Source organism: Helianthus annuus, chromosome 16 (genome assembly GCF_002127325.2).
Source record: "Helianthus annuus cultivar XRQ/B chromosome 16, HanXRQr2.0-SUNRISE, whole genome shotgun sequence".
In the NCBI taxonomy this organism is placed as follows: Eukaryota; Viridiplantae; Streptophyta; class Magnoliopsida; order Asterales; family Asteraceae; genus Helianthus; species Helianthus annuus.
In genome coordinates this window covers 113739109-113811197 of record NC_035448.2, presented here as the reverse complement: position 1 = coordinate 113811197, position 72089 = coordinate 113739109, and the positions used below count along the sequence as shown (strand labels likewise).

The 72089-nt window shown below is 37.2% G+C and overlaps 1 protein-coding gene across 1 annotated transcript; it reads left to right on the top strand.

Moving 5' to 3' along the window:
* Positions 1–28359: 28359 nt before the first annotated feature.
* On the top strand, positions 28360–37223 carry LOC110915003 (probable leucine-rich repeat receptor-like protein kinase At1g35710). Its single transcript, XM_022159626.2, has 3 exons — positions 28360–28718; positions 33046–36675; positions 36743–37223. The coding sequence occupies exons 2-3, from the start codon at positions 33888–33890 to the stop codon at positions 37060–37062; spliced, it is 3108 nt and encodes a 1035-aa protein (XP_022015318.1). The 5' UTR covers positions 28360–28718; positions 33046–33887; the 3' UTR covers positions 37063–37223.
* Positions 37224–72089: the final 34866 nt, after the last annotated feature.

Sequence of the window (72089 nt, the reverse complement as noted above, 5' to 3'; positions counted from 1 at the left end):
AACCGTTGCATCCATTGTTTTCTTATTAGACAAAACATCTATTGAAGGTATAATATTTACTCTTGTTACAACTGAAAGGCTTTCTCCCAGCAGAGATTGTATAGTAGTTTACTATAAAAGAATGAGCTTATTTAGAATTGTATGATATGTTGATAGTCATAGACATCTGCTATTAGATATTAAAAGTAAAAATAGAGTGAATGTAGGGGCTGGGTGAGTGTTGGTGGTGGAATAAGCCACCAATAATGGAACTGTGGTGGTGTTTGGTGGTTCAGGTCTTACCGTGCGACAATGGTCAACTCAGTCACGTTGAGATGATTTGTAAGCTGAACCAAATAGATTTTTGGTATTGGATGGGAAGTTGTTGTTTTGGCTGGACATCCTTTCCAACTGTTCAAATTGTTTTGCTGCTATAATAATGGAGTAGAAATGTGTTTCATAATAATGGAAAGTTAAAAGTTTTAGAGTCAAGAGTTATAATAGACTATGTTTTCATGATTGTTAAGACTCTGTTGTGATCATTGATTTAGGTATGCTATATGGTTTTGTTGTGATCAAAAGTTATATGTTTCCACCATCGGAGAATGAAACAATGGAAATGGGGTTCTATATTTTTTAAATTTATTGTAAGGTAATCGATATATGTATTTTATTTGAATTTTGATAGTTTGCTATAATGTTTACAACTATGGATGAGCATGTTACCGGGTCAGTACCGAAAATATTGGTATTGAAAAATAGGTAAAGCGGGTACCGGTACCAAAATACTGGTACCATACCGAACCCATACCGATTACAAAAAGCAGGAAAATGGGTGTGGTACCGAAAATTAGTTTATGGCATAAAAGGAATGCATCAGAAAGAGTCATTAAGAACTAAGGTAGTGTTCATTTCACATAAAATAACGTATATTGATAAAATTACATAAAATGGGTATTGCGTTGTAAATTGTTGGTCCCTCTTCGTAGGGCTGACTTAACCAATTTTTAGGGTGTAAATAAAAACAAATGTTTAGCTAAAAACCCTCTTGATGACAACAATAAACTAAAATATTTATAGTTTACGAAGTTAAAAAAATATATATTTTGGTTTATATACGCATTATATGTAAATGGCCTTTATAGTTTTCTCCTGAAGCCGGTAACCGGCTGTCACACAAAAACCACCAAACGACATCATGAAACCGCTGATTCTCCGCCACTGAAGAAGGCCGCAACCGACCCTCACGTTCTGCTACACTGTCACCATGGTCATCGCATGCCACATCGGAAACTACATCCCCGTACATAGCCCTAAACTCATGGTATACGTCACACACGGATGCTACGAATAAGAAACTTAACAAACGTACAATACAATGTATCACGAGAAAATTGATAAACTCACAGTAAACGAATACCGCATTGTAAATTGTCATCCCGCCGCATCGCGCGGGTATACGTCTAGTATATATATATATATATATATATAGTATGAGGTTCATTGGGGAACACTAAAAAAGTGGGAAACCGGGGAACACTCTTAAAAATTTAACTTAACATGTTAAAAATTAATTTTTAAAAATCTTTTTCGGCGCTTCTCCTTATATATACTTGTAGAAGCATTTTTAATAAAAAAAATCAAAAACTAAAAATATTAATAAAAAAACAAAAAAAAAGGCTAATTTTTTTTTTAGAAAAATTATTTTTTTATTCGACTAGTTTCTCTTCCTTTTTATAAAGAAAAGTGCTGAATTTTTTTTAAAAAAAAATTGATTTTAACATGTTCAGTTAATTCTATAAGATATAACTGTTTTTTAAACATTGTTTTTATTTTTAGTTTTTGATTTTTTTATTAAAAATGTTTTTACTTGTATTTATAAGAAAATGCGCCAAAAAAATTTAGAAAAAAATAATTATTAACATGTTAAGTATAATTTTTAGAAGGCAAATTGGAAAATAATAATCCCATCTTTCTGAAATTGGCCGATAATAATCCCAAGTCAGTTATTAGCCAATAATAATCCGACCTCATCCATTTTTTTTGTAAAATAGTCTGCCGTTAAAATAAGCTTAACGGAGTTAAGTGTTTTTCCAAATTCCAAACCGATGTTTTAGGGCTTTTGATTGGAACGAGGATACGAGTCGATTGATGTAAAACTTACCTCAAAATACTGCTCCCAACCCACGAAAACGGTGCTTCAATTTGGGTGTTTAAATTCCAATTAACAAAATTCAAGCCATTTCGAACACAATTTCGAGGTAAGTTTTACATCAATCGACTCGTATTCTCATTCGATCAAAAGCCCTAAAACATCGGTTTGTAATTCGGAAAAACACTTAACTACGTTAAGCTTATTTTAACGGCATACTATTTTACAAAAAAATTCGACGAGGTCGGATTTTTATTGGCTAATAACTGACTTGGGATTATTATCGGCCAATTTCAGAAAGATGAGATTATTATTTTCCAATTTGCCTTTTTAGAAGTGTTCCCCCGTTCCCCACTTTTTTAGTGTTCCCCAATAAACCCTCCCCTATATATATATATAGGTGAAGGTTCATTTGAGAAGAAATTTAATGTGAGAAGAAAAAGAAGAAAGGGCATATTAGTAAAATACTATTTCATTTATAACTCATATCATTAATTTTTCTCTCTTTAATTTATTAGTCAACTAATAATTAATTATCATACATATAATCTATAAAACCTACACATATCAAAATTTTCCTACATATACCCTACACATTATAGAATTTTATCCTACACAGTCGAAATTTATCCTATACACCTTGAAATATATCCTACACAACTCGTAATTTATCCTACACAAGTAGTAATTTATTCTACACTTTAAATTAAGTTGCTTTTTTTTTTTTAATTTGTAAAAAGTATATATATTTTGAAAAGGAGTTACAAATTTAATTTAGTTAGTTATTAAAGGGGAAGAACACAAATTAATGATTTATGTAAGTTTACCAATATACCCTTATATTAAAATTAAATGCAAATATTAAATAAAGTAAAATGAAGCATTCTTATTGGTTGAAACTTCTTCTTTTTTCTTCTTACAAAAAAATTCTTCTCATTTGAACCTTCCACTATATATATATATATATATATATATATATATATATATATATATATATATATATATCGTACGTTACGGCTTAACGTACTTCACGTAAAACAACGTGCGTGATTTGTTCTATAACATGCGTGATTATTGTGTTTCAACATGCGTGATTTTGGATTTTTGAGTTATAACGTGCGTGATTTTAAAATGAACGTGCGTAATTACCTGTCGTACGTGATGTACGTTAAGCCGTAATGTACCTTAACCTTCCTCTCTCCCTCTCTATAATTGATTGACCACTTAGCTACAGTAATTTTGACTTTTTCGAATCTCACTTGCTTAAATTTAAACATTGACACTTATCCCCTTCAACTTTTTTAACACTTTGTTAAATGAAATGTCATTTGACCCCTCGAGTTTTACATGTTTATTTTTATGTACCTGTCGATATAAATTTAAATTTAAATTGGTTTACGTTTCGACGTAATATTTTTTAGGGAAATTGGCCTGTAATAATCTCACCTAAACCTTATTGGCCGCTAATAATCCCACCTCAGAATATTCCCCCCACCAGTCCCACCTTTCAACTATTTTTCCTACAATGGTCCCCCGTTAAAAAAACTTAACGGGGTTAAGCTTTTTTCCAAATTACAAACAGATTTTTTGGGGCTTTTGATTAGAACGACTATACGAGTCCATTGATGTAAAACTTGCCTCGAAACGATGCCCCAAACAATGAAAACGACGCTACAATTCGGGTGTTTAAATTTCTAATTAACCAAAATCAAATCACTTGGAGCACCATTTCAAAGTAAGTTTTACATCAATGGACTCGTATCATCGTTCTGATCAAAAGCCCTAAAATATCTATTTGTAATTTGGAAAAAAGTTTAACTCCGTTAAGTTTTTTTAACGGGGGACCATTGTTGGAAAAAAATAGGTGAAAGGTGGGACTGGTGGGGGGATATTCTGAGGTGGGATTAGTAATGGCCAATAAGGTCTAGGTGAGATTATCATAGGCCAATTCCCCTATTTTCTAAAGACATTTTGAGTTAGTCTACGTTTTGACATTTATGTACGTGTCGATATAAATTCAAATTTTTTTATGTTTCAACGTAATAACATTTTGACAACCTCGAGTTTTACGTGCTTAATTTTATGTACATATTGGTATAAATTTAAGTTGTTTACATTTTTTTTTCAAAAACAAGTCATGTCAAATATAATACGTTTTTTGTACTTATTTCAAAAACAAGTCAGTTCAAATCACGTTAAGTAAAACGACCCCGTAACGCGGGGCATCAATTCTAGTTGTTGTTATTTCAACCTGAAGTTTTCTATTATTGTTATAATTCTCTGGCAACCGTTTATGGCCCACCCCATCTAATATAGATTCAAAAAGCTTGGTGATTATAGCAGATTAGTAGTGGTGTTACATGTCACAACAAGTATAAGGAGAAGGAGGTGTAATAGTGTTTTTAGTAATCATTCTAACGTATGTAATTGTATTTGACCCGACTAGTATCTTGCTTGCTTTTATAAAATCGTCAGCCGTTCTAAAAAACCGCATGTAAATGGTGTATTTTGTTACTGTTAGGAACAGAGTACACACACAAACACAGAACTCACACACACACACAATTTTCTGTTGAAGAACACAAAGATTTATAGTGGTTCGGTCTATTCTGACCTACATCCACTGTGGTAACTAGGAGTATTTGTTATTAAGCTTGGTACAAGAATTTACAGATATAAACAATCTCTTATATAAGATTGGATGAAAGAGAAGATTGTCACAAAACATGATCCGTGAATAATGGGTTGCTGAGAAGATTGGATCATCTCAGCCCCTTATCTTCTTTTGCTGTTTTGATAAGAATGATTACCTGATGTCCACTTGATCTAGTGGATTCACACTCAACAATTGATCAAGTTGTCAAGTGGTTGGCTTCACACAACAATCTCCCACTTGAAGCCACGGAATAATCTTCACCTGTGCTTCAACTATGCATCAGTATCTCTGTAAAAAACTTTGATCTTCATCATTCCTAGTTACCCGGCCTTCTCTTCAATTAACCTGAAGGCCAGTTGAAGCTATGCAAAGCTTCGACTTCTCTAAGGTGACAACCTTAGTCAACATATCAGATGGATTTTCACTTCCTTTGATCTTCTTCAACTTCAGAGTGCCTTCACTAATTTGCTCTCTGATGAAGTGATATCTCAGCTGTATATGCTTTGTCTTCGAATGGAAGACATGATTCTTTGCAAGATGAATTGCACTTTGATTGTCACAGAATAGTGCACAATCAACTTGTTCCTTGCCGAGCTCTTTGAGAAAATTCTTCAACCATATAAGCTCTTTGCTTGCTTCAGCAACTGCCATATACTCAGCTTCTGTGGTTGAAAGGGCAACACTTTTCTGCAGTCTGGACATCCAGCTTACTGCAGTGCCTCCCACTGTAAAGACATATTCGGAGATGCTTTTGTAAGATTCTTTACAACCATCAAGGTCAGCATCCGCAAAACCCTTCAGAATAACCTCTTTCCCCTTAAACTGTAATGCCACTTTTGAAGTCCCCTTCAAATATCTTAGCAGCCATTTAACTGCTTCCCAATGTTCTTTCCCTGGATTAGACATAAACCGACTAACAACTCCCACTGCATGAGCTATATCTGGTCTCGTGCATACCATTGCATACATGAGGCTACCAACTGCCGACGCATACGGAACTTTAGCCATTTCTGCTTTGTCTTCATCTGATCTGGGTGACTGAACTTTAGAAAGCTTAAAGTGACTTCCCAAAGGTGTGCTTCGAATCTTGGCATCTTTAAGGCTGAATCTTTCTAACACTTTCTCAATGTACTTCTCTTGAGAGAGTGTCAAAGAACCATCTTCTTTGTTTCTGAAAATACTCATCCCGAGTATTTGGTTTGCAGCTCCCAAGTCTTTCATCTCAAACTCTTCAGACATTTGCTTCTTCAGCTTCTTGATCTCTGTCATGTCTGAACCTGCAATCAACATATCATCCACATATAGTAATAGAATGATATAAGAACCCTTAAACCTCTTGATGTAGCAACAATGGTCATTGTCACATCTCTTGTATCCGAATCTTCCCATGAAGTTATCAAACTTTAAATACCATTGTCGGGGCGCTTGTTTTAGACCATACAAACTCTTCTTCAACCTACACACCAAGTTTTCTCTGCCTTTAGCCTGAAAACCTTCTGGCTGTGTCATGTAGATTTCTTCTTCTAGGTCACCATGTAGAAAAGCTGTCTTGACATCTAGCTGCGCTAGATGCAAGCCTTCTGCTGCTACAATACTGAGAACAAGTCTGATGGTAGTCATTTTCACCACTGGAGAAAATATTTCATTGAAATCAATTCCCTCTTTCTGCTGAAATCCCTTGACTACTAATCTTGCTTTGTACCGTTTGGTACCATCATGTTCATCTTTGACCCTGAAAACCTACTTGTTATGAAGAGCCTTCTTCCCAGCTGGAAGCTTTGTTAAGTGCCAGGTCTTGTTCTTCTCAAGCGACTTCATTTCTTCTTTCATTGCTAACTCCCACTGCAATGAATCTTTCAACCCCATGGCTTCTGAGTAACACTGGGGTTCACCATTTTCTGTCAAAAGTATGTAATTGACGGATGGTGAATATCTGTCTGGTGGTCTAACGACTCTGAAGGATCTTCTTGGTTGACACTGAGGGGATTCTGGAATTTGAGGAGCGACCTCTTCTTCTTCTTCTTCTTCTGCAGAATCATTACTAGAATCATCCCCTGAGCTCCCACTGTCGATTGACTCATTCCCATTTTCTGGAATGTCGAATGAAGCTTCTTTCCTTGTTTCACCACTTTCAAATTCAACATAGTCTTTCTGAACTTCTGGTCCTTTGGTGTTTCTGTCTTTGTACAATTCGTTTTCATTGAAGACGACATTCTTGCTTCTTATTACTTTTCTGCCTTCATTATCCCAAAGCCTGTAACCCATTTGTTCTGACCCATAACCAATGAATGTGCACTTCTTGGATTTTGAGTCTAACTTATCCCTGTCACCAGCTTCTAACAAATCGTAAGCACTACAACCAAAGACTCGTAAGTTTTCGAGACTTACCTCCTTTCCTTGCCACATTTCTTCAGGCAACTTGAAATCTAAGGGACCGGTTGGTGAACGGTTGATCAAGTAGGCTGCAATGCTAACTTCATCGGCCCAGAATGTCTTGGGCATCCCGACATTTAGCCACATGCTTCTAGCCCTCTCATTTAGAGTTCTATTCATTCTCTCAGCTACACCATTCTGCTGAGGAGTTCCGGGAACTGTCTTGATCATCTTTATCCCTTTCTTGGCACAATAGCCAGTGAACTGCTGACTAATGTATTCTCCACCATTATCAGACTTTAAGCACTTTACCTTCAAGTTAGTTTCATTTTCAACAGCAGATTTCCATATCTTAAAAGCATCAAATACGGCAGATTTGTGCTTAAGAAAATATACCCATACCTTTCGTGTTGAATCATCGATGAAAGTAACATAATACCTTGAGCCTCCTAGAGATAAAACTGAGGTTGGTCCATATACATCCGAGTGAACAAGCTTTAACTTCTGAGCTTTCAGTGTCCTCCCTGTCTTCACAAAAGTAACCCTCTTTTGTTTTCCAAGAACACAAGGTTCACAGAATTCAATTTCCACTTTCTTCAAATCTGGAAACTTACCTTTCTGAGCCAACATCTTCAATCCCTTTTCGCTCATGTGTCCGAGTTGGTTGTGCCATAAATTTGATGGACTCGGACCGGTGGTCATTGCATGAATACCTTCAGCAGAAACTTCTGCCATGTATAGAGTACCTTGCTTCTTTCCTTTGGCAATCACTAAATTGCCTTTGATCACTTTCCATTGTCCACCCCCAAAGTGAACATTAAACCCTTCATCATCCAGTTTACCAACTGAAATCAACTTTCTCCTCAAATTAGGAATAACCTTGACATTTTTCAATGTCCATATAGTTCCTAATGAGGTCTTTAAGTCTAAATCTCCAATACCTGTGATATCAAGTGTAACACCCCGTGTTGCTGAAAGCCGAAGTCAAAGTCAAGACTGACTCCTTTGACCGTAGTTAATCTATTTTGTGTTTATGTTACGTTAGTTGTATTATGTGGAGTAATTAATTACAATCGAATTAATCGAAGTTTATTTATCGACGCGAACCGCTTTACGACTGTGAATAATAGGAAGTAACAATGAGATAAAGTCAATTAGCCAATAGTCGAGCTAATCCAATCATCATCGAACTCGAGACTCGAATTACACGAATTTTGGGGTTAATATATGTGTGTGTGTGTGCCTTGTGTGCTACCTGTGCATGTTTACTTTATGTTATGTGTGATAATCAATCAAAACTCGAATCAAATCTCGAAACTCAATCGAACTCAATCGAAATCGAAATTATGATAATTGGTGGTGAAAAGACAGCGCGAGACATAGATGATTGTATGTTAGATATAGTGGTTGGGATTAAAAGTAATTTGAATAGGAAACTCTATCGTATTCTCATCAATTGCAATCGAAATCAAAATATCAAAAAATCGTCGCACCAAACGCTCGAATCAGGCAGCTGAACGATCAGGCTCTCAGCCGATCGAACAGCCCAGCCGATCGGACTGTTGTCCGATCGGACAGGCTGTCCGATCGGCCAGCCCTTTCCACTTTTGGCATCCTATAAATACCCCTGTCATTGTCATCTTTACCATTTTTGGAAAACTCTAACCGACCAGCTCGTGCTCCCCATCTTTTCTCAGATTCTTTCCGATTCCGGTAAGATTTCATCCTAAATCTTGTACTTTCTTGATCTATACACACTCCTACACCTTTCTATCTTTCAAATCTTGATTTCTAACCGTGAAATCATCAAGATTCAAGTGTTCTAGGATGATGTCATCATGGTGTTCTTGAAGAAATTCAAGTTTTGGCTTCAATCCACCAAGAATCACTTGGATCTAGCCGATTTCCACATAAACAAGCAAAGATCTTTCATAGATCTGAACATTCCTCGGTGAAAAGGATTGAAAGATGGTTTTCCAACTTTCTTTCAACTCTTTTACACTCAATGCCTTCAAACCGATAGGAACGGAGCTTGTGCCGACTTGCTAATCATTTCGGTGGTTGCACGACTCAAGATCCGGATTCTATCCACGAGGTTCACCGACTTCGGGTTAAATGTTAAACTCCGTTCCGAACAGTTCACCGGCCAGATTTGGGTGATTCCTGTCCGATCAGGAGGAATAAGTAAGAACGAGGGTTCTATGGTTCGACTTGTTGTCAAAACACCTCGATATAACGTCAAACAATCAGAACAGCCAAGGGTTAGTCGAACAGGCTGATCAGGTCAGGATACTGACCGATCGGACTGACTGTCCGAACGGACAGCCCAGCTGTCACGACCCCCGACCCACCCTGGACGGAATCGGGTGCCGTGAGCAGTCCCCTGGTACCGGTGATTATTTTTATTTTGAAAAATATTGCAGCGGAAATTTCATCAGGACCGTGAGTTAGGAAAAATATCAGAGTTTAGAAACACCGGATTTTATTTATTAAATAGATGGGATAAACCCACGTTTTACAAAGGTAGCTTTTAATATAAAAACGATATTTCTTAATTTGATTTAATTAATGAAATAAGCCACTTCTTGAAGTCCTTCAATGCTGGATCTAATCCTTACTCCAATCTACTGTAATTACCTGAAACGCGTTTTAAAAAGGTTTTGTCAGCGGGAAATACTGAGTGAGTTCATTCAGGTTTTATAAAAACAGATTTGTTATAATTCACAGTATTAAGAGCGATTACAATGTTTCTATCAACCAATTATCAAGAATGGGTATTTGTCACTCGACCGGATCTGTGACTGTGGTCATACCACTATTGGGTCCCGTCGCCCCAATAGTGACGGTTTACTCACACAGAGTAATAATCACTCACATAGAGTGATACTCACTCACCTAGAGTGATAAAAATAGTAATGTGCACAATACCCCACATACCAGCTGTAATTTGGTGATTACAAAGACTTAATCCCTGTAATTATAACCTTTGAAAATAATTTGAGGTATTGTAATACTTACTCACAAACTGTGAGAAAACAATTTAAAAAGAAGAATGACTCACATTATAAACATGCAGATTCATACGGCCAAAGTTTAGTCTACAGATAAGCCTTGATATATTGCAGATTTATACTGGCAAAGCTTAGCCTATTGATTTAGCCTTGTAACCGAGTGCACACGAACTAGGTAGGTAACTTAATACAACAATTACGATAACTCACGAGATCAAATTCTCACAACAAACGACAAAGTGCGATACTTAAACATCCATCGTGACGAACGACAAAGTATAACCCTAATGTGGGTGGCACTTAAACATCCATTGGATATATTGATCGGTCGGAAAATGAATCGTAATAGCGATCGAGTTAATACCCTGTATCGTAGCAGCACCCTGCTATACTAATTAGTGATTCGCATGTGTGTGTGGTGGGGAGTATTTTCGGTAGTTAAACATATAGCTTAACAGAATAGAATACGTATTTGTGTAAAACCCAAATCAAACCTCAACGATAGTTACGAGATTCGAACCTTAACGAACTTCACAAAGTGTAGTCTTATTCAGACAGTACTTTGGCATCCGTTTAACGAACTCACAAAGTATAGTACTTTGGATTCCGTTTAACGAACTCACAAAGTATAGTACTTTGGATTCCGTTTAACGAAATTCACAAAGTATAATACTTTGGCATCCGTTAGTTGGTTCCTGAATCGACCGAACAGAATATCGTATCGGTGATTATTGGTTAGAACACCAACGTATAGAGAGAAGAAGAGAAATGAGCAAAGAAAAATGAATCCTAAGCTTCCTATTTATAGCAAGCAAGCAAGCACCTCAACCTATTTCTGTCGATGTGGGATAGTGACGTGCCTGCCTACCTGCTTGACGTGCTAGCTAGCTTGCTTATATATATTAATTCAGCTGCTTCACTCGTTTTTCTCGTATAACTTTTAAAATATAACGTTTTATAAAACGACGAATATGTCTTTAGAACGAGCATATTTTTATCTACGTTTTAACCTAAGTTTCATTAAAAACGGAGTAAGGGAAAAAATAATATATTTTATTATTAATATTAAACGTTCTTATACGACCCCATATATATCTATTTTTAATAAACCTTACTTAGCTTAATTAATCTTGTTAGCTTAATTAATATTGATTAACTGAAGTATTAATTTTAGCGAGAGTTGTTACATCCTCCCCACCTTAATAAAATCTCGTCCTCGAGATTTGGACTATGATATTTTCTTGGGTTATGTTTCTTCTTCTAATTAAGAGAAACAATGTATCGCGGAATGGAATCAAAAGATATTTTGAGGGGTATGAATTTTAAAAATAGAAATGATTTATAGAAACAATTGGATTCAATATCCGAAATGAACTTACTTTGATCAATTAGGGGAGATTCTGAATTGATAAATATCTATTTGTGAATGGAAGTATGGAAAATGATTTGTCAATGATTATCCGAAAGTCAATATCGTTTACTTAAATGGTACTGGACAATAGAATTTAGTGTATCGTAATCTGAGTACATAATTGTACCAAGAATATGACAAATCAAACGAATGGCGTATGAATAGGGTTTAGCACAGGCTACAAATCTATTCGGATGCTGCAAAGGGTTTGTAAAGAATTCAATGATGACCGAATAAATTTATTGTTTTCGAATTTGAGAGTTTCAAGGAGGCTTTCTGGATATTTCAAAAGATGAAATGTTCAAACGAATAAGATGAAATGGTATATATATATATATATATATATATATATATTTTCAAGGTGATTGGGTTCAAGCCAAAAGATATATGATCTATAGATTCTTAAAATGAATGTGAAGAACTTTTTGGAATTAGTAAAATTCTTTGTCAGAAGAAAACTTACCTTGATTGGTACCTAAGGAAGACTTAAGATTGACCGGGTCAAAATAAAATGAAAACATGAAAATGTTTTGTCAAATATTAACTTATGATATAAGAAAATTAATATGTTGAGATGGGTGATTTGTAAGAATACATGAAAAGACAATAAAGTTAGTGTATTTTTGTCTTATAATTGTATTCAGATGATTTTAATCAAAATGTTTGATTAAAGATAGGTGATATTTTGATTTATTAAAATCCTTTTTCCTTTTATGTTATCATAAGTTAGAATAATAAATAAATATAGATAGGTTTAAATATCAAAACCCGTGGTAACTTTGACAAAATAATGATATAGGTTTACCCAATATTCTAGAACTTATGATTATTATTTTTAAAATCAAGTGTGTTTAACTATAAGATTATGGTATTTTAAATCATAAAAGTAGAATAATAAATGTTTATTTTAATATCAAGCATACTTAAGTATTGGCTTGCGTAAATAACATTTGATATTTTAATATAAAAGAATATTTCTATAAGTATTTAATGGTTGTGAAATATTAATCAAGATGAACATTTATTTATAATATGTTTTGTTTATGATTATTTAGATAATTCTATTCGTCCCTTTTAATTGTTTTATGAAAATATGTCTTCTTTTTACAGTACAAGTATATATATTTCTATATATATAATATAAAAATATTTTTATATATAATTGAAATTTACTAAATAAATATGATGACTTAATTAACTAGTCATTATCACGGCGGATATTGGTTAGTGCTGCCTTGTTTAAGCATAGGTGGCCAGTCCATGCCTAATTAAGGCTAGGCTATTCAATACATGCCCCTGATAATAACTCTAGTATCTGAAAGTAATACTAACACTATTACTATTAATATATTATTACTAATAATAAAACTAATATTAATTGCCAATAACAAATGCATAAACTTAAATGAGAATATACTGCAAACAAAATTTTATACGTAAAAATATAAATTCTTTACCTTAATGGTTTAAAAATTTTAAATATATTGTAAGTTTCTATATATAATTAATTAAGTTTATATAATGTTTTTCGATCAATAATGATAAGGTAAGAAATATCACGAAAGGCTCGATTGAGGTTGTAAGGACTAAGGAATTAGGACATGAAATGGTGGATCATTATCTTAGCACACAATTGTGTTAAGATTGCTTTCATAAAATAAATCAACAAAGCGGATTCAATATAAATAAATAAATAATTAAATCCTAGATTAGCGCAATCTTCAAATTTGTGAAAATGTCATCACAAAGTGATCGTGATCAAAGAAATGATTTAATGAATTCGAAGACTAAACAAGCATGTTATGGTTCAAGAGAATTGAAGTGCTTGTTGGGACTATTTTGAATATTATGGTTTCAATTCATCATATGGGACTTCGAATTGATTACGTATTGAGAGCAAGTTAACTGGGTTTGGATAAAACGAGTTTTAATAAGGAAGTTTGGACATGATCACAACAGAAACCATGTATAACCTTCAAAAAGAAAATCGAGTTTTTCAAAAAAAATTGATCGATCAAATATCAAAGAGTAATCATTTTGCAAAACGCGGTTTACAATGCAAAGATCAAGTATAGCGAAATGATATTTGAGGTTGGATAAAACAATAATTTGGAATGAAGCCTTCCTAGGGTCTTATAACTCAAATGAACCACATGCGCAACAAATAGTGCATGTGTATCGTATGGATTTACCAAGAAACGAAATGGATCAATATTTGCTATTATGAAAGAATTCTTTATGGTATGATGACCATTAAAAGAACACGAAAGTCAACTTATTATAGGCAGAAGTCAGAATTGCTACGAAGTGAATATAAGAACTTTTATCTGGAATTTTGTGTGATACCCGTTGTTAAGTGCCATTATCAAGGAATGTCAAATGAACTGAAATGGAATAGGGGATTTGCAAAGGTATGTGACTCCTTTTTCAGTGATAATAATTATGACTTAGTTTAGACTGTGCACCGATGATTGTGAAATCTTGTTCCAACGTACCTCAGCGAAATGTAGATCGTTTGTAGGATCACGTGGCAAAGTGCTTCTTTTTTTATTAGTAGTTTTCTACTGACAGAATTAGTATTGGTGTCATCGTGCCCAATTTATACTTTTCAAAGTTCTTGTCTTGGAAAGTCGTGTGTGATATATTTCAACGTCTGTGGACGTATATTTTAAGTTTCATGTGTTTTCTTGTGCATTAGCACAACTTTATATGTTTCTTACTTGTGCATTGTAAATTTTTATACTTTCGATGATATCCCATCTTTAAAGGGTTCTCATTGTATGAGTTACGAGGTAAATGATCAAACAAAATAATGTTTGATATTGGAAAAGAGATTCCTGATAAAGAATTCTAGACACGGATGCTTGTGCTTTATTTCAATTTATCAATCCTTGTGGTTTTTTTTTTGGAATTTCCGTATAGATATACCTATCTATATAATCACATATTTCACATGCGGAAATAAACATACCATTTATCAGGTCAATGTATTTAACAGATTCATATTTCCAAGAACCAGTCAGGTATTTGGTCATGATACTATTTAGGGAAATCTTGTCACTGATTTGACATATCATTTACCCCGTCTTATCCGGTTCGCGCCGGAGCGGCAATCTCAATATGTCCGGACAAGCTGGAGAGTCTGCTACTCTATACCCAGTTTTGCCGGAGAAAATTTTCTATTTCCCATAAATAGTATCTTTTCAAAAAGTGCCTCTTTTATTAGGGCTTTTATCCAGAATCAAGGAAATTTGTATTCCCATAACATCTCTTATTCTAGACCAAATAATATCAATTAGCAAGAATAAATAGCAATTAAGTGCTATTGCCTGCTAACCGTCATACCAGTATCCATTACATTATACTTATATAAGTAATTTACCTTAAAGTTTATTTTAAGGCAAAATTCTTAAGTTCAAGTCTAAATACCATCCGGAGTGCTATCAGATAATATTAAGTTTCTAATTCTCCGTTTCACTTAGGTATTATTATAACACCTAATTGTGTAAACCAGTGGCTTAGCTTATACTAAGGCATCGTTTCTTATGTTCAAGTCTAACTGTTATCAGCTGTGCTACCATTTAATAGAAATCTCCTAACTCTTTTTATTTAAGCTTAAGTATTATTATCACAACACTTATAGGCTTAAAGCAGTGGCTCTGATACCACCTTCTGTCACGACCCCCGACCCACCCTGGACGGAATCGGGTGCCGTGAGCAGTCCCGTGGTACCGGTGATTACTTTTATTTTGAAAAATATTGCAGCGGAAATTTCATCAGGACCGTGAGTTAGGAAAAATATCAGAGTTTAGAAACACCGGATTTTATTTATTAAATAGATGGGATAAACCCACGTTTTACAAAGGTAGCTTTTAATATAAAAACGATATTTCTTAATTTGATTTAATTAATGAAATAAACCACTTCTTGAAGTCCTTCAGTGCTGGATCTAATCCTTACTCCAATCTACTTAATTACCTGAAACGCGTTTTAAAAAGGTTTTGTCAGCGGGAAATACTGAGTGAGTTCATTCAGGTTTTATAAAAACAGATTTGTTATAATTCACAGTATTAAGAGCGATTACAATGTTTCTATCAACCAATTATCAAGAATGGGTATTTGTCACTCGACCGGATCTGTGACTGTGGTCATACCACTATTGGGTCCCGTCGCCCCAATAGTGACGGTTTACTCACACAGAGTAATAATCACTCACATAGAGTGATACTCACTCACCTAGAGTGATAAAAATAGTAATGTGCACAATACCCCACATACCAGCTGTAATTTGGTGATTACAAAGACTTAATCCCCGTAATTATAACCTTTGAAAATAATTTGAGGTATTGTAATACTTACTCACAAACTGTGAGAAAACAATTTAAAAAGAAGAATGACTCACATTATAAACATGCAGATTCATACGGCCAAAGTTTAGTCTACAGATAAGCCTTGATATATTGCAGATTTATACTGGCAAAGCTTAGCCTATTGATTTAGCCTTGTAACCGAGTGCACACGAACTAGGTAGGTAACTTAATACAACAATTACGATAACTCACGAGATCAAATTCTCACAACAAACGACAAAGTGCGATACTTAAACATCCATCGATTTAACGACGAACGACAAAGTATAACCCTAATGTGGGTGGCACTTAAACATCCATTGGATATATTGATCGGTCGGAAAATGAATCGTAATAGCGATCGAGTTAATACCCTGTATCGTAGCAGCACCCTGCTATACTAATTAGTGATTCGCATGTGTGTGTGGTGGGGAGTATTTCCGGTAGTTAAACATATAGCTTAACAGAATAGAATACGTATTTGTGTAAAACCCAAATCAAACCTCAACGATAGTTACGAGATTCGAACCTTAACGAACTTCACAAAGTGTAGTCTTATTCAGACAGTACTTTGGCATCCGTTTAACGAACTCACAAAGTATAGTACTTTGGATTCCGTTTAACGAACTCACAAAGTATAGTACTTTGGATTCCGTTTAACGAAATTCACAAAGTATAATACTTTGGCATCCGTTAGTTGGTTCCTGAATCGACCGAACAGAATATCGTATCGGTGATTATTGGTTAGAACACCAACGTATAGAGAGAAGAAGAGAAATGAGCAAAGAAAAATGAATCCTAAGCTTCCTATTTATAGCAAGCAAGCAAGCACCTCAACCTATTTCTGTCGATGTGGGATAGTGACGTGCCTGCCTACCTGCTTGACGTGCTAGCTAGCTTGCTTATATATATTAATTCAGCTGCTTCACTCGTTTTTCTCGTATAACTTTTAAAATATAACGTTTTATAAAACGACGAATATGTCTTTAGAACGAGCATATTTTTATCTACGTTTTAACCTAAGTTTCATTAAAAACGGAGTAAGGGAAAAAATAATATATTTTATTATTAATATTAAACGTTCTTATACGACCCCATATATATCTATTTTTAATAAACCTTACTTAGCTTAATTAATCTTGTTAGCTTAATTAATATTGATTAACTGAAGTATTAATTTTAGCGAGAGTTGTTACACCAGCCGATCGGACAATCAGCCGATCGACCAGGCCAGCCGATCGGCTAGCACCTGGCCCCACACTTGAACGATTCCATGAAGTCTAGTATTGAACGAACTACTCTTCGATCGGACTATCGTCTGATCTGAATTACTCTTCGGATCATGAGATACTATGCTTCAACATTTAATCGATTTTCAACATGTTCAACGCGTTGGAGGGCCACCCGATCGGTCAAGCCGTCCGACCAGGTGACACCCTGATAAGAACTTGTTTGCTGAAGTACCTAACCGGCCGGTTGGCCTGCCGATCGAACGGACCGTTCGATCGATCGACCTGAAAGGTAAAGATACTTCAATGTTTTCAAAATGCTGCAATGAAAACTTCAAAAGTCAAACCATCATACACAAACGCATCTTTCTCAAAGGAAGAAACAATCCACTCGAACAACCATCCGATCGGCCCACTGACCGAACGGTCAAGCCGTTCGATCGGACAACCGTCCGATCGACCAGCTGTCCGACCCTCCGACACTTGATTTCCGTTTTACGCGTTGCTTATCGTTATGCTATCGAACTATTCAGGCTAACCCTACTCTCAAGTGCTCCCTTCAATCCATCAATCACTGTGAGTATACTCGATCCCTCTTTGCTTTCAACACTTTTGGGTGTTACATACGTTACTTATTCTAAATCACAATCGAACACACTACTCAATTATTTTAAACGCTAACCGTTACCGCATGTATTACGTGACTAAATGAATGCTTGTTGTTACGTTTACACGTGGAATGCTGTCTACCTGCCTTAACGACGATAATACTATAGTTTGGACTCAGCACCCGTTCACACGGGGGTTGTTAAGGACAATTACTTGCAAGGATTACGGTGGTAATCATGTATTGCGAACTGCCTCGGGCAGTCAACCCGCAGTCATTGGTATCGATAGATCCATGTCGATAATTAACATGCTTCGTTTTCCTCTGTGTACGTGCTGGTTATGTGTAAACTATTTCGAACTCTATTATGCTATTATCAAACTTGTATGCTCACCTTTACATTATATGTATTGACTTTATTTTAACGTATGTGACAGGTGTTTAAGATGCTTAGCTGCTAGGAAGGCGAAGCTAGAATAAAAGTCTAGAGTATAGTTGTCTGTAGATCTTGCAGCTTGAGTCTCTAGACATAGATAAACAATTTTTATATTTAAATCTGAGTTGTCGGAACAGAATATTTGACTAGATGTTATCTGTAATAATTTGTTTGCTATTTGAGGTACGGTATGGGACCTATTATATAAATTGAATGGTATTGATAGTTGTTATAGAAACTTCTGGACAATCTGCTTCGCTCAGTGCCATGCCCCGATGATTCCGCCATCGGTTGGGGTGTGACAGATTGGTATCAGAGCCATAACTATAGGGAATTAGGCTAGACTCGACCTAGTCCGGGTCGATGTCTTAGAGACCTAGACTATAGTTAGGAACCAACAGACCGAGCCTATGTGCTATATATCCTGCTAATTCTCATCATCACCGCACTCGAATTTTCAATATGAGAAGGCGATTTAGTCAAGATTAGGTGTGAAAACCGCAAACTCTCGACTAAATCGCTGGATCAAAAGCTGTTTTATCAACCTATCAATGATCTCTTCATTATCTTACAATTACGAACGCTTGTTCGACAAGGAGAATTATACCAAATCAGGAGTGAAATCCGTATTTTGATGAATAATCTCCTCAACTTTACTAGAACAAGGAGGAAGTTGCTAAGCTAGGGGTGAAACCCTAACCTTGACAACTTGTTCCGATTTTTATTTATCTCACCAAGGCCTCGACGGACTCCAACGACCTGAACTCACGAGTATGACCTAGGGAATACGTGCTGGATGCCCAAGAATCGAGGCGGAAACATGATCTCGAAAGTCAAAATGTGATGACAAGTCTATTGAGAATAGTCGAATCGCTTTGGGTAGTCAATGTCTAATAGCCGCAGACAATCTACTTCTCGATTTTTATGTGTTTCGATTTTGAGCCCGCAACTGCTGACTCTGATAATTCGCCGCTTTTATGTATATTAAGTGTGTGTATCTGTTTATGTGTTTAATTTTGGTATTTATTCGATTATTGCTCTCACTTCGATCGACACACACGACTCGCATTGCTCTTCTACCTCAAAACGGTAACAAGTCGTTACAATATAGACGACATTATGCTACGATATACGCCTATACTATACTCATACGATTATGCTATACTACTCGATATGCTATACACAACCGATATAAGTATGCGAACGACACGCGAACTTGAATGATAGGTTTTTGTATTCTGACTGCCTCTGTGATTAAATACGTATGTGTTTTCTGTGTTTCTATGCTTCTGTGCCCTACGTGCTTATGTTCTTATGTGACTACGTGAATCTGTGATTATGTGCTTATGTGTTTATGCGATACGTGTTTCGACGTGTTCCTGAGCTTTAGTAAGTAGTAGACGTGTGAGGTGAGATTCGATTTTGATGTGTCTGAGACCTACGACGATGTCTGCTGCAGACCATGTCGTCATCCGGACACCGAACCCCACTTACCCGCCAAGAAAAGAGAGACAGTTGTCTTGCTGCTATCATTGCCAAGCAAGTAGCAAAAGCTGTGAGCGATGTCTATGAAAACGTTAGCAAATCTTCCGAGGAGTCGAGAACTGAAGCTCCCAAAGACGCTACCAAGACTGTTTTCAGCTTTAAACAGTTCAAGGCATACGGATCAAAGGAATTCACCGGAGAAGATGGCCCAACAACTATGTTTCAATGGTTTGATTCCATCGAAGTCACTCTGCGCCAAAGCGGCTGTCCAAAAAATCTCCGTACCCTAAACGCAACCGGCGTCTTCCAGTCCCGAGCTCTAGACTGGTGGACGGCCGAACAAAACAAACGCGGGAATGATGCAGCTTATGAGCTGACATGGAAAGAGCTGAAAGCCATCATGATGGACGAATTCTTCCCTCCCCATGAACGCCAAAAGCTGGAGGACGAGTTCTGGAACATTAAGCAGAAGGATGGAGATAACGCTGCCTTGATTGCTCGCTTTAAACAGCTCAGCATCATCTGTCCCGATCAAGTCAAGACGTCAGACATGGCCATCAAGAAGTACATTCGAGCTCTACCCGATTATGTTGCCGATTTTTTTCACGCCGCGAAGACGTCATCAATTGAAAAGACTTACTTGCTTGCCGCCGAGATCAACGACAAGCGAGTAAAAGCTGGTTTCTGGGATAAGCCCTCCTAGTCTCTGCATTAAGCCACCACTGCACCGACCGCCGAAACCGCCACTGCTCAACCATCCAAGTCATCATGCCGCAAGAAGAAGCACAACAACAACAGCTCCAGCAAGGATAACTGTGCCGTCACTACCACTGCTGCTCCTCTGCAAGCCGTACCGGCTCAGCAGCAGTCTCATCATCGACCAGCACCAGTTACTCAAGCGCCGCCAGCAAAGCGTGCTTACACAGGTCCCCACCCGCTCTGCCCGACATGCTCATATCATCATCCGGTGGGTCTCGCCTGTCGATTCTGCGCTCATTGCAATTTGTATGGCCATTTTACTGCCAATTGTCGCTATGGTCCTCGTCAAGCCCCAGTTCAAGCCAATGCTCAACAAGCTCTACTCCCAGCCCCGCAAGGCCAACACGCAGCTCAGGCACCCGTGATCAATGCTCGAGTCTGCTTTGCATGTGGTGACCCTAACCATTTTGCAAACATGTGCCCGAACAGGGTTGTGAAGCAAGAGCCCCAGCAGCAGCAGCAGCCCCAGCAGCAGCAACAAGCAGCACGCGCCAAAACCTTCAACATTAATGCTCGTCAAGCCCAGGCTGACAACAACGTGGTTAATGGTACGTTCCTTGTGAATGGTATTTATGCATCGTGTTTATTTGATACTGGAGCCGATAACTGCTTTGTGTCATTTGAATTCGAGAAGTTCCTTAGTCGTAAACGTTCTTATCTTCCGTCGTCATTCGAAGTAGAAGTCGCTACTGGAAGAACTGTCACCGTTAATTCTATTCTTCATGATTGTACTCTCGAGCTCAACAATCACATCTTTCCAATCGACCTTATTCCGATGCAGCTCGGAAGTTTTGACATCATAGTAGGCATGGACTTTCTACGCGAAAACCATGCTGAAGTCGTGTGCTTCGACAAGATGATTCGATTCTCGCTCACGAATGGTGATTTATTATGTGTGTACGGTGAAACTGCTTCGAAAGGTCTCAAGCTCATGTCATGTGTCCAAGCTAGTAAGTATCTCCGTAAGGAATATAGAGCTTTCTTGGCCAACATCGTAGTAACGGAGAAGGAAAAGAAAAGGAAGACAGAAGTTAAAGACGTTCCCGTGGTCCGTGAATTTCCTCAGGCGTTCCCTGATGATCTTTCTGGATTACCGCCCAGTCGTGATATCGACTTCCGTATCGACCTCATTCCCAGAGCTAACCCCGTAGCCAAAGCCCCTTATCGACTCGCGCCTTCCGAAATGCGGGAACTGTCGAACCAACTCGGAGTTACTTGAAAAAGGCTTTATTCGCCCGAGCACCTCTCCTTGGGGCGTACCAGTCCTTTTCGTCAAAAAGAAGGATGGATCGTTCAGGATGTGTATCGACTACCGGGAATTGAATAAGTTAACTATCAAGAACCGTTATCCCCTGCCTCGTATCGACGATTTATTTGATCAACTGCAAGGTGCTACGTGTTTCTCGAAGATCGATCTACGCTCAGGCTATCATCAGTTACGTATTCAGGAAGAAGATATACCCAAAACTGCTTTTCGCACTCGTTACGGCCACTATGAGTTCGTTGTTATGCCTTTTGGTTTAACCAACGCACCCGTGGTTTTCATGGATCTAATGAATCGTGTGTGTAAGCCGTATCTTGACCGTTTCGTCATCGTGTTCATCGACGACGTCTGGATTTATTCCAAATCGAAAGCCGAACACGCGCAACATCTACGTTTGGTTCTCGAGTTACTTCAGGGGAACCAACTCTATGCCAAGTTCTCCAAGTGCGAATTCTGGTTAGAAGAGGTTCAGTTTCTGGGTCACATCGTGAATAATCAAGGTATCCATGTCGACCCTGCGAAGATTGACGCAGTTAAGAGTTGGATTACACCAAAGAACCCGTCTGAAGTCTGTTCTTTTCTCGGATTAGCGGGCTTTTATCGACGATTTATCGAAGGATTCTCTAAGATCGCTGTGCCGCTTACTGCTCTTACGCATAAAGACAGGTCTTTTGTTTGGGGAACCGAACAAGAGTATGCTTTCCAAACCCTCAAGCATAAGCTTTGCAATGCCCCTGTTCTCTCATTGCCCGATGGGAACGACGATTTCATTGTCTACTGTGATGCTTTCAACCTTGGCCTTGGTTGTGTCCTCATGCAACGAGACAAGGTTATTGCTTACGCTTCTCGACAGCTCAAAATCCACGAGAAGAACTACACAACCCATGATCTCGAGCTAGGCGCGGTTATTTTTGCATTAAAGATTTGGCGACACTACCTGTATGGTACCAAGTGTACGATCTTCACCGATCACAGGAGTTTACAACACATCTTTAATCAGAAAGAACTCAATATGCGTCAACGTCGATGGGTAGAACTCCTCAACGATTACGACTGTGAGATTCGTTATCACCCAGGCAAAGCAAATGTGTTGCCGACGCGCTCAGCAGATGGAGTTATTTCCTAAGTATTCGTCATACCCAAGCCCAACGCGATCTCGAAACCCTCATCCGCGAAGCCCAACATGCTTGCTTTAATGAACGCACCTTGAAGAAGGAGAGAATCTATCACGATGGAGCTCAGCTTGTAAGCAAATCAAATGGGATCTTCTATTTTCTGGACCGAATTTGGATTCCTAAGCGGACCGAATTGCGAAGGATTTTAATGGATGAAGCTCAGAAATCTCGGTATTCTATTCATCCCGGTGCCGATAAAATGTACCAGGATCTTCGCTATAAGTACTGGTGGCCGGGTGTGAAAAGGGATATCGCTCTCTATGTCGGAAGATGCCTGACTTGTGCAAGGGTCAAGGCTGAATATCAAAGACCCTCTGGCTTACTCGAACAACCGCCAATCCCTATATGGAAGTGGGAGAGTATAGCTATGGATTTCATAACCAAGCTTCCACCCACGTCATCAGGTCACGACAGCATTTGGGTTGTCGTTGATCGTTTGACCAAATCAGCCCACTTTTTGCCAATATGGGAAGACTACAAGGTAGAACGATTAGCCCGAATCTACACTGACGAGATCATTTGTAATCATGGTACGCCTTGTGACATCATCTCTGACCGTGATGCTCGGTTTACGTCGCGATTGTGGGAAACGTTTCAAGCAGCACTCGGTACGTCGCTTAACCTGAGTACCGCATTCCATCCTCAGATCGACGGACAGACTGAAAGAACGATCCGTACTCTCGAAGACATGCTCCGTGCGTTGTCGTAGACTTCGGCGGTAATTGGAACAAATATCTGACGCTAGTCGAATTCTCGTACAATAACCGTTATCATACCAGCATCCAAATGGCACCATTTGAGGCCCTATATGGAAGAAGATGTCGATCGCCTATTGTGTGGCACGAGATCGGTCATTCACAACTAACCGTTCCCGAGTTACTACAAGAAACGACTGACAAAGTCCTCCAGATCCGAGACAACTTGTTGAAAGCTGGATGTAGACAGAAGAGTTACGCCGATAGAAGACGCAAGCCCCTTAAATTTGACGTTAATGACTACGTACTCCTAAAGGTATCACCTTGGAAGGGTGTGGTCAGATTCGGCAAGAAAGGGAAGCTAGCGCCTCGATATGTTAGACCTTTTAAGATTTTGGAAAGGATCGTAAAAGTCGCATACAGACTCGAACTATCGGAGGAACTCAATAACGTCCACCCAAATTTCCATGTGTCAAACCTCCGAAAATGCCTGGCTCAGCATGATCTAATTGTACCTCTCGACGACCTTCAAATAAACGAAACGCTACACTTCGTAGAGAAGCCTGTCGAAATCATGGATCGCCAAACCAAGCAACTCAGACGCTCGCACATTCCTATTGTGAATGTCCGATGGGAAGGCAAACGAGGTGCAGAGTTCACTTGGGAACTCGAAAGCGACATGAAGGCGAAGTACCCGTAGTTGTTCAAGTGAAAGTCTAGAGAGAGAAAGTACTCAAATGTGATTCACGGTGATGTACAACTTTCAGACTAATTTCGGGATGAAATTACCTAAACAAGGGGAGGCTGTAACACCCCGTGTTACCGAAAGTCAAAGTCAAGACTGATTCCTTTGACCGTAGTTAATCTATTTTGTGTTTACGTTACGTTAGTTGTATTATGTGGAGTAATTAATTACAATCGAATTAATCGAAGTTTATTTATCGACACGAAACGCTTTACGACTATGAATAATAGGAAGTTACAATGCGATAAAGTCAATTAACCAATAGTCGAGCTAATCCAATCATCATCGAACTCGAGACTTGAATTACGTGAATTTTGGGGTTAATATATATGTTTGTGTGTGCCTTGTGTGTTACCTGTGCATGTTTACTTTATGTTATGTGTGATAATCAATCGAAACTCGAATCAAAACTCGAAACTCAATCGAACTCAATCAAAATCGAAATTATGATAATTGGTGGCGAAAAGACAGCGCGAGACATAGATGATTGTATGTTAGATATAGTGGTTAGGATTGAAACTAATTTAAATAGGAAACTCTATCGTATTCTCATCAATCGCAATCGAAATCAAAATACAAAAAAATCGTCGCACCAAACGCTCAAATCAGGCAGCTGAACGATCAGGCTCTTAGCCGATCGAACAGCGCAGCCGATCGGACTGTTGTCCGATCGGACAGGCTTTCCGATCGGGATGCCTGGCCGATCGGCCAGCCCTTTCCACTTTTGTCATCCTATAAATACCCCTGTCATTGTCATCTTTACCATTTTTGGAAAGCTTTGACCGACCAGCTCGTGCTCCCCATCTTTTCTCAGATTCCTTCCGATTCCGGTAAAATTTCATCCTAAATCTTGTACTTTCTTGATCTATACACACTCATACACCTTTCTATCTTTCAAATCTTGATTTCTAACCGTGAAATCATCAAGATTCAAGTGTTTTTGGATGATGTCATCATGGTGTTCTTGAAGAACTTCATGTTTTGGCTTCAATCCACCAAGAATCACTTGGATCTAGTCGATTTCCACATAAACAAGCAAAGATCTTTCATATATCTGAACATTCCTCGGTGAAAAGGATTGAAAGATGGTTTTCCAACTTTCTTTCAACTCTTTTACACTCAATGCCTTCAAACCGATAGGAACAGAGCTTGTGCCGAGTTGCTAATCATTTCGGTGGTTGCACGACTCAAGATCCGGATTCTATCCACGAGGTTCACCGACTTCGGGTTAAACGTTAAACTCCGTTCCGAACAGTTCACCGGCCGGATTTGGGTGATTCCTGTCTGATCAAGAGGAATAAGTAAGAACGAGGGTTCTATGGTTCGACTTGTTGTCAAAACACCTCGATATAACGTCAAACAATCAGAATAGCTAAGGGTTAGTTGAACAGGCTGATCAGGTCAGGATGCTGACCGATCGGACTGACTATCCGAACAGACAGCCCAGCCGATCGGACAATCAGCCGATCGACCAGGCCAGCCGATCGGCTAGCACCTGACCCCACACTTGAACGATTCCATGAAGTCTAGTATTGAACGAACTACTGTTCGATCGGACTATCGTCTGATCTGAATTACTCTTCGGATCATGAGATACTATGCTTCAACACTTAATCGATTTTCAACATGTTCAACGCGTTGGAGTGTCACCCGATCGGTCAAGCCGTCCGACCAGGTGACACCCTGATAAGAACTTTTTTGCTGAAGTACCTAACCGACCGGTTAGCCGGCCAATCGAACGGACCGTTCGATCGATCGACCTGAAAGGTAAAGATACTTCAATGTTTTCAAAATGTTGCAACGAAAACTTCAAAAGTTAAACCATCATACACAAACGCATCTTTCTCAAAGGAAGAAACAATCCACTCGAACAACCATCCGATCGGCCCACTGACCGACCGGACAGGCTGTCCGAACGGAATGCCAATCTGAACGGTCAAGCCATTCGATCGGACAACCGTCCGGTCGACCAGCTGTCCGACCCTCCGACACTTGATTTCCGTTTTACACGTTGCTTATCGTTATGCTATCGAACTATTCAGGCTAACCCTACTCTCAAGTGCTCCCTTCAATCCATCAATCACTGTGAGTATACTCGATCCCTCTTTGCTTTCAGCACTTTTGGGTGTTACATACGTTACTTATTCTAAATCACAATCGAACACACTACTCAATTATTTTAAACGCTAACCGTTACCGCATGTATTACGTGACTAAATGAATGCTTGTTGTTATGTTTACACATGGAATGCTGTCTACCTGCCTTAACGACGATAATACTATAGTTTGGACTCAGCACCCGTTCACACGGGGGTTGTTAAGGACAATTACTTGCATGGATTACGGTGGTAATCATGTATTGCGAACTGCCTCGGGCAGTCAACCCGCAGTCATTGGTATCGATAGATCCATGTCGATAATTAACATGCTTCGTTTTCCTCTGTGTACGTGCTGGTTATGCGTAAACTATTTCGAACTCTATTATGCTATTATCAAACTTGTATGCTCACCTTTACATTATATGTATTGACTTTATTTTAACGTATGTGACATGTGTTTAAGATGCTTAGCTGCTAGAAAGGCGAAGCTAGAATAAAAGTCTAGAGTATAGTTGTCTGTAGATCTTGCAGCTTGAGTCTCTAGACATAGATAAACAATTTTTATATTTAAATCTGAGTTGTCGGAACAGAATATTTGACTAGATGTTATCTGTAATAATTTGTTTGCTATTTGAGGTACGGTATGGGACGTATTATATAAATTGAATGGTAATGATAGTTGTTATGGAAACTTCTGGACAATCTGCTTCGCTTAGTGCCATGCCTCGATGATTCCGCCATCGGTTGGGGTGTGACATCAAGCATTTGATCATCTGCTAAACGAAGTTTACCAAAGTTACCTGTTCGTAGATTCTTGACCATATCTGGGCATGAGATGGCATTGAAAGAAGCACCTGAATCCATAATCCAAGATTCAACTGAATCTTCAACAGAACAGATGAGAACATCACCTAATTCTTTCGAGGATACACTATTTACTTCTTTCTTTGAAGCGGGTTTTGTACATTGGCTTCTATAGTGACCTTTTTCTTTGCAATTCCAACATTCAACGTCTTTTCTATTCTTTGACTATCCCCTTCTTCTGGACTTGGACCTGCCTCGATTATGTCCTCTTTCGTTTCTTCTTCCTCTACTTTCTGTATGCAATAAAGAACTAGAATTAGAAGTCTCACCACTGCTTCTCCGTCTGATATCTTCGTTTACTATCAAGTCACGAATACTATCGAAAGTGAGTTTGGTAGTGCCGGATGCACTACTAACAGCTGTGACTGTGCCTGACCAACTATCGGGCAACGATGATAAAAGGAGTAGTGCTTGCACTTCATCTTCAAACTTTATTTCAACTGAGGCTAAACGAGAGATAATCGAGTTAAACTCATTTATGTGAGCGGTAACCGACATGCCTTCCTTCATCTTGGTGTTAACCAATTGTCGGATGAGGAATACTTTGTTTGAAGCGGATGGCTTTTCATACATGTTGGACAAAGCTTTCAATACACCATATGTGGTTGTTTCATTGACAATGTTGTAAGCAACACTCTTTGCCAAAGAAAGCCTAACCACACCCAAAGCTTGTCTATCCAACAACTTCCATTCTTCATCATACATGTCATCTGGTTGTTCACCTGACATAGGCAAATGCAAACTTTTCTGATACAATAAATCTTCTATTTGCATTTTCCAAAATCCATAATCACTTCCATCGAACTTATCAATCTTGATTTTACTATCTTCTGCCATTAAAAAATTACCAAATTACTACTAACCAAACGAGTTTGTACTGCTAAGTGGTAATTTATACGAGCGAAAGCAATAATCAGAAACAAATAACTTATCTGTTTCAAGCTTTAATGGCAAGGACAAGTATTGATTGATAATAAGATCTTGTTCAAAGTTGAGGGGCCTTTCTGATCAAATTGAAACTTTAATTTCTCCACCAGAAATAAAAGTTGAGGGGGCCTTTCTGTTTAAATTGAGAAACTCAATTTCCAACATAAAATAAAACACGTTCAATGTTTCTTCTTCCCCAATTCCACAGAACAAAAAAAATTAGGGTTCTTCTCTTTTTTCCCCTACGATCTCCCAAGAGAACGGGCAGATGACAGCGCCGGCGGTGCTTGTGACGGCGAAGAGAGGCAGCGGCGGCGGCTGCTTGCGACGGCGAAGAGGGGCAGCGGCGGCGGCTACTTGCGACGACGAAGAGGGGCAGCGGCGGCGGCTAAGAGAGGTAGCGGCGATTCTGATCGTTTCTGATCGGTTTCTGATCGGTTTCTGATCGGTTGGTTTCTGATTGGACTTTGATCGGATTCTGATTCCGATTTCACACTGTCAGGTATCTTCATCCTTCACCCTTTCTGTTTGTGTGTCGATCGAGAGCCAACGGCTCTGATACCAGTTGTTAGGAACAGAGTACACACACAAACACAGAACTCACACACACGTAATTTTCTGTTGAAGAACACAAAGATTTATAGTGGTTCGATCGATTCTGACCTACATCCACTATGGTAACTAGGAGTATTTGTTATTAGGCTTGGTACAAGAATTTACAGATATAAACAATCTCTTATATAAGATTGGATGAAATAGAAGATTGTCACAAAACATGATCCGTGAATAATGGGTTGCTGAGAAGATTGGATCATCTCAGCCCCTTATCTTCTTTTGCTGTTTTGATAAGAATGATTACCTGATGTCCACTTGCTCTAGTGGATTCACACTCAACAATTGATCAAGTTGTCAAGTGGTTGGCTTCACACAACAGTTACTACGTTGTTGTCTTAGTTATTGGAATAGTTTATTTTTAATGCATACAAGTTGACGGTAACCCGCGCGTTGCGGCGGGATATTGATTACTGAAGACATTTATATATATATATATATATATATTTTTTTTTTTTTGAATGAAAAATTTCTTTTAATCTCAATCGGTTTGTGAAGTAGGTTCATAAAATACGTTCAATCTCGAAAATAGCAGTGGTTTTTTTTTTTTTTTTACAAAACTCATAAAATACATACCTTTAGTTCTTGTAGAATCGTTTTACATATACTCATACCATCTTCATTTTTTATAATGGATAAGAGTTAATTACCCGGATGGTCCATGTGGTTTCACGTTTAGTCCCCACCTTTTGAAAATAGCAGGTATTAGGGATGAGCACAGTACCGAACCGATACCGATCCCGAAAATCCCGATCCCGATATTCATTAAAAGTTGATACCGAATACCGTACCGAAAATACCGGTATGGTATCAGTACCGGTTTTTCGGTATGATACCGAATTCTTAAATTGATATGTTAGTCATATACACTTTCTCTTGAGCAGGTACTAATATTTTGTTTCAAGCATGTTAATAGTTTAATAAATTCGTATATTGTCTTTTTGCCTTCTCAGTTAGAAATTAGAATTACCTAAATCATCTGCAAGGAAAAGCTATTCTGCTGTAGATCCATTCACTTTAATGTGTGTATACTAGAATGAACTGAATAATGTTTATGCAGGAAATATCTACCAGTACATGAATTATGGGTGGGAAATTCCTAGCTAGTGGGAAATCGGTACTAAATCGGTATTACTGAAAAATACCGGTAACAATCCCGAAAATCCCGATCCCGAAAAAATGGTAAAACGTATTGCCGATACCGATACCGAATACAACCGGTATGGTATCGGTACGGGACGGTACCGGTATGGTATCGGTACGGTATCGGTATCTGGTACCACATGCTCATCCCTAGCATGTATGCTCCCTATGGTTTGTTATTTTGTTACTCGGATAGTCCCCTGAGTAGATGTCAGTTAGTTTGGAAATAGCAGATATGCTCCCTATGATTTGTCATTTTGTTACTCGGATAGTCCCCTGAGTAAATGTCAGGGGACTATCCGAGTAACAAAATGACAAACCATAGGGAGCATACCTGCTATTTCCAAAAGATGGGGACTAAACACGAAAAAACATGAAACCACAGGGAGTATCCGGGCAATTAACTCTAATGGATAATGTATGACAAAGCTATATTTAATCTGAATCACTATACCTCCCAAACCTTTTGAACAAAAAATTATGGCTCAAATACCACATCATATTAGTCGAAATGTTTTGTTGGTTAAGTTTGACATTATATCAATAACTTAATAGGGGAATTGGTAATAAAATATGACCGTAATTTAAAGAAACTATATTCGTATATAAGTATTGTTTTAAGTAAATACATATCAAATTCAGATTAAAGAGGTTACAGTGAATTATATATAAAATTCAGATGAAATGGGGCATGGTGAAATTATCACAATCACTGTACTACAACCCATAAATGTAAAGCACATATCTCTAATACCTTTTGTATCAATGGTGGTTAACAACAAAATATGATTCTACAAGAACTAAAGGTATGTATTTATAAGTTATTGATATAACGGCTACCAATAAGCTATGCTGCCATCACCGCCAACGTTTTGATCTCCGTTTCACCCGCTTATACTACCAGATTCTGACGTTGATTCACAACCTCCTGACCGAGAAAAGAATTTGCAAATGTTCATGGGTGATAACATGACCGGACATTTACGGGGGTGGGGGCTATATTGGGTTTGAAACGGTGGTAAATGATGAATGAAGCGGTGGTTGTAGGAGAGGCGTCGGGTTTGGTTATTAACCGGTAAGTCACGACGGTATTTTAGTGATTTCGTCGGGTTGGGTTATTAACCGGTGGTAAGTCATGAAGGTATTTGAACGGTTTCGTCGGTTCCGTGTGTCCGCCTCCTATTTGAATGATTTTTGTCAAACGGTGCATTGGACCCTTTACGGTTGCCTAGGATTTTGTTAATTGTTGTTAAACCATTGTTCACTAAAGTTATATGTTTGTTTTTACATTAATTTTTCTTTCATTCAACCAAAGGAAATTTTTGTTACTTGATTATTAGAGATGATAGATGTAGAAAATCTCTGCTTGGAAGTCATCAAATCTTGAGTCACTGTTACACAAAGAACAATCTTCAAATCCAGAGATGAGTGAGAAGCATGTGTGAGTTCAAAGACATATCATGAATCATATTCTGAATTTCAATTCATATATAGTCATTTGGATCTTACAAATTGTTAGATGCAACAACGTAAATGGAATATCAAATTGGTGATCGATTGAAAGGGCCTGTGGGTCTAACACCACTTTGACACAAATAAGAAATCTGTTTAAAGGAATTACAAAGTTGGTTAAGGAATGGTTATTAATGTAACTGCCATAACAACAGACGTAACCTTTAATCCAAATACTACAACCTTTACATGCTATTATATTGTTTAGTATGTGGTAATTGGTAAGTAATGTTGCTATTTATATATTACGAAGCGATGTGTGCTAATAGGTGCGAATGGGATGAAATTGATTGTTAGTTTTCTGAATGGGTGTGAGTCAATTGTTGGTACCCCTTGTTGCTTTTTGTAGTTATATACTTATATATAATATAATATATAATAAACAAATGAAAGGGTGTGAGTAAAATGAAATAAAGGGTGGGACTTTTAAATAAATAAGACATAACCTAAGTATATAATGAAAGGGTGTGAGTGAAATGAACTAAAATGTGTGACTCTTAAACAAATGAGACATACCCTAAGTTGCTATGTGGTAATTGGTAAGTAATGTTGCTATTTATATATTACGAAGCGATGTGTGCTAATAGGTGCGAATGGGATGAAATTGATTGTTAGTTTTCTGAATGGGTGTGAGTCAATTGTTGGTACCCCTTGTTGCTTTTTGTAGTTATATACTTATATATAATATAATATATAATAAACAAATGAAAGGGTGTGAGTAAAATGAAATAAAGGGTGGGACTTTTAAATAAATAAGACATAACCTAAGTATATAATGAAAGGGTGTGAGTGAAATGAACTAAAATGTGTGACTCTTAAACAAATGAGACATACCCTAAGTTGCTAATTGTATAAGGGTATAATATTGGGTGTGATCTTTTTATAGTTATTAGGAGGTTGTTATTTCCCATTATCTTGGTTTCTTTTATATACAAATATCGATTGAATCAATAGATGAAAACAACCTTTGGTACCAATTTCTTTATGGTATCAGAGTAGATACCTAATCATTTTCAAAAACCCTAACCGGCTACACCATGGCCGATGATGATACTCAGAAAACCAAAATTGATAGTGAGGCCATTGATCATACCTCACCCTAACCTACACGTAGGGGCACAACATAGTGAGGGCGGCCAACCTCCGGACTTTTCACTCAGTAGTGGAGAGTATATAGTATTCGTATAGAAATTTTGTTTTGAGATTGTTTGCTGGAAACAAAGAAGAAGATGGTGTTCAAACGCCTAATGTCCCTAATATTTCAGGAAGATTAAATGAGGATCGTGATTGGATCATGGACTCGGGTGCAACTACTCATATTACATATCAAGAAACTTGCTTGAAAATGTAAATGTAGGAGCACTTGAGAAACCGGTCACGATACCCAACGGGGAAGCCATTCTCGTAAAAGGGAAAGGTGATCTTGTCCTAAAGGGAGGAATAAAAGTTAACGGGTTCTTCTCATGCCAAAATTTACTTGCAATTTTTTATCAGTTAATTGTTTAACAAAGGAACTCAATTGTGCTGTTACGTTTTTCCCTGACTTTTTTTTTATCTTGCAGAGCTTGAGGAGTGGAGACTTGATTGGAGCGGGTAAGTGTCGTGGCAGCTTGTATCGAAGGAAAGTAATCTAATAATTGCAAATTCCAGTTTGTAAGTTATATATAATAGTAACAAGTTTTTTTTTGCTGTTGTATATTGTTTTGTTGTTGTGAAATCTTTTGTAAATGGTTAAAATTAAGTGACCTATATGAAATAGATAAGAACTTTGTTCTTATTTAGTAATTATTCTTTTCGAATTAAGCATCAAGTAAACATGTATAAGGCTAAATAATACTCCGTAACCAATTTCATAACTGCTACAGTTGTCTGTTTGTCAAATATGTAAAAGACACATGCATTTAGTCCTCATAGTGATATCATCAAAAGAAAAATGTGTTACAATTTCAAAATTCAAAAGGTCTTCGTTGTTTTAGAAGTCATGTCAAAATAGAAAAAAAAAATGTGGGTAAGCCTCCAGTCATTTTAAAATGTTAATATTGTAATGACATATATTATTAACAAAGGGATTGGAAAATAACTTGCATCTAGCGTTCACATGCTTATTGACTTATCAGAAATCCTATGGAAATTTCGTCTGTAGAAGAAGTTAAATATGTAATTAAATACTCATTAAGAGGTTAATGTGTAATTTAATTTTCTATAAGTAACATTTATTTTGGGTTAGTAGCTAAGCAAGTCTTGAGTTTTACAGACTTCAATACTAGACCTTATTCCTCAGCTCTTTAAGCAAGTCTTGAGTTTTACAGACTTCAATACTAGACCTTATTCCTCAGCTCTTTGTTTCTTTCGTTCATATATTTTTACTTACTTTTTTCTGGTAAACTTTTATCTTAGTTCCTTCATGTCCGGCTCCGTTGTAGCAGTCTTACTCTTTTCTTGTTATAATCTTTTGTATGCCCCTTCACTTGCAACTGCTACACCAACAAGTGTAGCAGCATCTGCTCTTTTGAAATGGAAAGCCAGCCTTGATAAACAAAGCCAATCAGTTCTTTCATCATGGGTTGGAAGCAACCCATGCCATAACAACTGGACCGGAATCGGTTGCAGTAACGCTACTACAGCTGCAGAAAGTGTTGTAACAAGCATCATAATTCAAAATGTAAACTTAACAGGTACACTTGATGATCTTGATACATGGTCACTACGAAATATTGAAACTTTTAATCTTTCATATAACTCGCTCTATGGCCACATTCCTTCCAGTATTGGGAACATGTCTAATCTCAGAAATTTATACCTGGACAATAATAACTTCTCAGGGTTGATACCATCGGAGATAGGAAATCTAGGATCTTTAAGAGAGCTTACTTTGACCAGTAACAGTCTTACCGGTCATATCCCATATAGCATAGGTAACCTCACGAATTTAACTCGACTTCATTTGTTTAGTAACCGTCTTATTGGTCATATCCCAAATAGCATAGGTAACCTCAAGAAGCTAATTTTCATTGCCATACATGACAATGACTTTGAGGGGCCAATCCCTCCAGAAATTGGGACACTGAGTTTCCTAAAAAGCATTGACGTTTCTCAGAATCATCTTACTGGAGTCATTCCTTCTTCAATAGGAAATTTAACCTCTCTCTTATACCTTTATCTGTATAGTAATGAACTTTCTGGGTCCATTCCATCTGAACTTGCTGCTGCTCGGGATCTCATAGATCTTGAAATTGACAAGAACCATATCACAGGTACCATTCCAGTTACCCTCCAAAACTTCAGTAGGCTAGGAAGGATGTACCTTAGTCATAACAACATATCTGGGTCGATTCCAAATTATTTTGCCAATTACACTCAGCTTGCAGAGTTGCTCTTAGATGATAACAAATTCAGTGGCTTCATACCACCTGAGTTAGGAAAGAGAACAGCTCTTGTTGCAATGAACTTGTTCATGAATAATCTTGTAGGTTCCATTCCTCAAGATATGAATCTAACAAACATGATAAAATTCTCCGTGTCTAACAACAAGCTCTCTGGTCCTTTACCAGACAATATATGTGTCTCAGGCTTTCTTAATCATTTCACTGTGAGCAACAATCTCTTCTCCGGCCATGTACCAAAGAGCTTAAAAAACTGTAGTAGCTTAGTCAGAGTCCGGCTTGAAAATAACCAATTGACCGGAAACATCTCTGAAGATTTTGGGATATACCCGGAGTTGGTTTATATGGACTTGAGTTCCAATAAGTTCTATGGCGAGGTGTCTAGCAACTGGGGGTCCTGTACTAATTTAACTAGCTTAAAGATATCCAACAACAATTTGTCTGGAATAATATCTTCAGAGGTAGGAGACGCAACAAAATTAGTGGTGCTTAGTCTCTCATCAAATCACATAGTTGGTGAAATTCCAACAACCTTTAAAAACTTAAGCTCACTGATGAAGTTGAACTTAGACGACAATAAGCTGTCAGGTACAATTCCTTCAAATTTGGGAGATCTGCACAACTTGGAAGAACTTAACTTAGCACAAAATTCTCTCACCGGCCCAATCAATGAAAATTTAGGAGACTGCTTAAAGTTAAGGAGCTTGAACTTAAGCAATAATATATTTGAAGGAATTATTCCTATTGGTATTTCCAAGTTGGAAAAGTTAGAATCTCTTGACCTCTCTCACAATAATTTGACTGGAGGTATACCACCACAGCTTGGGGGTTTGACAGTTGTACAATTGTTGAACCTCTCTCACAATAACCTCACAGGCTCTATTCCTTTAAGTTTCACTGCAATGTTAGGTTTAACCACAGTCGATGTATCTTTCAATCAGTTAGAGGGCCCACTTCCAAAGATGCGAGCATTTGATGATGCTCCAATGGAGGCACTTGGACATAACAAAGGGTTGTGTGGAAATAACACAGGATTAGCCTGTCCCATCCAGCGTGGAAACCAAAGTGATCAAAAGAAGGCTTCGGTTGTGATTCTGGTTGTGATTCTGATCATACTTCCTACATTGGGATTTATGTTGCTTGTGGTTTTTATTGTTTTCACATATTGCTACCTCCATAAACGAAACCTAAATGCAACCATTAGGCCACAGGAAACTAAAGCAAGACCTTTTACCATTTGGAGCTATGATGGGAAAATGGTGTATGAGAAAATGATTGAAGCCTTGGAGGACTTTGACTCGAAGCATGTTGTTGGAATTGGTGGATACGGAACTGTTTACAAAGCAGAATTGTCATCTGAAGTTTTTGCGGTGAAAAAAATTCACGCACCAGAAGATGGTGAGGTGCAAAATCTCAAGAGTTTTGAAAATGAAATCCGAGCTTTGACGGAAATACGTCACCAGAACATAGTCAAACTCTACGGATTCTGTTCACATTCACGTCACTCATTTTTGGTGTATGAGTTCTTGTCCGGAGGGAGCTTAAGGGACGTACTGAATCACATGGAACAAGCTGTTGAATTTGACTGGAAGAAAAGGGTGAATACTGTTAAAAGTATTGCAAAGGCCTTATCATATATGCACCATGATTGTTCACAACCAATCATCCATAGGGACTTATCAAGCAACAATATTTTATTCGATTCCGATTGGGTTGCTCATGTGTCTGATTTCGGCACTGCCAGGCTATTAAAACCAGACTCGTCAAACTGGACTTCTTTTGCCGGGACGCTTGGTTACATTGCTCCAGGTATATATAAATCAATCTTTCAACTAATTGTATGCAGATGATGTTGACTTGAGTTTTTGTTTTGCAGAACTTGCATACACGATGGAAGTGAATGAGAAGTGTGATGTTTACAGCTTTGGGGTACTAACACTAGAAGTTATAATAGGTCAGCATCCCGGAGATCTCCTCACAATGTTACAAGACACAAAAGGCATATCTCATACTGATCTTCTGGACCAACGCCTTCCTCCGCCTGTGCAACAAGTTGCTCAGCAAGTGGAACAACTTGTTGAGGTTGCAATCTCATGCGTGCAGAAGAACCCTCAGTATAGGCCATCGATGAAGGATATTACTCTGGACCTCTCAGTAGAGACGCGTGCAGCCAAAAGGAACAAGATCTCTACCTGAACCTTGGAGAGGAATCTTTGCTTCAAATCTTTATTACTACCTACTTAATGTTATATAATATGTTTATTTTCACATTATAAATTACCTTACATAATTTGTTGTTGTTCTATATTTTTTATTCATATGACAAGATATATAATAAAGTTCAAGAACAGTAAGTAAAGCCGTCCAGTAATTTTCCTGCTGAAGAAAAAACAGTCACCAAATCTCTAACTTGACACAATTACAGTCAAAGCTCTTAATTGAAACGACTTGATGACATAATTCTCAGTCATTTTAGCATCTATAAAAAAACTTCTTTTAGCTGTAAATGTTTTAATACTTAAGCTTTTAGTCAGAATAGGTTCATAAAAGCTCACTAAGATTCAGTCATTAGGACTTTTGATGAATTTATTATGAAAAGGCAATTGACAAGCAATGCACAAGAAACAATTAGCCAAAAAATTTCAGCATAATTTATTCACTTGTGATTAGTTTTAGTGTCATCTAAATTCTTGGTTTCTTATTATGTTTGGTTAGTCATGGCATTAGATCCTTTTTAACAAAGCTATTGCACTCACCCCTTATGTCGAATTGTTTGAAATTTCATTGAGACATTTCGTCAAACACATGAATTGTGTGACAAATCAACCAAATAGATAAACGAATACTGGATAAAGTTGAACCCAAAGAACTGGGATTTTGAAGGGCCCTTCCATCTGCGACACTGTTGGCAATAATTTGATTTATAGCCTGAGTTTATTAATTAAGTTGTAATATTATTTAGAGTTAATTACCCGGATGGTCCATGTGGTTTCTCATTTTTTCACCTTTAGTCTCTAACTTTTTAAAATTACACATATGCTCCCTGTGATTTGATCTTTTGTTACTCGGATAGTCCCCTGAGTGGATGGACGTTAGTTTACTCAGTTAAGTACATGTAAAATGACTAAAGTACCCTTAATGATAACACAAAATAAAGGGTAAATTACAATTTTCGTCCTTTATGTTTGTATCAGATTGCAATGGATAGCCTTTAAGTTCAATAATTATAGTCACAATCATTTATTTGGAAAACTCATTACATCTTTACATCTTTTGTCCTTTAATACTAACCAAGTTAAAATTTTCAGTTAAATCTAATCGATTAAGGGTAGTTTTGTAATTTTACCTACTTACTTAATATATATATATATATATAGGGTAAGGTTCATGCGAGAACCACCTTTATTGCGAGAACCGAACCTAAAATAGCTAAAAAAACCTTAAAAAAAACCTAACCCCCACCCCCACCCCCCCCCCAAGCTAAATGCTTAAAACTAAAACCCCCCCAAAAACCTAAACCCCCACCTCCCCCCCAAAGCTAAAATGCTAAAAACTAAACCCCAAAAAAAACCTAAAAAAAATCTAATTTTTTTATTATTTTTTATGTTAAAATCGCCACTTTTAGTAGCAAAAAAAAATTAAATTTTTTTTAGCTACTAAAAGTAGCGATTTTTATATAAAAAATATATAAAAAAAGATTTTTTTTGTGTGTTTTTAGCTATTTTTAGGCATTTTTGGTTGTGTTCACATTGGTTCTCGCGATAAAGGGTGGTTCCTAACGGATCTTTGTCCTATATATATATATATATATATATATATATATATATATAGAAAAAGTATATTGTACATTACTGTTTAACGTACTTCACGTACAACAACGTGCGTGATTTGTTATATAACATGCACTAGGCTATCACCCGGGAACGTCCCGGGTTAGGAAAATTTAGTTTTCAATAAAAAAAAATACATAAACAACATTTTCAAAGTCATTAGTATCTTCTTTCCCTCCCCACAATAATTTATTTGTTCCGTTTCATCAATATCCTAACTTTGTCTCCATGTGTATTCATAGTTTTCGTGTAAAGCTAATAACCTTTTAATTGTGTCCTTGAATCAAATAAAAAGACATGTTTTCAAACGTCATATTGTTTTATTAGCTTAGTTATTTATGTTATAAAATATTAACAACCCATGAATTGAATCTTTTTACGTGCCAACTTCAACGTCCACTTCCCACATACACACGTATATATACTGCATTGGCACTCCATCATTTATTTATGGATAAAAGTGTAAAGGTGAAGCTAATTTGACTCCATGTTTTGTACAATAAAAAGATGCATGCTGTTCAAGTGTTAGAAACATGATCACAAATCAAGCCCTTGCAGAATGACAAAGGTCCCTAGTGCCACAATAAACATTTATTTTCAGTTGAATTGGTATGTCTAATTTGATTTACACCAAAATTTCCATTTACTTCTTTATACGTGAGTAGGACGCTGTCTAAAAAAATCAAGTGCATGGGATAGAACTGGCCTCTTTATTACCTAATTTTTATTTGACACAAAACAAAACCCAAATTAACCGAGCCTCGACACCTCTATGAACTACTAATTAAAAAAAGGTTTAAAAAAACTTGTAGATACGTGAATACAATCCTCTTTGAAAAAATCAAGTGCATGAGGATAATCAAGATCAGCTGATTGAGATACATCAATGATGTACATCCGACCCTGCAAAAAAGAAATACTAATCAATTAATAATCACCAAACAGATTAATCACAAATAAATGGGTCAAAATTGCCACATCAAATATTTGTAAAACAATCTCAACGTACATCAACACAACGTTCCCGTAACTTATAAAGAGACAATGCGATATCTCTAAGTCGAGGTGCGGCCCATCCGGTGGTCCCTGAAAATAAAAAAATATATAAATATTAATTAATAACCTAATACTCCACACAATGATTTGCCCCACTAAAACAATTACATGACCAAAGCAAACCAATATGTCTAGCTTAAAATGATCACAATTCACTTTCAATGCAAAAAATTGTTCTGACCCGAGTATTATACGTATTGAAAAGTGGGCACAAAAGCTACTTCTCTAAATTTTAACCATGGATGCATCAAGTAAACCCAAAATGACGTTTTCTTGAATAATTGTCGCAAATCACTTCAAGATATTACTTGTTCCTCAATAACGTGATCGGCTAGTGATAAGACCTGTAGTCGAGTTCCGCAAGAGTATTAGCAATACATAAAAAAAGGGATCAGCGAGACACCACAAGAGTACATACAAAATATAAGTGGCATCATAACATTTATATATAGAAGAGTACATACAAAAAATAAGTGGCATCATAACATTTATATATATTTTTTATATCACATAATATAATTGGCTCGACTACAGGTCCTATCACATACCTATTTTTACCGTCCAGATTTATAAGTCCGAACCGGTTAAGTCAAACCACTTACGACAAAAATCTAGTAATTATTCATAACTTCATCAGGTGATAGTATAAAGATCTCTCATTTATTTACATATCGAGCTTTTATCAAATAAACGTTTAAACCATTCATAATTTTTCATCCATTTGCCCGTGAGCTTCACGGGTTATGGATTGTGTTAAAAAAAATTATACTTACAAAAGAATTTTTTGATATGATTTCTTATAAGTGGATAACCATTCATGTTTGGCAAACATTACCAACAAAAAAATGTACCATACAGTGCATTTATTTTGGGACAACCCGAAAAAGAAATTGTTACATATATTTTGAGACTATGGAAATTAATATATTAGGCTATCGGACCGAGCCCAAACCAATTCTTCTCTGTTGTAAGGCTGTCAACGTGGGTAACCCATTTAAAGCAACCCTCCACACTAAAAAAATCACTTCAAAAGAGACCAATTGTTCCAGCAGAAACCTAACCCACTACCGAATGCACCAGACCTCTGTAGCTTGTAATGAAGGTTGCAAACAGTAAACTCGCCCAAGCCTTCTAAATAGCACCTCCACCTGTCTGGCCCTGACCCCATATCCACTGCAGAAAGGGCAGAAGAAAGCCCATCCAATTCCGACACTTTAGCCTCAAAAAATATTTTCAATCCTTACCCTACCTGCTACTGAAACGCTTTTCACTTTCTCAATGGCACTTGTGCTTCTTTGATACCTGCATTATGCAAAGTTATGCAAACAGTTTTAGCATTAATCTTGAAGTTATAATTCATTTGTATTAGTTAACTAATTATACAACTTACACATAGGATGTAACTAATATGCAGGACCCGCTAATCAAACATGGCTATTTAGCACCCCTAATAAAGATACATGTAACTTACACAACAAAAAATAAAAAAACAAAAATCTTGATAAAACTAACATATTCATATTCATGTTGAAAAATTTTTGTGAAAGAATTAAGATCTTTTAAAGTATATTTTAAAAAAAGCTGAAGAAGAATGTTAATAAAAGAATTAAAAAATCATTTAAAAAACTTTTATAGAATCTCACGACCATTTTTTAAGTTTACCATAATCTTTTCCTTCAACTCTTGTAAAATAATATATTTAAAAAGAAAATTCTTTTTATCCAATAACATTAGAAGTGAGAAAATGTAACTTTTCAAAAAATACCCATTTTAGTAAATATTTTTTAAAGTACCCATTTTGGTAAATAAGTTTTCCAAGAACACCTATTTGGGAAAAAACTCTAGGAAATCCAATCTGATCGAGAAGTACATGGTAATGAGCGGGTCGGGTGGTTCCCTAAATAAAAAAACAACATATAATCCCATTATCATACGTTTTTAGCAAGTATAAAATTTGTGGTTTGATATATAACACTAACAATGGGTCCACTCTAAGCGCATAAGTAGAAGCCATTGTATTTAAGGAAGAGTGCTAAATTTAGTTTTTGTTTGTTTAGTTATCCCAACATCACAACTTTTTAAATAAAAAAAATATTAAACCTGGTGGAATAGTTGGTTTGGAAAAACTTGGTGTGATGTGTTTTCAGAGCCATAATCACCATAAACTTGGAAGATTACATTTCCATCGATCATTCATTGACTATCAAAAGTCAATTCCTTTCAGTGTTTTCATGACTTATCTACCTTCGATTTTGTAAATGAAATTTTGTATACAAGCAATAATTTCCCTTTAAAATCTTTTTAGTGACTACAAACACTCTTGTTGTCCGATATTACATTCACATGACATCCTTAACTCTCGGCTGTCTGCACAACCTTTATAAAATGACATACGTAAACATGAACCAAACATCTCTTTTGTAACACATTCTTCACATTAGTCTCTTTAGTTTGATTTGGTGGTACCATGATTGATGACAGTTCCATATCTGAAGTTTTATTCATACAGGTCTCGCTAAATGTTTGAGCCAACGCAAAGAAAGCTTGGGCTGCTTCTTCTTCATCTTTTGTTATTAAAGACAGTTTAGAGTCTTTGTGTTCATCCTGCAAAATATAAAATGTGAGTTTAATGTGTCTTTTAGTAGGTAAATTTTCGCAGGCTTTTGAGTTTTAGATTACTAACCATAGTGATTTCGTGCTTGTTTGTGCAATCCTTAAATCGCCACTTGAATCCATCCATCTCTTTTCTTGTATACGATGATGCGGGTGCACAGGTTTTTCGAGACTCATGTGGTCGTTTTTCCAATGCTGTAAAGTGTAAATGCAATCACAAATCCATTAGTAACATATATAGCTCATAAAAGCTACATAAACATTACAAGTTTTAAAACATTAAACTGCATGAAGGAAATGAGTTGTTCAAAAGTTAATACATTTAGCCATTTAGGACAATCGAATATAGCTTCTAGATATGAACATGTGGTCCTGGGCCCAGTTCAGTTGATCAAGAAGTTTGGTTCATGTCTTAAAAGGCCCAAATCTAGTTATTAACCATCCAAGATGAAAGACACTAAGATTGATTTGGGCCTTAACCGGCCCATAACTTGTAATGCTTTCCAGAATATATATCATGACATATAAGTTAGATATGATAGAAGCCACAACTATTTGTATAATTTTTTTAATTATTCATAATACAAGCTATATGTTTTGATAAAAATCATACAAAAAAAAATAGCTTTTATATCCTTTTAAATTGACAATGTTCAGAGTAATGAGATTTATACAATGATCCCCATTCATGTTTCTAATCTTGTCTTATTAATTAGTATGTTACATACTTTGACTATCAGTTAAGCTTTTATTATGCTACTTTCAACTTGAAATTGCATATTTTATTACAAATAACATACATGTTAGCTAAGTTAATATTCTTTTACAATTGATGATAACAAAATCATGTCATTTGCGTTACCAAATAAGTCAAAAGTAGAAAACTTTTCATGTGTTAAAGATCAAGTATTTATAAAACATGGCGATAATGCAGATACCTGATCGTAGCTTTCGCGGGTAGATGCATACATAATTGTATGAGAAAGATTAGAGAACTGCAAAAGATATAAAATAAAAGATTATAGTTTAGTTATTGATGTCAACGACCTCTTTTTACCTGAATCAAATTGTTACTTTTCTTTTTTGTAACGTTGTACATTTTGACCCAAACCCATTAGGATTATAAATGGTTTTGACCCAACCTGCACTACCCCTTTTGACCCATTACTGACCCAACCTACCCAACCAATTTTAGAGATCATTATATCACCTTTTTGGGGAGCTGAGCTCTCTTGCTTGCAGAACCGGTGAGCATTGAATGGGAGAGTTCATCTGTTTCACCAAGTACACCCACTGAACTTAATCTTCTCAACCTCTCCTTTTTAATAAGAAAGCATCGATATTACCACCTAATTTCAAGACAAAAGAAACATTATTAAAATAAAAACCAAAAACGCAAGAATAAGCTTGTGGTTGAGTCATCGATGCTTGGTCGGCTGGGACCAGAGCTGTTTGGGGTCTGGGACAATGGCTAATGGCTGACCGCGGGTTTCATTCTTTTGCGTCTCATGTGTTGAAGACTGCCCATCATTCTGCTGCAAATTATGGCTGAATCAAATTGTTACTTTTCTTTTTTGTAACGCGGTACATTTTGACCCGATTAAATAATAAAGCTAATACTATTCAAGCACTCGTAACAAACTGGGCGACTAAAACAAGAAATCCGAGTCTGATAATTCGAGTACTTTGTGAATACCAATCGGGTTCACACCGGGTCGGAATGAATTCCCTTCGATATATCTGAGATCATCAATTGCTTCCTCCAATATCAAAACTTATAATTAGCAATTAACAAAACCTCAAACAAAAGCAAAACCACTTAACAAATGTCTGAAGTCTACGGATAAATAAATAAAGATTAGGAACTGTATGACCCATAACATTGCAGAAATTTGTTATTTACCTATCATATTTCTTCAAAGGTGGTTCAAGGGCCATATTGTACATGAAGAACAGAGTAGTAGAAACATCGGACCTGTGAATCACAAATCAAAGCTTTCAAATCAAAATATACAGACGAATTGATGGATATAAACGTCTTGAATACATACCTAACCACATATTTAATTCGTTAATATTCCTCGTTGGTGTTGAAGCCAATGACCATAATCAACTCTTTCAGACCGAGACATCACTTTGTTCCCTAAATTATTATATTCAGACAGTCACCCAAATATGCCCTGTAAATAATTAGCAACCGCATACATTACAAATAGAGGAAGACAACACAACATTTACAAACGATCAATGAGTCATTTTTACCTCAACAATGGAGGAACTCGCTATAGAAAGAAAAATGTTTTGCCTCACCAAGTCTTTATCGCTTGGCAAAATCTTGGATTGTTCATCTACAATAGCACACAACATTGCAGAGTAAGTCAAACATTTAAGTATTAGTTTTAAATATCTAAAATAGTAACTGAGCTACATATATTAAAATTAGTTATTCTTCAAAACATATGCACCTGGATCAAGAGGTGACCAATTTTATGCAATGAAGTAATACTTGCAGCCTACCTAACAGCAATATCACAATTTTCAACCGGACACCTTCAATTCATCAACCAAAAACATAAATTCACAAAAATTCATAACAAAAATCGTTAACAAAATCAAACTGCCTGTGTGTGAGCGTGTGTGTGAGAGAGAAAGAGATAGCTATACATACATATATATTCAGAAATCAAGTAACCATTTCACCTCAAAGTAACGAATTAATCAAAAACCATACTGCAAAGTAAAATATATATACACAGAAATCAAGTAATTCATTCACTTTAAAGTAATGAACTAATAGAAAATCATACAGCAAAGGAAAATTAAGAGAGGAAGAAGTGAAGAACACGAACCTGTAATAAGATTTCAAACATCATATGACTTTGAATCAAGAAAACCAATATCGTAACAATCAAAGAATCTCAAAAGAAACCTGGATGAGATGATTTTTGGGATTAAAGATCCGAAGACTTTCCTAGGGTTTTGTGGTGGTGAAACCCTAGCCGCCGCCCTGTGCCTTGAACCACAACCATCACAAGACCACCGTTGGACAAAACCCTAAATGAACCCATGTCGCCGTCATAGTTCCTCTTCAGGCCACCACCACCGCCACCAACTTCCTCTATCGAAGCACCGCCACCGGATGGGCAGTTGTGACTTCCGAGAACCTCTACGTCTTCCACCAACAATCAAATATAACAAAACGGGTTGATAACACATTGAATCGATTGAACTTCATAGCCTTGAAGATGAAGAAGAAAGGGAAATCAGGAAGCGTGAAGGAAAAGAGTGATGGATTTAGGGTTCTATACGTGTGAAATGTGGCGAATGAGTGATTTAGGTTATTTAGATAGTTTATATACCCCGGGTCAAAACACCGGGTATGGATCAAACACACACGGGATCCGTAGAAAAATAACTCTTTTCCCTCATTTTCCCGCCAAAAACCTAAAATGGTTGCACCACAACATGACATGTGTCCCACACTTTATTCATATATTATATATATAGATATAGATATAGATATAGATGATTAATGTTTTCAATATGCATGATTGTTGTGTTTCAACATGCATGATTTTGTATTTTTGAGTTATAACGTGCGTAATTACATGTCGTACGTGATGTATGTTAAGCCGTAATGTATGTTAACCTTCCTCTCTCTCTCTCTATATATATATATATATATATATATAGTCTATCACCCCCAAACTCATCACCAACATCCCACTACCACCACCCACCACCAATAACCACCACCAACAACCCACCGTAAATCTTCTTATCCCAACCGTTAACATCAAGACCTGAGACCTGTTTCTGTTTTCTTTCTACATAAACACAATATCAAAGTTGAAGAATAATTCAAATACTTTGAATTATTTCACCTACAATCAAGCCCACGATTATCGTCTCTATTATTGGAATTTGTTTTATAATTAATGCATTAATCTAATTGCATATATTCCTCCACCGATTTGTAGTTTTTTAATCGATTTTCAACCACTACTACCATTCTTCTAACACAAAACTAATTTTAAAGAAAAAAAAGTTAATCTGCCATTTACAGATTCATTTTTTTTTCATAAACCAATTTGATAGTTTGTATCAATTTATTTTTTATTCAATCTTTCTTATCTACTTCTATTTTATTTGTGCACAAACCTTCAACCCAAATCCTTATTTCTGCACAAGCCTTTCAAACTATTGTCATATTTCAGATTAGAACACATCTACAACTCAGATTGCATTGTTCCATGGCTCACGAATCGGAACTCGTGTACGGTGTGCCGGTATGAACTCACAATGGATGCAACATATTCAACGGGCGGAGAGAGAGGGATGGTTCTCCGGGTTGCCGGATCTGGTCAGATGGTGGTGGGGGAGAGAGATTTGGTCGCCTGAGGTGTGGTGACGGTTGTAGATCTGTTGAAGGCGGTTTGTCGATGCGGTAGATCTGTGGTGATGGGGGGAGAGAGATTTGGCCGACCGCGGTTTGTGGGTTTTACCAACAATTCCGGAAATCACGGTGATTGATCTACAGATTGAAGGTGGTGGTGGTTGCGGCTGAGATAAAGAAAGAGGGGTGAGATATGGTGGTGTTGGTTATTAAAAGGGTTTTAAAGGGAGATGAAAGGAGAAGGTTAAATGACATTTTTGCCCTCACATGGGGTGCACATGACATCACTTAATGGTTAAAACTAACTTGGTTAGTGCTAAAGGACCTAAAGTGTAATGAGTTTTACAAAAAAAAAAAAGATTGTGACTGTATTTATTGAAGTTAAAGGGCATCCATTGCAATACGACACAAACATGAAGGATGAAAAGTGTAATTTATCCCAAAATAAATAAATAAGTATATATATATTTCTTGGCCCCCACATATTATAAAATTATAAAAAAAAATATATTGATAAACCAAACCTACCCTCCCTCCCTTTCTGGTGAAGCCTCTCCCCGCCCTCGCCAGAAAAACGAACGACTTGTTATAAAATGCAAGCATGACAAAACTTGTTCATCCTTGTTCCTGCCGCCACAGCATCTTGCCAAAATAGCATGTATGTTCAACCACATCATGTATGCTTTTCCGCCGTCTCCATTCAACCCTTTTCAACCACATGTGTTGCCAGATCTAACAAATTAACGGTTCCTCTACTTCAAGTGACTTGGTTCAGAAGGTTCTTCGTGTACCCGGCGAATCAATTATCGAATACATCTTCAGGGTGATGACCCTCGTTTTCCCCCTACAATCACGAGCCCTAGTAATGGTTGATCAGTGACTAAAATCATGAGCCCTAGTAATGGTTGGTGTTGCTACAACAAATACAAGACCAAGGCATGTAGCGATATCTCCGGGGTAAAAGGGTTCAAGGTTTCGATTAGCCTAACGCAGGTCGTGGGGTCCCCCACTTTTGTAGCACGTGGAGGCGGATCACTTTGTTATTATTCACTTTGAATTCTGGATTGAAGGATGTTCAACCCAGAATGTCTATGTTAAGTGAGATAATATTGTAGTGAGCCGAGAATAGAACAAGCATGGAGCAAGTTCTAGAGAGGAGAAGTAAGATCAGAGATCAAGAGTGATCTGAGTTGATCTGGAATGAATGGCAAGAGGCTGCTATTTATAGGGAAAGAATCTTCTATAAGAGGAAGCCTTTGACCAGTGATCCTTGGCTACAGTGAGGGACTTTCCCATTTGGGGGTTGAAGGGTTTAGACCTGCGGGTAAAAGGGTATGCTCTCCCACATGCTCTAGTTACGGCTGGGCAGGAGGTTTCATACGCAAAGGGTGATGTGACAAGGCTCTGACTTGTCCTTTTTACTGTTCACGACAGCTGACGATTTTCGAACCTTTTAACCTTTTAACCTTTTAAGTTGTTATGTATCTAATCAGTTTATTAAGGTTTGAGCTACCCACGTCATCAGCCCCCCAAGTCAGAGGTGTTTGAGGTGTAGGCTCAAAGGCTTCTAACTTTTGTACATTGCTTTTATTGCTTAAAGGCTTGAAGGCTTAGAAAGGTTCTGGTTGGTTGAGTTTTGAGATTTGAATTTTGAAATGACAGTCGATGTGATGGATAGTAGTTTTTGCCTGTTTGCGTAATAATAACTTCCTAGACTTCACTTTCTTTCTTCTTTCGATCATCTCTCATGGGTGCTAGCAAAGATCTGTATGTGAGTTGTTCTTGTCTCACTCAAGAGGAAGTTGAGGCTTTTTGCAAAGAATGGGGGATCGATCTAAAGTTTAATCCGGTGGCTCCGGGTTTTAGATAAATCAATCGATCAGTGTCCCGCTGGTTCGATTGCTCTTTATTGCTGTCATTTCGAGTTTTCCAACTTGTGTCATCCGTTTTCGGTCTTTGTTCTGAATATTTTAGAGTAATGTCGTGTGTCGTTTGGTCAGTTGCGTCCTCAAGGTCTTGCTGGGATTTTACACTTTGAGGTCTTGTAATAGGGTATGACCCATCGTTGTTGTTCCGATGTTTCTTCCGGTTGACCAAGAACGACAATTGGGTCACGTTTGAGACATCCCAAGTTGATGTTTATTTGATTTCCTCAATGGTTACCACCTTTGGTTCTTGGAAGGACTGATTTTTCTGGATTTTTGAGTCCATTGTTCCCTTCAAGCTTGTTTGGAGGAACCCTGACGCTGTGTTAGAAAAGCTTGAGCCATTTGAGTTTGAACTAGATAGTTGGTTGTTAAAAGCCATTAGGAAATGTACTTCGAGGCTTCGTCCCTTTCCTGAACACCTTTTAGTGTTGATAGGTGTGAGCACTATGTGGGACAAGCCAAGTCATGACCCTGTGTTCATGAGGGATGATCAGGGTATGATGTTTTGCATTGTGCTTTATCAAGAGTGATGTTACCTCTGATGTTGTGTTTGGGGATGCTAAGGCCACACCCGGTGAAGATATGTTTGCCAGGAACACTGAACATAGGTTCGAGGGTTCAGGCTACGTGAATATCCCAAATGTCACAGGCTTTACTAGGTTCGGTGCTTCCAAAGCTTCTATTCGTTGTTTAACCCGACATATATTAAAGGGAGCTGAACTACCATCGGCCTCTGAGCCAGTGGAACCAAGTGATGACATAGAGGCTTCGGACGACTCGGAAGTTGGGGTGGAGGGAAAATAAAAAAAAGACAAGGAGTTGCCCTTGGTGATTGTTAAGGAGAGTAAAGCAGTGGGTAAGAAGGTTGTGAGCTTGAAGGGTTTCAGGAAGGGTGGTGAAGGTTCCACCAATGTTGATCCAGAAGAGGTTTATGTGCCGGATTGGAAGGTCACAGTTGGTGACAGCTTCAAGTCTTCATCCGTTTGTGAGGATGTTCTTACCCATTTTGCTCCTCCTACTGTTCGAGGTTCTTGCTCGTCTATGGACGATGAACTAATGATTTCGAAAATGATGATGGGTACTTGCTGCCTTGCTTCTAGAGGGTGTATCCCGATTTCGCAAAAGGATGCAAGAATATGAAGTCTTTTCGAAGAAGAGGGATGAGATGAAAGTTTCAATGGTTGCTTTGAGAGAAATTGAGGGCTACATTGAGAAGGAGAAAGCATTGTCGTTTGAAGATTTGAGGAGTTTTCTTCCCGCACAAGACTGATATGCTTGAGTTGGAAAAACGCTTGGAGGCTGACAAGGTTTAAGTCAGGGTCAATAAGGCTGCCTTGGAGGTTCAGAAAAAATCCTTCTTGGAAGAGAAAGAAGGGTTAAAGGCTTCACTTTCCCAGGAAACTGGTGATAATAAATGGCTCATTGAGCATGGATTTCAGCAAGTGGTTACCTATCTTCTCCATTCGTCGGAGTTCAACAAAGTCTTGGGTGATGTGTACACCGAGCTTCTTGCTCATGTGAGACACCAAGGTTTGTTTGCTGTTACAAAGCTTTGTGAACCTGGGGAGCCTTGCGAAAAGTCTTCTCTTTTTCAACCCAAAGCCTTCAAAGTCTTCAAAGGAACCGTCTTTAAGATTGAGAATATGATTTACCCTTATGTGAGTAAAGTCTCCAAGTGTTTTGGTAAACCTTTGCCTGTTTTGCAGGAGCTAAAACTCCAGGGCCTTAATGAGGCTGTTTATAACAAAGTGCTGAAGTCCCTCTCGAAGAAACGTCCTTGCTCAGGAGATAGCGAGGAAATGTGTTCTGAAGGTGGTGAGGGCTCAAAAGGTTCGAGCCTTGATGAGGAAGGCTGAAAAGACCCAAGATGATGGGTTTCGAAGAAGGATGGTGCAACAAAGTCTACCATCTCTAATGCTGCCAAGTGAAGAAGAAACTTTGATTTGTAGCATTCTTAACATGTCGAACAATTTTATGGATTGTTTGTTTGAACATCCTTTTATTTTAAGGGATTCGTTTAGGTCCCTTGGTGGTTAAAGCCTGGAAGGCTTATGGACAATGTTTTATGTTTGATGGCCAGTATGGCCCTTGCTATCTTTAACTTATCTTTCTATGTTGTTCTATTTATTCCCTTGCGTTTTCATTGGTTTTGTGTTTTGACTTTGTTTTGGGTGGTGCATCTTATTTTACTTATACCTTAAAGGGTTTAGTGCTGCAGTCACTTAGCCTTAGGATACTTTTAACAAGAAGATACAACCTCTATCCTATATATGACATTCACTTAGAGTCTTTTTGGTTCGTAAGCCAATGTTGGGGCTTAAGGAACATTTGGTGTAGGCTGTTCAAACCCGTCTATGAGACATGATTTTTAAGATTTCTCTGAGTCACATGGAGTTGTATTGATTTAGGAACTCACCCCTTATATAGGCCCATTCAACCCTTGAACCTATTGAGCGATGTGGCCTGGGAGCTCATCCCCTTACATGGCCCTTGCCATGGAGTTTCTTGCTAGGTTCTCAACCTGATTATAGGATAGAAAGACAAATTTTGATTCATTGTTCATTCATTTCAAAGTAATTTGATTACTAGGGGAATAGAACAACTTTTTGGAACTATTTGTAACACGTTTTGGTTAAACATGGAACCTTTCAAGGTTTTTGCCATCCCAATGGCGGGGAAGCTTTTTGCCTTGCGGACCTGCCAGCTTGTATGATCCCCCTTTGCGGGCTTTAAGGATAGTGTATGGCCCTTCCTACTTAGGGCCAAGCTTTCCTTGGATTTCTTTCTTGCAGGCCTCATTATTTCAAAGCACAAGGTCCCCAGGCTTGAAGCGTTCATGCTTCACCTATGTATTGTAATACAATTCCATGTTTTGCTTGTACCTTGCTTTTTGTATGGCTGCTTGATCACGAGCCTATTTGAGGAGTTCCAAATTCAACATCATCTCTTTCTTATTTGGCTCGAGGTCGATGTTAATTGTTCTTTGTGTTATTACTCCGATTTCAGCTAGGATTACAGCCTCTGATCCAAACACTAGGCTGTAGGGTGTTTTCTTGTGGCTCGTTTTCTTGGTTGTTCGAATTGCCAATAGCACATGGGAAAGTTCTTCAAGCCGGTTGTTGTCGTATCTTCCCAACCAAGATTTAATCCCTTCAACAATGCTGTGGTTTGTCCTATCAACCTAGCCATTGGATCATGGGTAAGCTACCGAGCTGAATACTTGAGTTATTCTGAACTCCTTGCACCAGGAGTTCGAAGGCTTCTCGGCAAACTACTTCCCGCTACCTTGAATAGTACCCTTGGGAGCCCAAAACGATAGATTATGATTTTCTAAACGAAATCAGTGACATGTTTCTCTGAGATTTTTGCCAATGGTTTTACCTATGGTCATTTGGTGAAGTAATCCACGACTACCAATAAGAACTTGACTCCTCATTTGGCTGGTGGGAATGGACCAACAATGTCCATACCCCACTTGTGAAATGGCCAAGCCGAGGAGATGGGAATGGGGTCATGTTTGGGGCTTTTGGGTACCAGCGCATGTAAATGACAAGCTTCACATCTTCGCAGTTGTTCGGAGGTATCTCGATGCAAGGAAGGCCAAAAGTGTCTGAGGTTCATCAACTTTGACACTATCGATCTTGGGCCACAGTGAGCCCCACATATCCCTTCGTGAACCTCTTTGATCAGATATTGGCTTTGTTCTGGGCCAACGCATCATAGTAGTGGTGCAAGGTATCATTTTTTGTAAAGGATATCTCCTTGTAACACATACTGCCTTGACTTGATACGAACCCTTTCAGCCTCAGTCTGGTCATTAGGTAATTCACCGTTTTTGGGGAACTTTTCAATGGGAGTCATCCAATTTGGCCCTTCTTCGGTGATCATATCTTGAACCTCGTGTTTTTGGATGGATGGGGTTTTTAATACCTCAACTAGTATCTTCTTGGTGAGATGGGCAAACGAAAGAGATGCAAGCTTGCTTAGTGCATCAGCTCTCTTGTTTTGAGATCTTGGAATTTATTTGATGGCACATGTTTGAAATGTGTTCATCAATTCCTTTGATTTCTTTTGGTACTTATTCATGTTGGGTTCTTTTGCTAGGTAGCTGTTGTTGTCTTGGCTTGAGAGAGTTTGTGAGGACTTGAAGCTTTTGAACCCCCATTTCTGTGGCTAGAATTAGCCCAGTGATCAATGCTTCATACTTGGCTTTATTATTGGTTTTCTGAAATGTTGGTGCATACATCTGTTAACTTCGTCTTGTATCGAGTCTTGCATTGCTCATGGCACGAAGATCGAGGAATCAAACAAAAAGTTAATTTTGCATGTAATAGTGTAATTCCGCATGAAGATGGTAATTCCGCATGAAGGGTATGTTGTTAATTCCGTGTGGAATTAGTCCCTAATATCGTATGAAATGTAATTTCGTGTGAAAGTGATTCCGTATGAAGCATGTTTCATGCGGAATTACAGTGTCTATAAATAGTTGTGATTTCGTGTCATTTGGTACGAAATTACCTAGAGATTTTCCGACGGCGAAGCTCTGTCGAAGTGTCGTCTCGCTGTAATTGTGTTCCAGATCAATACAAACGACAATTAAAGTGAAGATCTTGCTGAATTCACGCATTATGTCTGTTTCTGCCTTTCATAGTGTATAGAACGCCTCTGATTGACTCATCTCGGGTCCGTAAACGATCCTACAACTGGTATCAGAGCTCAGGAGGAGGAGTTCTACAAAATTCAGCCTGATTTCATCTCATTCTCTTACTTCTACACCTTCTTTTCTTAATTGAACAAGTTTCCACGGTTAAAATGATCTGAATTTCATATATAACAAGCAAATCAGTGTTTTAACTAATCCTTGAGAGAATTGGACCATAATTCAATCAAAATCTGACAAAATCTGTAATTTCGCATGAAAATCTGTTCGAAAATGATGACATCATTGTAATTCCGTTTGAAAGAGTACTTTAATTTCGCACGAAATTAGTTGATTTGGTTAATCTCGTTTGAAAGCACATCTAATTCCGCACGAAATTAGTGTTTCCGTTTGAAATTGTTCACCCGAAATTATAATCTCGCTTCAAGTTCTTAATTCCGTTTGAAACTGGGTAATTCTGCACGGAATTACCTGATTTCGTTTGAAAGTTTTAATTTCGTCTGAACATTTAATTCCGTTTGAAGTTGTTTGTTGCAGGGTAATTTTGTTTGAAGGACTTGATTTCATTTGAAAATGTCTGACGAAGATTTCTACAACGCGTTTGCTTCATCCCCAACTACTCCAGTTGCCATTGCTCAAAGCATGAACATGGAGAACGAAACCGGAACTTTACAAAAGCCCCCGAAGCTCATGGGAATCGAGGAGTATTATGGATGGAAAGATCGATTCGAAAACTGGGTGCAAGCAAATCACTTGAGGTCTTGGGAATGCATTGAGAAGAAGTATGTGAGACCGCGCACAGAATTGGGAGTCACAAAAGCTATTTCTAAACTGAATGATAAAGAACGTGACATGTATAAAGCAGAAAAGATGATGATCAGTCTTCTACAGCAAGCTATGAAGGAAGACATTTATATCTTGCTTCAACATGATAACACTGCACGTTCAATCTGGGATGCTTTGAAGGTTAAATTCGAGGGTAGTGAGAAAATGATTAAGAGCAAGAAAGCACTGCTAAAGAAAGAATTCGATTTGTTTTCAAGTTTGGGAGGAGAAACATCAAAGAAGCTCATTGAAAGATATTGCCACTTAGTTCGATCTATGTCTTTGTTGGGAATAGAGAAAACTCAAGATGAGTGGGTCGACAAGTTAGCTGATGCTTTACCTCAAAAAGAGTGGGGTACATTTTTGATGATTCTGAAGAACACTGGGGAATATGATGGATTGACTATTTCACAGTTTATTGAAAAGATTGAAAGTCAAGATCTTGAACAGCAAAAGATTGCAAGGATGAATAATCTGAGTAATCAACAAGATGTAAGAATGTATTACAAAGGTAGAGTTTAAGAGGTTGAAATGAGTCCGAAAATTCAAACTGCATTTAGTGCCGGGAACTCATCTGGAACTGATGATCAAAGTTCAAACAACAGTAGTGGAATTTCTTCATATCCAAGTGTGAATCCGAAGAGTTCAACTACAAGTTTTCAACATCAAAGTTCAAAAACTGGAAATGGCTGTGTGATATAGTGCAACATTGCATTGGATCTCCCAAATGGTCAGAGTTTGTCTGAAGAAGTTGCAAGAGATCACATGACTTTACTTGCTATAGTGTTGGAAACTTATGAAGGATTGGTTGCTGGAAGGATCAGAAATCCTATGTTGACAAAAGAGGATTACGATCAGATCGATGCTGAAGAGATGGAACTCATGGACATCAAATGGTGTCTAGCTAGTGTCTTGAGGAGAGCAGAAAAGTTTAAAATGATTACAGGGAGAAATGATTTTTTGGATGCACATGTTTCTACTTTGGGTTTTGATAAATCTAAAGTTACGTGTTTTCGTTGCAGGGAGAAAGGTTATTTCAAAAGAGAATGCAAAAATCAAGAAGCTAGTGGAGCAAAGAATCCTTTTGGAAAAGATGATTACTATCGGAAAGCAATATATCAACAAGTTGCTCATCAACCACAACAACAACAAAAGGAGCCACAAACTGCACATGCTAGAATGATTGAAGATGCAAACAAGAAAGCTTATTATGGCATCATTGATCAAGTGATGAAAAGGTGGCAGAAGGATTCAGCTGGGACAAATACATTCCACCTGATTCAAATGTTGTTGCTCTATTTTCAAAAATCATCCAAGAATCTGATTTATTTACAGAATGGATGAAAGTGTTTGCTAGTGATGATAAAAGTCAAGAGGGAGAATCTGTTTCATCAGATGAAAGTTCAGAAAGAACAACAGTTTTTGATCTAACATCATCTGAGTCTGGTTTTCAGGTGATAGTACAGAAAAGACAATAGAGTTTGATCAATCACCAATAGAAACTGATGACAGTAGTGATGATGAGGAAGAAGAACAAATTAATATTGCAAAAGCTCAACTATCTTCTGAAAGTTTTCAATTTTATTTTGCAGATCGCTTGGAGAAGTTGAAGAAGAACAAAGCAGCAAAAGAGCTGAAAAAGGAGAAAGCTGAAGAAGTCAAAGTTGATGAAAAGTTGGGTAAAGAAGAAAAGGTGATTGAAGTCGATAAAGTTGTTGAAGTCGAGAAGATCATTGATATAGAGAAGAAATGTGAGAGTGTTGATCAAGAAAGAAATTCTGAACATAGTGATAGAATTCAATTTGCTAAAGAAGTGTTTCAAGTGATAAAAAATGTGGTTGAAGCCAATGAAAAAGTTGTTGAAGTTGAAAAGATTGTGGAAGTTATCAAGCCTTGCTTAAAGTGTTTAGAACCTTGCAAGCAGTGTGCAGAAAAAGATGAGAAACTGAGTGAGAAAGACAAGATGATAGAAAAGTTACTGTTTGATCTCAACTACGTGAAAGAATCTTACGATGTGTTAAACAGAACGTAATTGGTTTGCAAAAGACTAATTCTAAAAGAGAAGATGCACTGACAATGCTGAATGCTGTGATGATGTCGAAGCAGAAAGCTATCAATTTCTGCATTGAAGAAAGTGCAAAGTGGAAGCAAGAGTTGGAAACTGAAAAAATAGAGAATGAGAGAATCAGATGTTTATTACAGAGTTATTCTAGTTCTGATTATCTTATTGATCGGATTTATCCAACTGTTGCAGGTATGGAAGCTTTTCAAGATGACAAGTCGAAGAAAAGGGATACTGGTAAGAAACAGAGTGTTAGCTATAACAAGTGTCCGCCTCCGATCTGGGAAGGTTATTCTCCCAGAAAACCAAATGAGGAGCAAGTCCAAAAGGGAGTCAATATAAAACTGAAGTCTGATATAACCGATGAGTTACCAGAAAACATTGACATCACTTTTACATCGTCTGACACTGATCATGAGTCTGAGTTGATAAAAAAGGTGGTCGATCAGGTGTTGGATAAAGATGAGGAGTCTGAGTCTGGAAATTCAAGTTCGTCGGTCAACAGTCCAAAGACGTCGGTTAAACGGGCTTACAGTAAAGAATTTTTGTTATCAAAATCGAATTTGGATGATGAAACATTTGAAGTTGCATATACTTTGAATGATTCTGATAAAGAATTTCCAATAAGAAGTGTTCAAATAGAAAAGATCAAAAAGGTTTTCAAAATGACAGAAATTTATATTTCTGAAATAAAAGATTTAAATCTTACTGGAAAACCTAAAAAATACACTTCAAGAGTTCAACAGCGATTAAATAAAAAAAAAGGTTACAGTTCTGGTTCTGGTTTTCAAAAGAAACCAAACCATAACGGTAATTTCAAAAAGAAAGGTTTAGGTTTTATACCACCTGAAAATTATAAAAATGATAAAATTTCTAAAACAAACACTAAATTTGTTTCAGGAGGAAGTGCTGAAGAAGAACAGAAGAAACCTTTTTGGAGACAATCAAACCAGGAGTTTCTTGCTGAGAGGAAGGGGACTGGAGTTTTTCATAGAAAAGATACTCGAACCTGTTTTAAGTTCAATGAAGCTGGTCACATTGCATTGAATTGCCAGTTGGATACAAAGACAAAACAGGGAGTTTCTGAAAAACTTAAAGAAAAAGTTGTTGAGAAAAATGAATTACCAACTGAAAAATTCAAAATTTTTGAAAATTCAACTTATGAAGTTGGTGAGTGTTCAAAGAAAAATTTACAAAAAGAAAGCCAAATTCAACTTATTGAAAGGGGGAGTTCTGATTGTTTATGCCAAGTGGATAGCGAATTGAAGCGATTCACAGCAGTTGTCATTTTTCTTATATAGTTTGTTTTCAAATTTCTTTGAATTGTATTTGCATTTTAGGGGGGTAAAAATTTCAGAAAATTCAAAAACATTAGAAAATTTGAAAAAGCCAAAAACATGATAAAGTTAAAAAAAGAGGTTTGGTGTATAAAAGAGGAAATGATAGTACATCAGTGGACTATCACAACATGCTAAAGAAATGGAAAGTCAAATGTGTTAAACAATCTCACTGCGGATGTGCCAGTAGGTTTTTGCACATTTAGTAAATTGTGATGAGATATAAACCTAAATATTTCAAACTTGCTTATATCGTGGGGAACATTTCTTGGATATATGGGTAACCCCCGAAATCTTGTTTGAAAGGTCCCTCTTTCTGAGATACTAGGTCTTTATACTCAGTGATATCTGGGGTATTATCCCGGGACTTCTGATTTTGCGGAAGCAATGGTCTAGTCCCCGTATAATACTTTGCAAAATGCTTGAAATATAGCGCAGCCCTCAGTACAAAAAATGATGAACCATTGAAAAATGCTAATCATGTGCTGTTGAAGAAAAGATTCTCTAAAGGGAACACACCAAAAATCGAGCCGTCATCTCTCTGCTGAACGGAAATTCTGGCCTGAGCTCTCATGGTTTCGCATTTAACCCTTTAACAGATATCATCTAGGTATACTCACCTGTAAGATTGAATATTGGGATCTGGATACGGGAGTATATTCACGTGGTGGAACACGCGATTAAGTTTAAGTTCTTAAGACATTAATATAGTATCTCGAAACAATTGAACTTTGTGTGAAAATTTAAGTGGACCAATATACTGACAATCTAAGTGAATTGTTTAGAACTTAAAATGAAATGAAGCTTAACGGTGTTGGTGATCTGTCTCATAAACTGATATGATCCTCTTACACAAAACTCACAAAAATAGTGTCTGTAAATATTTCTTTACTGCATTTTTATATGAAAAATCCCAAAAAGATTTTCAGTGTGTTTTAGCATAAATTTTTGAAAAATCCAAAAAAGATTTTCGACAACTGGTGTTGAATAGCTGATTTTCAAAATTCCAAGTGCTAAACATGATGACATTTTGTGAAGGGGAGTTTGTGTTTAAAATTTTTTTAAAATGATTAAATCATTCTTTCCAAATGTTCATCAGAATCAGATCTACAAGGTGTGTCTGTGTTTGTCAAATCTTAAAATCATAAACTTACGTTTGTGATAGAGACAACGAAGGTTTGAAATTTGAGAAGCCAGATTCCGATACCTGAGGACTTTGTGATTAGAGAAAGCCAGGTTCCGATACCTGAAGATTCTGGAAGCCAGGTGACGATCCTGATGTCGAGCATAACTCGAGGGGGAGCCTGTAACTGCAAAGAACCAGATTCTGATCCAGTAAGCCAGGTTTCGATTCTGGAACTAGAAGATCACACACGCTGATGATGCTGATGAACTTAAGGAATCAAGAGATCTGATCAAGAGAATTGGAAATAGAATAGAGCCAGATCAAGATCTTGGGATGCTAGAAGATAGAGCCAATGTTCTGATCCTGATTCTGAAAAACGCATGTTAAGAGGGGGAATTTGTTTGGTGCTAATGGAAAAGAAAGCAGACAGACTGATAAAGAATGAAGATGCAAAGACTCGGCATACAGTAGACTCGTCAACATCTGAGGGGGAGTCTGTTGGTGCATACATCTGTCGACTTCGTCTTGTATCGAGTCTTGCATTGCTCATGGCACGAAGATCGAGGAATCAAACAAAAAGTTAATTTCGCATGTAATAGTGTAATTCCGCATGAAGATGGTAATTCCGCATGAAGGGTATGTTGTTAATTCCGTGCGGAATTAGTCCCTAATATCGTATGAAATGTAATTTCGTGTGAAAGTGATTCCGTATGAAGCGTGTTTCATGAGGAATTACAGTGTCTATAAATAGTTGTGATGTCGTGTCATTTGGTAAGAAATTACCTAGAGATTTTCCGACGGCGAAGCTCTGTCAAAGTGTCGTCTTGCTGTAATTGTGTTCCAGATCAATACAAACGACAGTTAAAGTGAAGATCTTGCTGAATTCATGCATTATGTCTGTTTCCGCCTTTCTTAGTGTATAGAACGCCTCTGATTGACTCATCTCGGGTCCGCAAACGATCCTACATGAAAATTCAAGCCAAAGAGCATATGTGAATTCTAAACTAGCCCAGCCCCTGACCCTTCGATACTGGAAGCCTCATCGGTAAAAAGCTTCCAGGTATCAGGTATCAGGGTTGGAGGGTTCAGCTCCAGGTGTATTAGCTTCTGTTATGGCTTCTTTAGGGACTTACAAGATGAAGTCAGGCAAGATTTGAGCTTTGACAGCTTTTCTCAAGGCGTAGGTGATTTTGTGTTTACCTAGTTTCACAACCCATTTGGCTAATCGTTCGGAATTTTCTTGTTTTTCAAGCACCATTCTTAATAGGTTAGTCAGCGACCACTTGTTGGTGCATCTAGTGTCTGTTAACTTCGTCTTAATCGAGTCTTATGTCTAGATAGGATAAACGAGCACACAACAGGGTTGAAATTAGGGTTTTACATGTAAAAGTGGGTGATTCCGCTTGAAAGTGTCAATGTCCAGTTCAAGCAAAATCAACAAGTTAATTCCGCTTGAAATGAACATGTCATTTTCAAGCGAAATCAGCCTCATTATAAATAGGTTATGATGTTAGTTGATTGGTAACTTTTCCGATTCAGAGCCGAGGTGCTGCCCATGTGTAAATTGACTTGTAAAAGCTGTGAATCGAGTAATAAGAAGATAATTAGAGGAAAACAAGCTGTATCACGTCTATTTCTCTAATTCCGCCTTTGAAATAGATCTTGAACTCTTCTAAACGACTCATTTGGGTCACACGAGGATCCATCAAGTAGTATCAGAGCACAGGACGAGGAGTTCATACCAATTCAGCTTGATTTCATATCTTTTACATCTTCTTTTCTGAATTGAACAAAATTTAACGGTTGAAATGGCCTAAATTTTACACATTTCACGTAAAACATAGTTTTAACAAACCCTAGAAAGAATTAGACCAAAACTCGGACTAAGTCTGATAAAAAATGGTCTAATACCTAATTCCGCTTGAACGATCCATCTTATTCCGCTTGAAATTATCTGTGTAATTTCAAACGGAATCACTTATTCCGCTTGAAACTACCTTGTATTTTCAAACGGAATCACATATTAAGACTAATTCCGCTTGAGACTGCAAACTGATTTCAAACGAAATTAGATTTCGCTTGAGTGTTTAAGCGAAATCAACTATTTCGCTCCAAAGTTGATTCCGCTTGAAACCAATCTCTTATTTTTATTGAAGTGGTCTCGCTTGAAGTGATTTCGCTTGAAATTGCTGTTTTTAAAATCCAAAAAAAAATTTCTAAGTGTTTGTTGATTGTGTAAAACGTGGTCAAAATGTTTGATGAACAGGAAAACGATAACCTTGAAAGATTGAATGATTGGTATGATAGGTTTTGGTTTAACAAGAGAGAAAAAGGGAATAAGCATGTTTGGGTTAATAGACTTGAAAATTTTTTGTGCAAGAAACATGAACCGTTGGATGAGTTGGTAACACGGTATGATGAATTACTTGAAAATTTAAAAAGGAATGAGATAAGAATATCAGATGCTGAACAGATATCAAAATTTGCAGATGTATTATCGGCTGAATGGAATGAATTCTTGATTAACCTGAAACAGGATTTTAGATTCTCAAATTTGTGTTTAAGAGAATTCATCAGTAAGATTAAAACACACAATTATGAAAATGAAAAGAAAAAGAAGGAGTTGATAGATGAAATAAAAAGGGATTTAGAAAAGATAAATTTGGATGTGATCATTGAAATGAGAAAAAGAATCTCTGTGTGTCTTGCTGCAAAAAATGTCATGAAATATGATATTAAGAGAGGTTGCTACATAGATGAACATGCAAACCCTCTTGATTCTGTTAAAATTTTCTGTGCAGGAACATACAAGACAGATATAAAGGAAATTCCAAAGAATGAAGAATCTGTGAAGATTGGATCTTCGAATTCAGAATCAGTGTGCTCAAAAAGCGAATAATCCAAAGCAGACAATGTCAAACTATTGAAGGATGTAGAGAGTTTGACATTGGAAAACAAAAATTTAAAAGAAAAAGAAAAAGATTTTGAAAAGATTAAAATTGAAAATAAAGATGTTTCTTGGATAAAATTAGAAAATAAAGTTTTAAAAGAAAAAGAAACAGATTTTCAAAATCAAATAAAAGTTTTAGAAAATGAAAAATTTGTTTTTGAGGAAAATAAAATTACAAATGAAAAAACAATAAATTTTCATCTTGAGAAAATTACTCAACATGAAAATAAAGTTGAGTGTGCTAGAAATAAAATCAATGAATTAGAAAATAAATTGAAAAGCTTTGTGACTTCTTCATCACTACCAGATCTTGTATGTCCAAAACCGATCAATTATGTTCTAATAAGTGACAATGTCACAAATTTTGACAAAGTCAAAATTGAAGATTATGATGACGAATCTGATGACGAAAAAGAAAAAGAAGAAAAAAGAAAAATCTTTTTGGAATTAAAAGAAAAATTTAAAAACACTACTTTACAATCTACTGAAATAGGTGAATGCTCAAAGCAAAAACCTGTTAAGAAGATTGTAGAATAAAAACAAAGTATTAAAAATTCAGAAAAAGTTCAAAATAAAAATAAAAGCTCATCAGTTCAGTCATCCAATCATTATGAAAAATCAAAAAAAATTGAAAAATTAAAACTCACAAAAAGTTGGTAAACAGTGGTGCAGGTTTGACCACAGTTCTCAAATGCCAAATCAATGATACAGGAAAGGGCATGATTACCACAAGGCAACTCAATGCTATGATCTAAGTGTGTGGTATGAAAATGGTGTATGGTATGAAAATGAGGAAAGGTATGATAACAGAGTATGTTACAGTTGTGGTTGTCAAGGACACATTGCTGTTAACTGCCAAAGTCAAAGATTTGAAACGAGAAGGTGCTATGAATGCCAAATTAGAGGGACACATTGCTGTTAACTGCCAAAGTCAAAGATTTGAAACGAGAAGGTGCTATGAATGCCAAATTAGAGGCCATATTGCAAGAAATTGCCCAATGAGATCAAAGGAAAGATCGAGGGCTGAATCTCAAAAAATGGTGATGAACTCAGTTGAAATTGAAGAAAAGCCCAAAAGACAGAAAAAGAAAAAGGAGAAAGTGAAATTATCACAGGGGCAGAAAGATCGACTGAGGAAGAAGAGAAAGAAAGTTAGAGAGTATTTGGAAAAGATTTTGTCCTCGGGTACAACTGATAATCCGAGAAAAAATTCTGATGAATCGATTTGCTCAACTAACAAGGATCAGTCAAGCAAAACGAACTCATCAGATACAAATCTAAGGACAAAAGGGAAGATAAAGAAAAAAAATTAACTAATCAAACTGATGAACAATCAAAGAACGTTAATTTTTCAGAAAAAGTCTTTATCAAAGTGTTTAAGTATAACAAAGATTGTGAAAAATCATGCACTTCACGAGTTGACAAATTTGGAAAGCTTAAACATTGTAGAGATTGGGTTCCAATAAAGAATGGCGATGAATTTTTTCTGAGAAAACAAAAGAGCCATCTTCTGGTGATGAATTTGACTTGTCAAAGTCAAAAGAGCCACGTTCTGGCAATGATTCTGACTCGTCAAAGTTAGAGGAGCCACGATCAGGAAATGAATCTGACTCGAAAAAGTCAGAAGAGCCACAAATTGAAGAAAAAAATGGTGAATCTGAATTGTCAAAATCACCCAAGGCTGGTCAGGCTTTGGTGAATCTGTTTAAATGAAAAACCTGACTTGCCGGAGCTTCCAGGTTGGTAAGTGTGAAGCAGGTATCGGCATCTTTCTTAAGAAATTCACGTTTGTGATATTTTGATCTTTCAAGAGGTTAATCAAGGACATTAAATTGTACTTGATTTATCTTTCCGACAAAGTGGTTAAAAGAAAACAAGGTGATGAAACCCCAAGTTTGTGAAAAGACAAACAAAACTAATTTTCCGGAAAAACCATTTTTGATTAAAACAAACTTAAGTGTTTTGAAATCATAATGGGAAAATAGTTTGTTGTCAGGGGGAATTCTAATTGTTTATGCCAAGTGAATGGCGAATTGAAGCGATTTGATATCAGTTTGTCACTTTCCTTGTACAATTTGTTTTCAAATTTTCCTAGAAAATCAAAATTGAAACATATTTTGATTTTAGGGGGAGAAAAATTAAAAAAAAATAATTAGAAAATTTGAAAATACCAAAAACATTGAAAAAGCAAAAATGAGTTTTGTTGTGAATAAGAGGAAATGATAGTAAATCAGTGGACTATCACAGCATGCTAAAGAAATGAAATGTCAAATGTGATAAACGGTTTCACTAAAGATGTGACGATAGGCTCAGCTAGACTAGTAGATTTGCGATAACGATACAAACATAAATGAAAAAGCATAGTTCTAGTGGGAAACATGGTTGAAAGCATAGTACTTAGTTTTGTCCTTCGTGACTGTGTACCTACTCAGTAATCGCTGAATGCTAAAAGAGCATAAAAACCGGTCAGTTTGTGACTTTTCACAACTTGCTGAAAAAGTCACTGTGTTTGTGCATTTTATTTTGCAAAGATTTAAACTTGTTTTATTTCTTTATTTTGTTTAAGCATTGGACATCCTCTGCGTATACGTAAGTATCGACCTGGATGTTATTGCCTAAACGTTCTGCTTTATTTTTCTTGGTGTTTCGTTTAAGCTTTGGATCACCTCTGCGTATACGGAAGTATCGACATGGTGGTTAAAGCCTAAACAACTTCAACTTGTTTTATTTTCTTATTTTGTTTAAACATTGGTCTTTCTCTACGTATCAAAAGATTGACCTGATTGTTAATGTTTAAACATTCTGCTTTATTTTCGCACATATCACAGTTGATAAAAGTTTAAAGGCATTACTTGAGTTAGTGTATTGCATGATGAGGGGATATGCTGAGATCGTGGGGTCCATAAGAATTTAGTGCAAAATTAATATACCTTAACGTATCAGTAAGCATTTCGAAAGTTTTTAGATTGAGTTTAAGAGGACAACTATATCGTCAATCTATGTGAATCGTTTAGAACGTATAAAGATTAAAGCTTAACGGTGCTAGTGATTGGTTTCATAAACTTATATGATCCTCTTTCACAAACTCACAAAAAATATTGTCTGTATATATTTCTTTACTGCATTTCTATGAAAAACAAAAATCCAAAAATATTGTGTTTTTAGTTCAAGTTTTGAAAGATACAAAAAGATTTTTGACAACTGATGTTGGAAAGCAGATTTTCAAAATTCCAAGTGCTAAACATGATGAACTATATTGGATTGGGAAAGTTTGTTGAAAAACTTTGAATGTTATATACAAATGTTTTGGAAGATTGTATGTTTGGTTAATCAAGGTCATTTACTTGAACTTGATGTAACTAGTCTGTTTGATGAATGAATGATTTCTACCAGTAAGTTTCTTAAATCCAATTGTTATAAATTTGTGAAACTTATGTTGAGGTAGAGGATATGCAGGTTAGACAAGTTTTGAATTCTGAGCAGGATGTGAGCCAGGTGACAATCTTGAACCTGTGGAAATCAGACTATGATCCTAGAGCAGCTTAAGGGGAAGTCTGTGAGCAAAGAAAGATCCCCATGGTAAAGCTTGTATAAAGTTTGAACCAGAAGTTGAGCCCCAGCATATCGAAAGGGGGAGTCTACATTCTGGATCAACATTCAAAGGGGAGTTTAAAGATAGAAGTTTAAGGGAGCTTTACAATGATAGACATGTTGTTTGAACGCAAGGACTGATGAAGACTGAAGACTTTGAAGAATAAACACTGCAGACTTCGTCGACATCCAAGGGGGAGTCTGTTAGTGCAGTTCGTCTGTCAACTTCGTCTGGTATCAAGTCTTGCATTGATTCATGACACGATGATCGAGAAATCAAGACAAAGACTTAAGACTTGACGCCGAAGACTTCGTCAACATCCAAGGGGGAGTCTGTTGGTGCATCTAGTGTCTGTTAACTTCGTCTTAATCGAGTCTTATGTCTAGATACGATAAATGAGCGCACAACATCGTTGAAATTAGGGTTTTACATGTAAAAGTGGGTGATTCCGCTTGAAAGTGTCAATGTCCAGTTCAAGCGAAATCAACAAGTTAATTCCGCTTGAAATGAACATGTCATTTTCAAACGGAATCAGCCTCATTATAAATAGGTTATGATGTTAGTTGATTAGTAACTTTTCCGATTCAGAGCCGAGGTGCTGCCCGTGTGTAAATTGACTTGTAAAAGCTGTGAATCGAGTAATAAGAAGATAATTAGAGGAAAACAAGCTGTATCACGTCCATTTCTCTGATTCCACCTTTGAAATAGATCTTGAACTCTTCTAAATGACTCATTTGGGTCACACGACGATCCAACACCACTTGTATCGGGTGTGGCTGAAAGTACCTTTGAAGCCTTCTAGCCGTTTGGACTAGGGCTAGAGCAAGTTTTTCCAAAGAAGGATATTTGATTTCTGCTAATTTTGAAGTTTTGAAAAAGTAAACGGGTATCCGAACTTTAATTTGTTCAATGATCAGAGCCGTACTTATGGCCTTTTCAGCAACCGAAAGGTAGACAGAGATCGTTACTCTTGTTTCCGGAGCCAGAATGGCTGGGAGTGAAGCCAAGTGTTGCTTCATTTGGTTGAAGGCTTCCTTTTGGGGTAAAACTGTTGGTGCACTACATCTGCTGATTACGTCTTGTATCGAGTCATAAGTCTTAGATGTTAGATCTGGGCACGATATACGAGTAATTGTGTGAAATGTATAGAGTTTAGATAGTTGGATCGCTTATATGTCCATTAGATGTTAGGACCGCTCGAGTGACAATGTTAGGATCGCTCGAGTGACAGAGTTATGGACCGCTCATAGGTTAATGTCTTGGACCGCTCGAACTACATGTGTGGGCCGCTTATTGGGCCTGTCCAATAAGCGGTTCCAGATTCCTATATAAACCTTAGGAGCGATCTCATTTGTAACGGTTGATTGAATCTCGTACCGAAGTGCTGCCGGATCGAGAACTTGTTGTATTTACCGTCAAATCAATACAGAAAGTGTTTAAAGTGTATTGCAAGCTATTCCTACATTGATTACTTGTTATTCCGCACCTGTAATTAACGAAAACGCCTCTGATTGACTCGTTCGGGTCAGAATCCGATCCTACAATTGGTATCAGAGCTTCAGGAGGAGGAGTTCTACAGGAATTAGTTGAAACTCATCAAAGTTTCTGTCGTCTACTCATTCTTTTTCAGATTCAGACATTTTCAACGGTCGAAACTTGCTGAAAATCTCAGGGATTGTGCGCGATAGTATAGAGATAAACCCTTGAAAGTTTGGTGTCGAAATTCGAAGAAATAGTAAGTCAAAATGATGTCCGAGTTCTGTTCGCTTTTTGGAAACATCCCTGGATCGCTTTTTGGAATTTAGTGGAACCGCTCGTACAAGCATTATTTTGGACCGCTCATTCGATCGATTGACCTTGGATCGCTCCAAATCAATTATTGTGAATCGCTCCAAAGTGAATCGTTCGGATCGCTTATTTGAACCATCCGGAACCGCTCATCAGGGACCGCTCGTAATTTGAAGTTGCTGGATCGCTCGAACAGATAGTGTTGTGAACCGCTCGAACGGACATCGATTGGACCGCTTTTGTGTTCATTCAACCCGGATCGCTTATTTGAACCCATCTTGTCCGCTCATCTGATTTTATTGGACCGCCTTTGTGACAAATTGAACAGTTAGATCGCTTTTTAGGCAGTTTGAAATATTTTTTAAAATTAGAAAATGAACGAGGATTTTTATAACGCGTTTGCTACTCCAAGTAACCCAATCACCGCTATTCAAACCACAATGCTAGAAAATTAAACCGGGACGATGCAGAAACCTCCCAAGTTAATGAATATCGAAGAATATAAAGGTTGGGAAGGTCGGTTTGAGAATTGGGTGCAAGCGAATTATCTTGACGCTTGGGAATGCGTAGAAACAAAGTATATCCGACCATTGAATAGTGATGAAGAACCAGTTCCAATCAAAGATCTTAGAGATGATGAAAGGAAGAAGTACAAAAATGAAAAAATGATGCTAAGTCTTCTTCAACAGGCAGTGAAGGAAGATATCATGGTTCTTTTACAGCACAATGGAACGTCGTACTCGATCTGGAAAGCGTTACGTTCGAAGTTTAGGGGAAGTGAAGAGATGGTTAAAAGCAAGAAGTCGCTTCTAAAGAAAGAATTTGATCTTTTTCGTGGGTTGAAAAATGAGAGTACACGTGAAATTATTGAACGTTATTGTAACTTGCTTGCGAATATGAAAAGGTTAAGTATTGAAAAGAGTAATGAAGAATTGATCGACAAACTTGCTGATGCGTTGCCATATGAAAGTTGGGGCACATACTTGATGATGCTCAGAAACAAGAAAGGTTTTAGCAATCTGACGCTCAGTAAGTTCATTGAAAAGATCGAAGCTCAAGAAATGGAACAGAGAAAAGTGATTAGGATGAAAGACTTCGATGGTGAACAAGACATCGGGTTATATTATAAAGCTGGGGTAAATGAGAAATCGTCGAATTCATCTCCAAAAATTGTGACTGGTATGAGTGCCAAGAGCTTATCTGAAAGCCCATCATCTGGATCAAGCAGCAAAACTAGCTTTACTTCATTTCCATCATTCGATCCGAACATCTCAGCAACTAAAAACGGGAGAAAATTACAGTGCAACATTGTATTGAATCTTGAGAATGATCAAGATTATTCTGAAGAAATTGCCAAAAACCAAATGTCTTTATTAGGAATGGTTTTGGAATCTTATACTTGTTTTGTTGCAGGTCGTATCGGCAATCCAATGCTAACCAAAGAAGACTACGACCAGATAGATGCTGAAGAGATGGAGTTGATGGATATAAAGTGGTGTTTGGCTAGTGTTTTACGGAGAGCTGAGAAGTTCAAACAAATCACGGGGAGAGATGATCTTCGTGATGCGAATGTTTCTACTTTAGGTTTTGACAAGTCTAAAGTCACTTGTTTTCGGTGCAGGGAAAAAGGACACTTCAAGAGAGAGTGCACAAACTGAGAAGCAAGTGGAGCTCAAAATCCGTTCAACAACAACAACGATTATTATCGCAAAGCCATCTATCACCAAGTTGGTCAATCATCTCAACAGCAAAAACATCAAGCTCAGACTGCACACGGAAGAGATGTGATTGAGGATACCGGAAAGAGAGCTTGTGTGAGAAGCTATGATTGTGGAAAAAGAAGAGATGGTAGTGCTTTGATAATTGATCAAGATGATGAGAAATTACCAGAAGATTTTAGCTGGGCAAATTTTACTTGGGATGATTATGTTCCTGATCAAACCACAGCTTACACTGCATTTACAGCAAAGATTGTAGATGATAGTGATGATGATACAGAGTATTGGGCGAGAAAATACAGAGAAGATATGAAGTTGCTTGCTGAAAGTGATAGTGAAGACGAAAAAGTCAAGAAGGAGAAGAAAAAGAAGAAGATCAAAACGCCGGTGAGTAGTGATGATGAAGAAGTGCCGGTGGTGAGAAGGCAAAAGATGACAGAAGTGCCTAAGTTTAAAGTTGAAGAACAAGTAGATGCAAAAGAAGTTCCGGTAAAGTGTGAAAATTGTGAGATTGTGAAAAAGCAGAACAGCACGTTGATTAACAACTTAAACAGACTGAAGGAGTCATATGATGTGCTGAACAAGACGATGAATCAGTACAATCAAACGAGTGAAGAACAAGCGGTTGCTATGAAGACTCTTCAGGGAGCGTTTATGACTAAACAAAAAGTTGTAAACAACTACATTGAAAAATGTGCTGTTTTAGAACAGAAGCTTGAGTTGCAACGAATCGAAACGGAGAGAGTGAATCGTTTATTAAAAAGTTACTCATGTACTTCCTATGTGATTGACAGGATTTATCCTACTGTTGAGAGCATGAAGATCTGGGAAGAAGATGAAGTAACTGAAGAAAAAGCAGCTGAAGTTAGTATTGAAGAAAAGATTGCTGACAAGAGGAAGAGTGACAAGAAAAAGGATACTGAAAAGACGTCATCTGGTAAGAAGAAAGGTGTCAGTTATAATAGATGTCCACCTCCACTGGAAAACGGATATTTGCCTAGACATCCTAACGATGAAAGAGTCAAAAAGGCGACAAATTTACAGTGGGAGTCAGAGTCGTCGGTCAATCTTCCTGAAAATATTGATGTTGTGTTTACATCATCTGACACTGATCAACAGTCTCAATTGATGAAGAAAGTCGTGGATCATGTGTTAGATAGTGATGACAGTGACGAGTCAAAGTCGGAGTCCGCGTCAGAGTCAAAATCTGAGTCAAAAACTCCGGTTCAAACAGAAAAACAGGGAAAATTAGTTTATGATAGAAAATTCCTGTTATCAAAGTCTAATTTGGATGATGGGTTGTTTAAAGTTGCATATACTTTGAATAATTCGGACAAATTATATTCTGATGAGGAATTTCCATTAAGAGGTGTCAAAACTGAATTGATAAACAAGGTTTTCAAACTCACAGAAATTAATATTTCTGAAATTAAAGACTTATGGTTTAATGAAAAACCTAAAAAATACACCTAAAGAGTACAACAGAGATTAAACAAGAAAAAGAATTACAGTTCTGGTTCAGATTTCCAAAAGAGATCAAACCATAGCGGTAATTTCAAAAAGAAAGGATTAGGTTTTACTCCTACAGAGAAACAGAAAAATGAAAAATATGTTCGTGATTTTAAATCCAAAATGTCCTTTATTTCAGGTACATCAACTAATGAAGAAGAAAAGACAAGTTTCTGGAGGGAAAAGAACAGTGAATTTTGGAAAAAGAAACAAGCTGAACTAAAGAAAGACTCGAGAACCTGTTTCAAGTGCAACAACGTTGGACATATCGCCAAAGATTGTTCTCAGGCGATACAATCAAAACAGGGAGTTTTTCGCAAAATCTCAGAAAAAGTGTTTGCGTTCGAATCACCACTGGATAGAACAAAACTGTTTAAAGATTCTATTTTTGAAATTGGTGAGAGTTCGAACAAGTTTTATAAAAAGAGAGCCAAATCTAACAATCAGAAATGGGTTGTGAAGAAGGTTGGTGAAAGCTCTAGCGATGATTCTGATGGATCAAAATCAGAGGAGCTATCTTCAGGCGATGAAACTGATTCCACAAAATCAGTGGAGCCTCAAATTATTTCAAATTGTGAAACTGATGTAAAAGATGAAAACTCAGTTCCGAGTGTTAGTGATGATGAGTTTCCATCACTTCGGGCTGAAAATTATAAAAAGAAAATTGGTAAAGTTGAAATTTCTAACCAATTTTTCCATGATAAACAGGAATTTGATGCTGAGAAGGTCTTTAACCCCAAGGTAAAACACATCTTTGGCAAAATGATTGATCAAAAAGTCAAAGGGGTTAAGGAATTTTATGAGAAGAAAACAAAGAAAGAAAAGGTTGAACCATCCCTGGTTTGTGACTGGGATGGTACATATTATGAACAGTAAGTGTCAGGACTTGCCGGAGCTCCCAGGTTGGTAAGCGTGGAGCATGAATCGGCATCTTTCTCAAAATTCTATTCGGTAATGTCAATCATACAAACGGTAAAGAGGTTTGTTTATGTTTGTTGATTATGTTTTACAAGTGGTACAGAGGTTTCTGAACTGAAAATGGTAAATCAAGGACATTAAGTTGTACTTGTATTTTCCTACATTGGTCGGTATACAAGATGATGAACCACAACCCCGAACACTTGTTGTTAAACCTACAAATGGTAATCTACAATTGGTAAAATCAACCAAACTTATTTTCCGGAAAAATCATTTTGATTAAAACAAACTTAAGTGTTTTGCAATCTAAATGAGAAAATAGTTTGTTGATAGGGGGAGTTCTGATTGTTTATGCCTAGTGAATGGCGAATTGAGGAGATTCGATATCAGTTGTCATGTTATATACAGTTTGTTTTCAATTTTTATTAGATGTATTTGAATTTTAGGGGGAGTAAGAATTTTTTAGAAAATCCAAAAACATCAGAAAATTTGAAAAAGTCAAAAACATGATAAAATCAAAAATGAGTTCTTGTTGAAAAAAAAGGAAATGATAGTACATCAGTGGACTATCACGACACGCTAAAGAATTGGAAAGTCAAAATGTGATAAACGATCTTACTGCAGATGTGTCAGTAGATTTTCGCACATTTAGTAAATTGAAACGAGATATAAACCTAAATCAAACTTGCTTGATTCGTGGGTAACTATTCTTGGATATATGGGTAACCCCGAAAATCTTGTTTGAAAGGTCCTGTATTCTGAGATACTAGGTCTTTATACTCAGTGATATCTGGGGTATTATCCCGGGACTTCTGCTGTATGGAAGTATTGACCTAGTCCCCGGATAATACTTTCTGCAAATGCTTGAAAAAGCGCCGCCCTCAGCAATCTGATTAAACAATAAAATTGATAGTC

What these genes read in the sequence shown, in the direction of transcription:
- LOC110915003 (XM_022159626.2), top strand. Translation starts at nt 33,888, where the DNA reads ATGTCCGGCTCCGTTGTAGCAGTCTTACTCTTTTCTTGTTATAATCTT. An exon ending in GCTTGGTTACATTGCTCCAG is followed by an intron (nt 36,676 to 36,742) that starts GTATATATAAAT and finishes TTTGTTTTGCAG; the next exon opens with AACTTGCATACACGATGGAA.